Below are 72,089 nucleotides of genomic sequence, written 5' to 3'. Positions count from 1 at the left end.
TGAGGAGTACAGACTTAGGTTCAGGGGGGCTCACAAAACCCAGACCCAATCCTGGATAGATTTTGTAGACTACTCAGTAAAGACACTGGATGGTTGGTTAATTGGACACAATGTGCATGATTTTACAGGACTTTATAATTTTGTTTATGAAGGAACACATTTTGAGTAACTGCACAAATGAAAAGTTGCATCAGCATTTGGTAGACATAGGTCGAATTTCTCCCCAAGAATTGGGAAAGAAGGCAGACCATTGGGTCAAGACTAGAGTGACCAGGGCAGCCACTGGGGGTGACCAAAAGAAGGTGGTTACAAAACCTTCCATGGGGAAAGGTGGTGAGAATCCCCAAGATAAAAAGTCTGAGTCTTCCAAAGGGCCCAAAAAACCTGTACAGGTGGGTGGGTCGGTCCCAAACTACTCCCTATGTGCCTCAGCCATATAGGGGGAAGAACTTTGATCCTAACAAGGCCTATTGTAACAACTGTAAAACGTTGGGACATTTAACTGAGACAAAAACTGCCCCAACAATAAAGCCCCTAAGGCACCCAAAAAAGCTACTCCAGGGACAGTGAATCTACAGATGGGATCGGAGGAGTGCCCAGAGTAAATCTGGGAATACTCTCAAGCTGGTCTAGTCTCCTTGGGGGAAATGGAGCTTGCCGCTGTAGCTGGTTGGCCACCCAACTGTAAAAAGTATTTGCAATACCCCTCAATTAATAGAACTAGAGTAGAAGCACTGAGGGATACAGGTGCCGGTATCACTATGGTGAAGGAAATGCTGGTTTCCCCTGAGCAATACTTAATTGGGAAAACTTACCCAGTCAACAATGCTGACAGCATTACCACCCAACACCCTATGGCTATGGTTACATTAGGTTGGGGGGAGTTTACTGGCCCGAAACTGGCAGTGGTCTCTCCTCATTTGCCAGCAGACTGTCTGCTTGGAAATGACCTGGAAACCTCAGCCTGGGCTGAAGTTGAGCCAGTAACCCATGCAGCCATGCTGGGTATCCCTAGCCTGGAGTGTGTGCAAACCATAGCCCAGAGCAAAAAGAAGGGTGAACAAGTAGGTTTGGAGCCTGAAGGTATGGCCCAACCAACCAAGAGAAAAAGCAAGAAGACTAGGGAACCAGCTTCTACACAGCAAGCCTCTCATGACCCCTCTCCTCAGGGAGAGGACTTGGAAACCCTAGAGGGAACTGAGCCCATGGAGCTTGAGCCTTACCAGGTTGGACACCTGGGCCCAGGGGGACCCAGTAGGGAAGAGCTGTGCCAGGGTCAATGAGACTGCCACACTCTTGAAAAGCCTGAGGCAGCAAGCTGTTTCAGAAGCACAGGGAGATGTCAGTGGTACCCACAGAGCTTATTGGGAAGAGGGATTACTGTATGCTGAGGCAAAAAACCCCAATCCTGAAGCTACCAGGAGGGTGGTAGTGCCACAGAAGTACAGGGAGTTCCTCTTACCTTCAGCTCATGACATCCCCCTAGCTGGACAGCTGGGGCAGACCAAAACTTGGGAAAGGCTAGTTAGCCCTTTCTACTGGCCCCAGATGAACCAAAAGGTGAAGGAGTTTGTGAGCTCCTGTGTTACCTGTCAGGCCAGTGGCAAGACAGGTGGCAAACCAAAGGCCCCCCTGATACCACTGCCAGTGGTGGGGGTACCATTTGAAAGGGTAATTGTGGACTTTGTGGGTCCCTTGAGCCTCCCACAGCCTCAGTGCACAAATTCATTCCAGTAGTAGTGGATCATGCTACTAGGTACCCTGAACTAATTCCCCTTAGGGGTACTACAGCTTCTGCAGTAGCCAAGGCCCTCCTGGGTGTCTTCACCAGGGTAGGGTTTCCTAAGGAGGTGGTTTAAGATAGGGGTACCAACTTCATGTCTGCTTACCTGAAACACATGTGGAAGGAGTGTGGTGGGCAGTACAAGTTTACTATCCCATATCACCCACAAACCAATGGTCTTGTTGAAAGATTCAACAAGACATTGAAAGGTATGATCATGGGACTCCCTGAACAACTCGAAAGGAGATGGGGTGTCCTATTGCCATGCCTGCTTTTCGCTTATAGGGAAGTGCCTGAGAAAGGAGTGGGGATTTCACCCTTTGAGCTTCTGTTTGGTGTTCCTGTAAGGGGACTACTTTGTCTTGTGAAAGAATGTTGGGAGAGGCCTCTCCAAGAACCCAAACAAGACATTGTGAACCATGTATGTGCTTGGCCTAAGGTCCAGAATGGATGTGTATATGAACAAGGCATCCAAGAATCTTGAGGCCAGCCAGGAGCTGCAGAAGCACTGGTAACCAAAAAGCTGCCATGGTTGACTTTCAACCTGGACAACAGGTGTGGGTGTTGGAGCCAGTGGCACCAAGGGCTCTCCATGACAGATGGAGTGGCCCTTCCCCTATCATGGAGAAAAAGAGTGGTGTCACTTACTTAGTTGACCTGGGCACCAGTAGGACACCCAAAAGGGTTATCCATGTGAACCGCCTTAAACTCTATAATGACAGGGCTGGCCTCGCCATGCTGATGGTGACTGATGAGGAACAGGAAGCAGAGAGTGAACTTCTCCCTGATCTCCTCTCTTTCAGCCCAAAAGATGGGTCAGTGGATGGAGCGGTCTTTTCAAACACCTTCTCTCCCCAACAGCAGACTGACTGCAAGCAAGTCTTGCAACAGTTTGCTAGTCTCTTTTCCTTGACCCCTGGTCTGACCAATGGTGTACCCATGATGTGGACACTGGTGACAGTAACCCTGTCAAAAACAAAATCTTTCGTCAATCAGACCAAGTCAAGGAAAGCATCAAAGCTGAAGTCAACAAGATGCTGAAGCTAGGGGTGATTGAGCCCTCTGAGAAACCCTGGGCCAGCCCAGTGGTTCTGGTCCCCAAACCTCATCAACAGGGTGGAAAGAGAAAGATGAGGTTCTGTGTGGACTATATAGGACTCAACTGTGTCACCAAGACAGATGCTCACCCCATTCCAAGAGCAGATGAGTTGATAGACAAACTAGGGGCCGCCAAATTCCTCAGTACCTTTGACTTAACTGCAGGGTACTCGCAGATAGGCATGGCCCCAGGAGCCAAAGAGAAAACTGCATTTTCCACCCCTGATGGATTCACTGTGATGCCTTTTGGGTTAAAGAATGCCCCTGCCACCTTCCAGAGATTGGTGAACCAAGTCCTGTCTGGATTGGAGTCCTTTGGTGCAGCTTATCTTGATGATATTGCTGTCTATAGCTCCACCTGGCAGGATCACCTGATCCACCTTGGGAAGGTTCTACAAGCCCTGCAATCTGCAGGACTGACTATCAAGGCATCCAAATGCCAGATATGGCAGGGCACTGTGGTATACTTGGGCCACCTTGTTGGTGGAGGCCAGGTTCAACCCTTGCAGCCCAAGATCCAGAGTATCGTGGACTGGGCAGCTCCAACCACTCAGACCAAAGTCAGGGCATTCCTTGGCTTGACTGGATACTACAGGAGGTTTGTGAAGGGATATGGGTCAATTGTGACCCCCCTCACAGAACTCCCATCCAATAAAATGCCCAAGAAAGTAAACTGGACTGTTAGCTGCCTAAAGGCTTTTGACACCCTGAAAGAAGCAATGTGCTCAGCACCCATTCTAAAAGCACCAGACTACTCCAAGCAGTTCAAAGCGCAGACTGATGCCTCCGAGTTGAGGAAGGCCAAGACCAACTTGTTGCTTTTATAAGCAGGAGGCTACTCCCCAGAGAGCAGCGTTGGAGTGCCATTGAGAGGGAGGTCTTTGCTGTGGTTTGGTCCCTGAAGAAGCTGAGGCTCTACTTGTTTGGAACTCACTTCCTGGTTCAAACTTACCACAGACCTCTCAGATGGCTAATGCAGATGAAAGGGGAAAATCCAAAACTATTGAGATGGTCCATCTTCCTACAGGGTATGGACTTTGAAGTGGAACACCGACCAGGGACTGCCCATGCCAATGCAGATGGACTTTCCAGGTTCTTCCACTTAGACAATGAAGACTCCCTAGGGCAAGGTTAGTCTCATCACCTTTCGTTTGGGGGGTGTATTGTGTGAGAAAGTGCCATCTTTCTTGCATTGGTATGCCCCCACTTTTTTCTGAACTGCTGATATGCTTTGACTGAGTGTGCCCTGGGTTCCTGCCAACCAGGTACCCAGGACCTGTGTTCCTTCCCTAAAACTGTGTTCAAACTAAAACCCAATTGGCATCTCTGGCCACCTGTCAGCCCCTAGTAAATGGTACCCTAGGTAACCAGGGCATGGTGACCAGAGAAGACCCCTGAGGACTGCAGCACTTATTGTGCCACCCTCAGGGGCCCTGTACCCTGACACCCACACACTGCGTTTGCAGGCTGAGTGTCTAAGTACAGAACTAAACAAAGAGTTGACATGGCATACACCCCTGTGTGCCATGCCCACAGAAACCACTGGCCTTGCATACTTCAGTCACCCCTCTAGTTGGGTGCCCTATGCCAGAGGTGTGGGCACATGTGCATGAGGCCGTGCCCCTACAGTACCCAGTGCCATTCCTGGGCCCTGTTAGTGCAGTGATGCCATTGAGAGTAAATGGTGCTGGGAGATTGTCATTACGAACTCCACAGCACCATATTGGCTACACTGAAGACTGACAAGTTTGGTACCAAACTTCTCAGCACATTAAACCCGCACTGATGCCCGTGTGGGATATAATGTAAAATGCACCAGAGGGCATCTTAGAGATGCCCCCTGAAAACCTAACCTACAATCCACGTCTGGGCTGCTGAGTGGCTGCAGAGGCTGCCACACAGCAGACATGTTGCTGGACCCCTGGGTGGAGAGTCCCCCACTCTCCTGGGCCTGAAAAAATGCACATCCTGGGTGAGGTGCTAGGTCTCCTTCCCCAGGATGGGCAATGGGAAGCTTCAAAGGCATGCACCTCTGTGAGCTTCTCCAGACCATTAGCTGTACCCAGCAACTGGCCCCCACCAGTCCTGACCCCCCACGCTGGCGGGAAAAACTACGTCAGGAAGGGGGGGGGGGTGCCAGCCTGTGCCAACCCCACCCCTCAGGTGGGGGAGACGAGGTGAAGCACAACCCCGGGCTTCGGCCATCTTGAAGATGGGGAGCCCTGCCCAATCACAGCTAGGCTCCTGCCCCCTCCCACAGGAGAGGAGCAGGCTAGGGGGTGTACCCACCCCAGGACAGAGACCCATTGGTCCCTGCCCTTGCCCTACCTGTAGCGCCCCTAAATTCAGTACTTAGGGGCTCCCTGAACCTTAAAAAGAACTTGATCTGATTTATGGAGCAGATGCAAAATATGGAGGAAAATCCACCAGCTCTTATTGGAGTCCCCCAACAAATCAGATTATTTAATTTCAACTCTATTCTAAATCCGGACCTATCTTTTTTTATTTGTTTCCATTAGTTACTCACTGAAAATGCTTGTGCAATATACCTCTATGGTGAAATTACTCGGAAAAAAAGTTTTTATAGCTGCTACTTCCACTTTCTCTACGCCCTCCCTCAGTTTCATTCAACACTGAAATTGTTTTGTACCAGTTCTTGAGGTCAGTTGATTTTGAAGTATAATGACTATGAAAAGCATGAATTAAAAAGGTAACATGCGTCTGTAATGGTTGAGCTTGTTTGAGTGAAGTATTTCTGAGACTGACCACCAAAATCAGGTTTGGACAGAACGTTCAAACCAGCCCTGCACTGCAATGAGGCTTCAACTAGTATTGGCCCGACAGGGCAGGATTCGCTCATGTCAGCTAATCTCCTCTGAACGGAGTCCCCAAATCTACAGGGGGATGCCAAAGTTACAGAATAACCAGTCCAGCCCTCTTCCTTTCAGATGCCGAGCGCACCACTGTCTGATCCCCTGGGATCTTCCAGCAATTACCCATGAGCGAGAGGAAGGAGACTTTTTTTTTTAGGTCGAGCCTGGACAGCGCATGCGCTGCTGCGAGGCATGGGGTAGTAGGCTATGGACTTGAAGCTCCGCCCATCTTTCCAATTGGCTCCTGTTGCTGTCATTTCTAAATGGTTGCTTTTGATTTGTTAACAAGCTTGTTAGTCCCTCTTTACTAACGCCTTGTCTACATTTGTAACTCCCCATCAGGACTGGACATTTTACTGTGTCCTTCACTGATTAGCTTACATAACCCTTCTGAGAACTCTTTGCTCACTTTATCTAAAGAGCACTGATGGGACACCAGCTTTAGTAATGGCATCCACTTTTTTTGTGTATTTATTTGCAGCGCGCCAGCTCTTATATTTTTATTAGGAATGGCGGCCGCTTCATATTTTCAAAATTCGTGGCTCATCCAACTTGCAGCTTTTCATCGACAATATTTTTATTTTTTTGGCGGTGCGGTCCGCTTTTGCTACAGCAGTCAGTCTGTTCTTTCTTTTCTTTGCCAGCATGGCTTGACTAACTCAGTTCAGCATTCTGTAAGCCCCGCCCCACTCCAGCAATAGGCGTGGTTCGCCAAATATTTTATTTTTACTAAAAGCATAAAATATTAAAAAACTAGAGTTTGGCGAGGCACGCCTTTCTTCTCTTCGGCGCCGCTCCAAACTCTGTTCATTTGCCTTGCAACATCTAAATTATATCCAGAGCACAGTGCAGCCTTTGCTCCCACACCCCTCTCGTTGTTTATGTTGACTACCTCCCTCCTCCTCACCCTTTTCTGGGTCTGTGCTGTGTTTTTGTTGGTTTACTAAATGTTACTTTTTTGCAGTAAGGCATAATGCTAATCCGACGTCAATTTAGAAAGATCAGCTTGTTTTTCAATGCACCCATGCCGGCGTTCACTTTAATGTCAGACACGCCCCTTTCTTTTGACACGGCTTATCTAAAGAAATGGGCATGGCCTTCATGAATGTGAAAGCGCTGCATAGGTGCTAGTAATTTGCAATGCAATAGGTCTCATATTTGCAAGAGTTTAAGCTATTGCATTGCCAATAGCTCCGACTCTTATAAATGTGAGACCTATTGCATTGCAAATGCTTGTTTATTTTTTATAAAGGAGCAGGGATAGCTTTGGGCTTGAGAAAGATGACCCGGGAAGGGAGTGAGAGGTAGGGACTCATGCTTTTTTTAACAAAGAAGCAGAGACCGCTTCTGACCTCTGTGAGATAGCCCAGAAAGGTATCGGGGCTCTGTACCAAAATAGCAATGCCTTGGTTGGGAGTTTTCAGGTCATAGGTAGAGGATACAGACTATTTCACAGAGCCCAAACTATCATTAGTACAGCAGATGCAGTGGCGCCAGATCTCATGCTGCACCCTAATTATGGCTATTTTACTACCTAGAGGGAAATGGTGGCCCATTTTAATTGCTAGCATTGGGGCCCAAGGCAGCCCTGCTGCACCAAAGCTGAATCCGGCTTTGAAACAATGGCCCTGGGTAAAGGGAATGTGAAGTGTATGTGGAGATTATTATTATTTATTTTATGGAAGGGCAGAGAGAGACTTTTTTGGACCTCGAAACAATGGCCCAGTAAAATGGAAGTTAAAAAGGAGACCAGCTTGCCAGGGTCTTATGCATCATCAATGCAGCAGGTGTGGTGGCACTATGACCCTGTGACTAGGAGCCAATTATGGCCCTCAGTATTCAAAGGCTTGTTATGGGCCGCATTTTCCTTGCAAGCAATAGGGCCCAGGGCACTCTTGCTCTGGAGAAAGGGGCTTCGTTTGTTTCCCCAACTGACAGCAAAAAATGGCTTTTGACCTTGGAGCGATGACCTGCTTTCTGGGCCTGCAGGTCTGTTGCAATCAATCGTGCCAGATGGGTAGCTTCTCTCTGGCCCAGGAGTGTGAGACCCACTGCAATCCAATTATGAGAGGCTCTGTTTTTTTCTCTCTTGCTCTTTGTTTAATTCATTTGGACTCTTGAAGTTGAACATCTAGTGTGGGTTATGGGCTAAACAAAAGGTACCCATATAATGATTTCATAAGCCACATCCCCAAGGCGCACCAAAGACAAGCCCACCTGCGTCCTGACTGCGGCCAGCCATGCTGCAAGTTATACATCAGCCATTCCAATAAGGTACTCCTTCTCTTTTCTACATGCTTTGAATCACTCTACTTTAGTCCTCCACGGGCTATCCGTAGCAGAGCTTGAGGGCCCTATCTTCTTCTATAGGTGTAGAACAGATCTGAACATTGCATGGATCTCTGCAGCCTACAGTTCACCTCCTTCTGGACACCCATATGTATACCTCAGCTTACATAAGAAAGAGCAGTTCTGACTGGGAGGCCTACTAAATGCACGCTTTCTACCCAAACACTATAATGAGATTTATAATCTCATCAGAGACGGTAACTTTGAGTTCACGTTCCTCACCAAAACAGGGCTTAACGATCTCTCCAATACGGACATCGCCATGGCCATTCCTGAAGGGTAAGTTATCACCAGGTTAGATGGGGCAGGCGCAAGAGGAGGAGGCATTGCCTTGGTCCATCGTACTAAATTCCTACGCTCTTTGTTCACAGTGAATGAGCTAAAGGGGTCAGAATGCATAGGTGTTGGACCTGTCCGAATGCAGGTCCAGAATTTTGCGTCTCCCTTAAGAGGAGGACCGCATAGCCTTTAAGATTGTGCGAGACTCTATTTTCTGTTATCCAGCTGCCTATCAGAGAAACAGAAATACAAGAACATTTATTCATTTCTTCGGGTAATAAGTAGTGATTTCCAAGTTACATTATTCTACTAAAGACTGCATTAACTTTCTTTCATTTGTCATTTATATTAGTCTGCATCAAACTTAATGGTAATATGAGGCAAGAAGGAATGCTTAATTGTTTGCAGACTTTGAGAACATATGTACTGTACCTGCAAGTTCCAAAGAAAAGCATGTTTTGAAGATTTACAGACTGCAGGATAGTTGGGATGTTACGTAATAGAGGATTTTGATGGAGAGAGTATTCGTGAGTGCCTTGGGGCTGTTTTCGAATGGCTCCAACTGAACAGCCTCAAGTGCAACTCAGATAAATCTGAGGTACTCTTCTTCGGCTGTCAATCCGATCCAGACTGGCGGGTATGGTGGCCCGCTGATATGTCTCCTCCGGTGCGAAGAATTTGGGGATTAAAATTGACAACGGCCTGACTTTAAGATCTCAGATCCTTGCCCTCACTGGCACCTGCTTTGGTCTCAGGATGCTTCGGAAGTTTTTTCCTTTGCTATCTGAGGACCATAGGAGGACTACGGTACAGGCCTTAATTGGTTCTAGATTGGACTATTCCAACGTCCTATACTTTGGCCTGCCGGAGTATCGCCTGCAACGGATGCAGGTGGTCCAGAATGCGGCAGCGCGAGCCATTTTTGGCCTGCACAGGCGAGTTAGAGTCTCTGGCTTGTTGCAGTCTCTTCATTGGCTGCCTATCCGGAAGCGGATAGTTTTTAAAGCCCTGACTCTTGCACACAATGCTCTCTACGCCTCGGGGGCTAAATACCTTCAAAGGAGGCTCGCCTTCTACCGTCCGTCACGATCTCTGAGATCAGAGTCGCTGTTTCTTGCCGCTGTTCCTCGTGTGAAGAAGGCCCGCATTGGAGGTCGCTCCTTTAGGTCCCGGGCTCCACAGCTTTGAAACTCTCTGCCCTTGACACTGCACAGTACCTCGAATTTTCTGGCCTTCAGGAAGGGCCTGAAAACTTGGCTTTTTGCCTCTTAGACTCCCTTTTATTTTGCTGGTTCTGTTTTCTTAAATCTCTGTGTTGTGTATGTCTTTTTCAGGTTGTCAATAAAGCGCCGGGACACTCTTTTCGAGTAGCCGAGCGCTATAAAAGACACCATTAACATTAACATAGTATTTTATCTCTAGTTAGTGTAATTTGAGGAATTACATTGTTCTTTCCCTTTCAGCAACTAGACGGTCTAACCAGAAGGGCAACACTAAGAACATTTAGACGAAAGGGGAAACATCAGGTATTTCTCTTAAATGTGCCTATTGTCAGTCTAGTGTAGGAAAAAAGCGTAATATTCTTAATAACTCAAAAACAACTATTTTAATTCCAAGACAGAAAAAGAGCGAGGAAAAACAAGGAAACACCCAAAAAAAAGTTTACCTTTCCATCACCACTTCTGGGGTGGGCAGGGTTAGGCCTTGATATAGTGGGGACTTTTCTGCTTGCCTTGACCCGGAGGTTGGGAGAATTCTTCAGGTCACATGTTTTTAATTTTCTCAGCAGCTTGTTATGTGCTGATAAGAACCTTGAAAATATTTCTTGCTTTTTCACCTCTAATTGCTCACAAGACAGTGGTACATGCCCTGATCACTCCGCGACTGGATTACTGCAATTCCCTCTTCTTGGGTTTGCCAAAATACATTATCAAACCCCTCTAGATTACCCGAAACATAGCAGTATGGACAGTACTGAAGCTGGAGCTCGGGGTCGCAAACTCTTTGGAACTTGCATTGGCACCCTATCCATAAGAAGATCTGATTTAAGGCTTTGACAGTGACCCACCAAGCCTACAGAGGCACTGGGCAGCTCTACCTCAGAAAGAGGATTATTCCTCACGTACTTAAAAGACTTCTTTATTCCTCTAATGCCCGTTTACTGGTGGTCCCGAGTTATAAGCTGACCACCTGAGGTGCAGGTCATTTTCCATTCTAGCCCCATTGTAATTGAACCAGCTACCCTCTCCTTAAGGATGGAAGGGAACAAATACCGATTCTGCAAGCCACTCAAGACCTGGCTCTTCTCCCAGCAAGATTATTAGCCAGACCCACTTTGCACACACCTCACTCTGCCTATTAGAGGCATTCTATTTCCACAGAACAAGTGTGCACCTTAGGACAACAGAGCACTTTACAAACACCATAAATATCAAATATCCCCTCTGTAGTGTCTTGCAAGTTAGCTATGACGGATCCCTTTTGGTTCCTGATTGACTCTGAAGAGCTGTGATGTAAGTGTTAGAGTGGGATGCAATGAAGGCTGTTTAGAATGTTGAGTTCGCAGGTACACTACACACAGCAGAATAAAGGCAAGTTATACTAAGGTCTATGTGTGGCGTAGTCATTGATGAGTACCCAGGCTGGAGAAAACCCGAAACCCTCCTCCTGGCTGTTTCCCTCTAGACTGACCACATCCCAGTCTCTCTCTAACCATGCTTACTGTAAAGTTTTGGTAGGGGGGGTCTGACTTGTTTACTTTTTGCTCAAAGTGACTTAGAACAAAAAGGTTTGAATACCTCTGCTTTAAGGGATTTTTATCATGCAATTTGTATTGCCTTTCACAGTGCACACAGACCATCTCCATGTCATATAATTTCCAGCAAAAAGTATAAGAACTCTCCCCAACTTCCCTCAACTTCTCTCTTGGTACAGTAGCACATTATTCTTAATTTAGCACACCTATAGCATAAATGATTTAATACTATGCCCAGTTATAACCAGGCATTTTAGTCCTGTAAAGTTTCCTAGTTAAGATTTCCCTCCGAGGTTACTCACCAGGCGGGCCCACCAAGTTCCTGGGTCAGCCCTGTTACAACCACTTCACACATTGTCATTACCAACCGGTATCAGTGCATCCCCTCCCCTTCAAGGAGGCTGCGTGCGAGTGAGGAGGATCTTTCAGTGATTTCAACAGAGCTGTCAATGCCCTTAGGTAATCCTCCACCTTCTCGTCCTGCCTAGTTTGTTTCATATGTACCTCTTCAGCTACAGCCAATTCCGAAACATCTCTCATCCACTCCCTGACCTGGGGGGGGGGGGGGGCTCCTTGTCTAACCACATCATGGCTATATGCCTCTTTGCCAGCACTAGATCCAGGAGCAAAAATTTCCTGCTTAGTTTCCTACCTACTGAAGGTGGGATCAGGACCAGCAGCCGTTGTGAGTTCCACCGTGTGGCAACATTCAGTTTCCCCATGATATTCCTCCAATAGGGACCAAAGGAGCCACACGCCCAAGCAATACACAAAAAGTCTGCCCCTCCCAACCACAATGCGGGCATCTGTCTTTCCTCAAGGGATATATTACATATAGCGTTTTTGGGGGGTGAGATATACTTGATGAATATAATTGTACTGTATTAGCTTGAATCTTGCATTGGGAGACACAGTCTGCGCCCCCGCCCCATGTACTTTCCCCATTCCGCTGCTGTAAAAGGGACAGACAAAGCGGCATCCCATCTTGCTTGGACCTTCAGCAGGGTTGCAGGCCTGTCCGCCCGTAATTTTATTTATATATATATATATATATTTATATATATATGTATATGTATATATTTCACTGAAAAAACCATAGGTTTCAGGCCCTATATAATTAGGAATTCGCATTTAAAAAACCTTTAAAATTCACTCAAAAAACTATACGTTTTAGGGGTGTTCTAGTTAGCTGGACATTTCACTCATACAAAAACATTGAAATTGCTCCTATATAGTTAGTTGTACTAACTATATTTCGCGCACCCGCAATCCACTGCTGATGATGTCACATATTACATCATTCATGACATGGTCAGTGACATCACTGATGACATCTCAAATGACATCACTGATGACATCATCCAGTGAATATGGTTTGCTTCGTTATTTAAATATGCATTATATATATAGCAATTTGCGTTGAAGAATGAGTGGATATATAAAAATAAATATTTGGATGGGGGATTTAGTAGCAGTAATGTATGAAACAAGGACCCCCTAAGCAAAGAACTATCTGTACTCCTAGATCAGGGATAAATCATATATGCAAACAACAACCTAGGCAGACATAATGCTTGTCAAATAGATATAACATGGGCAAGGGACCATACTCAAAAGTGAGGTTAAAACAATATTTATTGGCAACACATCAAAAATTCATTAAATGGTTCAACATAGTTTCCATCAAATAGGAAGGTATTAAAAATAATTCAAAAGAACTAGAAGTAAATAAACAACATAACAGACAATCACTATATAAAAAAGACAATTAAAAAGTAAAAATACATAGGAAAAATACGTGGCACCAAAGTAAATAATCTCACCTCACTTTTGAGTATGGTCCCTTGCCCATGTTATATCTATTTGACAAGCATTATGTCTGCCTAGGTTGTTGTTTGCATATAGGATTTAGTAGCAGTGTAATTGACTGTTTACTTGACCAATTTATAGTGTCTCACTAAATATAGTGGATAGTGACTAAACTGTTTGAATATCTATATCACTTTGTCAGTTGTTGTGTAAACTGATTCTCCAGTTGGTTACTAGCTATGTGAAAGTCTTTATTAGTTAACTGAGTATTTGTATGGGAGAGTGAATGTGTGTGGGGTCGGTGGGGGGTGTGTGACTGCCCAAAGATGTGTGAATAGTTGTTTCACTAAATATATGAAGTTAAAACTACATGTTCTAACAGTTGTTTGGGTGAGTGAATATCTTTATGGGTGTGGTGATGAGCAAATATATTTCTCAATGGTACATGTCCAACAAACTAGAAAAATAAAAGGCAGTGTATTCGTCAGTTGTTGTATATAAATAAGTATACATAAGACTCAATGATTGTGTGAGTGACTGTATGGATACCTTTATACTTGTAATAATGATTTTATAATTCACTAAGTATGACTTACTATCTAAATGAATAGATGAAGTTGTGTTTTTATAAGTGTGTAGCTAAGTAAATATGTAAGTATGATCCATGGTTTGCATAAGTGAGTAGGATGACTTCATATGTGAATAGGATGTGTGCTGGTGTGTAATGTCGATTTAGGTGTATAAGTATTTTTGATAGTGTTCTATTGTTCATTGACAGCATGTATGAGTGAATCTACAGGTAAGTGATTAGATGTGTGTATACATCGATGAATCTCTGAGTGGGTTTTTAGATACTTGTATTGCTGTAACAATGGATTCAAATATGATACTCTGTATTTTACAAAGAGTGATGAAAGATTTTACTAGTGTATGAAAAGGTGTATGTGATTGTCACGTGGATGATGTCATCAGTGATGTCATTTGAGATGTCATCAGTGATGTCACTGACCATGTCATGAATGATGTAATATGTGACATCATCAGCAGTGGATTGCGGGTGCGCGAAATATAGTTAGTACAACTAACTATATAGGAGTAATTTCAATGGTTTTGTATGAGTGAAATGTCCAGCTAACTATAACACCCCTAAAACTTAGTTTTTTTGAGTGAATTTTAAAGGTTTTTTAAATGCTAATTCCTAACTATATAGGGCCTGAAACCTATGGTTTTTTCAGTGAATTTCAAAGGTTTTTTAAGTGCTAATTCCTAACTATAAAAGGCCTGAAACCTATGTTTTTTTCAGTGAATTTCAAAGGTTTTTTTAATGCTAATTCCTAACTATATAAGACCTGAAAGCCCAACAGGAATCTCCAGTATGCGCCAGGGGACTGCATTGCAGAGAGGTGTAATAAAGCCACGCCCCTTTTTACACCTCTCTGCAACGCAGCCCCCGTGCATGTTTGAAGAGGGGGAACTAATTCCCCTTGCATACTGGGGGCCTCTGGGGGCCAACTAGCCCACCTGGAACCTCAAGTATGCACCAGGGAGCTGCATTGCAGAGGTGTAATGAGGCTATGCCCCTTGTTACACCTCTCTGCAACGCAGCCCCCTGGCACGTTTGCAGAGGGGGAACTAATTCCCCTTGCATACTGGGGGTCCCTGGGGGCCAACTAGCCCACCAGGAGCCTCCAGTATGCGCCAGGGGGCTGCATTGCAGAGAGGTGTAATGAGGCCACACCCTTTTTTACACCTCTCTGCAACTCAGCCCCCGTGCATGTTTGAAGAGGGGGAACTAATTCCCCTTGCATACTGGGGGTCCCTGGGGGCCAACTAGCCCACCTGGAACCTCCAATATGCGCCAGGGGGCTGCATTGCACAGAGGTGTAATGAGGCTATGCCCCTTTTTACACCTCTCTGCAACGCAGGCCACTGGAGCGTTTGCAGATATTCCGAACGATTGAAAATGACTTTTCTTGAGAAACATTTGAATTATCATGTCCTATACTTTGGAATTTTTGAAAGACTGACTTTGAGGATGCTATAAATTACTCAAGTCTGCCCGAATTGTGTGGGTAAAATTGATACCTAGTCACTTTGAATAAGAATGTACTTACGTCTCGTCTAACATTTGAAATAAATATCTAGTTATATGACAACAGGATACCGACATAACTTGAAGGAAATAAGAACGCCCTGAAGAAGTTCTGTTGTACAGAACGAAACGCGTCGGCTGGCTGTGGTACATAAACTTAAGGAAAATAAAAGCATTTGAATATACACCAAGATTCGCTTCAATCAGACCCTCCAGTTTATCGCAATTTCGCGATTCACGAAAAAATCGCGAAATCAGCAGATTACCGCGATGGCCGCGATAATAACCATATTGGCCGCAATATTTACAAAAAAGTGTCTCTACCGGGAAACAGCAAAAAAACAATGCCTTTTATTGGCTGTGCGCCACCCCCCCCCCCCTCCCCCCCAATCCTCCCCCGTGTGTGTCAGCAGCTTCCCGGGACACACAAATGACAGTCAGTTTTCGAGCTGCCAGCCGCACCCGAGTACTTCACAGGTCATTAAAAGACCTTTCACTTGTTAATGAGGCTTTGTTTTTCAACCCTTCTTTGACCCCTCTGCCTAGGGCTGGAATAATTAGCCACCCCCCAATACTGGAAAGCACATGGCACACACACATTCTGTAGACGAGATCAGCTTTTATCTCGGGTTTGTTTTTTCTAGTGAATACTGAAATCTTAAACTGGACCCACGGACACCAGAAGCACGAGCAAGTGTTATGTTCTACCGCGCTAGCATCTAGCGCCATCTAGTGGGATGTGCTTCATTTGCAGCCTCAACATTTATAAATAGGCAGTCTTAATTGAAAATGTATAAATCAGTTTCGAAGGGCCTTTTCGAGTTTATGAGTTGCTCCTTTAGTTTCACATTGCCTTTGCTCCTTATCAGCCTGAAGTCGGGAGTGCTTACAAACCAGCAAAAGGCTTTTAAAAGGGAACATATGTATTGCATAGAAAAAATGCCACAGGTGAGATGCACACAAATATAATACACTCTGGAAATACTGCTATAAATCTATGTTCTACATCGCTTGTATGTTATCAAATATAAGTCTAGAAAGGGGGCTGGACAGGCAAATTGGCAGATTTTATGGTTTACACTAGGCATTCCAGGTGCACTGCTGGCATATTGTATCCATAAATGAGATGACAATATCACTGGATTAGGTTAGTCAGGATGGACAGAAACATTCGGTAAATTATAACAGCAAAATTTACAAAAAATTAGCGTAGGGGAGCGACGCAAGTCTTTTTGATTCGCTTCATTACGCCGCCAGCCCATGAAGACGTGTCAGGCCGGGCTGAGACACACGACGGGGGGGGCTTAAGCCCCGTGCGCCCAATGGGTGTTGCACGCCTGACCGTCCATCACGACGAGGCATAAGTAGGGCCGTGAGCCAAAGGGTGAACTCTGCATTTGACATCTCGCTCGGTCACGCCATCACCTACTTCAGGTCTTGTTCGACAACAGGCAGAGCACGCACTTCAAGAGACCAATGGTGCGGACTGTCCAATGGCGTCACGCCCCTGGAATACGTCACCACTTCATTTCCCCACGACCAGTACCAGGATTTGACACATGTTGAGAATTCCCAAACTATATCCAGAGATACACTCAAATATCTGTACATGCTTTTCGAGGGAAACAAAGTGTCTACATTGTAAATAAACCAAAAATATACATAGCTTCATGTTGTTAAATAACTAAAAAAACTAAGATATCTGTGTTTGTTGTAGGAAAAATGGCCAAATAAAATGCCGCAAAATTGCCGCTAAATTTCCATATTTGTGCCGCTAAATTTGCTAATTCATGCCGCTATATCCTGGGGGGTCAAGGACTCTAAGTGATGATTTGATTGGACTTATTGTGCAAGTGGTGCTGTGCCAAACTTTGGAATATTCTCCACTACTCTCTACTACGTACTCTCTACTACCTCACTACTACTCACTCCCTACTACCCACTCCCTACTACTCACTCCCTACTCACTCTCTACTACTCACTCTTTACTACTCTCTACTATTCTCTCTCTCTACTACTCACTCTCTACTACTCTCTACTAATCACTCTTTACTACTCTCTACTACTCACTCTCTACTGCTCTCTGCTACTCACTCTTCTACTTACTCTCTACTACTCACTCTCTACTACTCTCTCTACTACTCTCTACTACTCACTCTCTACTCTCTATTACTCACTCTCTACTCTCTACCTCTCTCTATTTCTCTCTACTAGTCTCTACCTCTCTACCTCTACACCTCTACCTCTCTCTACACGCACACATATATATATATATATATATATATATATATATATATATATGTATGTGTATATATATATACATACATATAGAATCTGCATATCTATATAAATACAAATATAAATGCATGCATACATATACATATATGCATACATATGCATGTTATTTACATGAAATGTTTAAAAACACTAATAAAAGCAAAGCTAAAAGCCACCTCATTACAAACAGAATGGCTTTAACTTAAACAAGGGCGAGATCTATTTCATTTCCAATGCTTGTTAACTTTGGTTCCATCAAGAAGGCATTCAGATGTGTCACACATTTGCCATAAATTCTGACTGTTAGCACTCTAGTTGCTCATTAGATCACTGTAGTAAAGCTACTGCTCACCAGGGAAGTCTGCTGCTGGTGTTCAAAGTGCATGTTTCAGTCTGCATGTCAGAATTTTTGTAATGAAATAGAAGAGGATTTGAGAAGTCACTCAAAATGTGCCCCAATTTTTCATTCTGCAGCACTAATCATACTTTCTATGGCAAAATGAGCCCCCTCATTTTGTTCCTTTTTAAATTAAATGTTTTCAGACTTACCACTTCATTCCAATCAAGATGGCTTCTGGTGTGCCATACTTTTGTCATAAGTAAGACTGTTAGCGCTCTAGTTTTTCTTTAGAACACTCTGGGACATTCTGTCATTGGGCTATACTTGGGCTACATCTGGGTGATATTTGGGCTACATTTGAGCTCTTTTGTCTCTGGTGGCCATCTTGGGAGACTGCATGTCAGAATTGTTTAATGAAATAGAAGAGGATTTGAGAAGTCACTCAAAATGTGCCCACATTTTTTTTTCTGCAGCACTAATCATACTATGGCAAAATATACCCCCTCATTTTCTTCCTTTTTAAATTAAATGTTTTAAGAGTTACCACTTTATTCCATTCAAGATGGCTTCAGGTGTGCCATACCTTTGTAATAAGTAGGACTGTTAGTGCTCTAGTTGTTCTTTAGAACACTCTAGGAGGCTGCAGTAGAACACAAAGGAATCAACCGACAGTCTCTGTCCTTGTATGTACATGTTTTACTGAGAATGTCAGACTTCATTCTCACATGACTGAGAAAGATAATGTGAATTTACAGAAAATATGCTTTCAGTTTAGCTTATAGATCCCCTTCCAAACCACTGTGGGAAAAGCATTAGATAATAGTTTTCTTTCAAACATGATTCATGATATCCCAGCAGAAGGCTTTTTCACATGGTAAAATCACCTTAGAACACACCACAATTCCTAAAATGAGTATGGTACCATCAACAAATGATTTATAATGTAACTATTAACTACAATGCTTTTTAATGAGGTGCTATCATGTATATTGGTCCCAAGATGGCTGCCAACACTTCTTGGATGAAGTGCTGACAGCCAATCAGATCTCACGATGAGATGTGTGGTTAGGCTCCGCCCAGATATATATGTGTTTTTGAAGTAAATTTTCATAAAAACCACTGGAGCAATTTCACCAAATATAGAAAAGGCACTTCTGCGTACCAGTCCCTACAATTTTGCAATGTTCGGTGTAATGCCATTCAGCGGTTCGGGCTGTAGCCTTGTCTATTCGTCCTATGGAAATTAACATGGGGAAAACACATTTTGGGACCCCCCTTTTTTCTCAGCCCCTGCATGACGAATCCCCCTGAAACTTCCAGGGAAGAAGCGGAGCGGAGCTGGCCTAAATTTGGAAAATTACACGCAAATTCCTCAACCGGCGCCAAACTTATTCCCAATAGAATGTTGCAGATTTCCTATGGTAGCTAGGTCCTAACTATATATACCTACTGGCTATCGCCAGTAGGTAATATATATATATTTATACTACTAGCCTACCCCCCCTGAGTTCAACAGCACCTCAACTCCACGCTTTAAAGGTATGTGTTTAGAACCTTACAAGTTTTTTTTTCCTCAATCTGTCCTTTGTTTTTGAAAGGCAGCCAATATGATTTTATATGGATAGTTCTAAATATGTATTACTGGGTGCTAACTAAATGGTTATTACCTTAATTACACAGACAGATCCACCTTACATTCTTACATGGAAAGCAAAGACCTACACTTCTTAACCCCTTGTGTGCTTATGACTGAACAGTTCCATCTTGTGCCACAGGACCGGTGTGCAGAGGACAGAACCATTCCGTCCTCTGCACACGACCACCAAATCCCTCTGCGGTAAGCAGCAGAGGGATTTCCCTTTATGTTGTTCAGCTTTTGGAGCTTGGGAAGAGCACTTGAGGCATTTTGTTTTCCAGTGTAATGATGATCGGCTCGCATGGTGTGCCGATGTCATTACACTGAAAGTTAAAGTGAAATGAGCTGATCGGCTCATTTAACTTTTGCAGCCTACGTGCTCATAGGGCTATCCCTGCTCCCCGAGCAGGTGTGGCTTGCATGAATGCCCAAACATTTTCTTACCCAGAATCCCCTGCAAATCTCAAATTTAGCTATTCGAAAAAATCAAATTTTTCTCACATTTCTGTGTGGGATCACTGCGCCAGCACAAATTTCCTCCATGCCACGTTCCCCTCGGTTTTCCAAATGAAATAATTCCTCCCTTGTATGGGTGGGCCAAGGGCCTGTGACTGGAAAGGGCCAAAGGCGTAGAGATTGAGGGGATAGCACAGCGAGCTCTAAGTGCTATATTTTTTATTATATACGTTTTTAGGCTGACTCTGCATTGGACACCCACACAAATGAGGAATCATTTTTATTGGAAGACCAAGGGGAATGCTGGGTGGGAGGAAGTTTGTGTCAGCGTAGTGATCCCAGACAGAAATGTAAGGGAAAAGTAATTTATTTATTTTTTGCTAAATTTGAGGTTTGCAAGGGATTCTGGGTAGGAAAACATTGGGGGATCCATGCAGGGCACACCTCTCTGGACTCCCCCAGTGTCTAGTTTTCAGAAATGTCTGGATTTGGTAGGGTTCCCTAGATGGACGCTGAGCCCGGGACCAAAAACAAAACCAGGTTGTTTTGTGATGGATAATTTGAAGTATCCACATACCATTTTTATCGGGACACTTGGGGAAATGCTGGGTGGGTGGAAGTTTGTGGCTCTCTGCAGATTCCAGAACTTTCCATCTCAGAAATGTGAGCAAAATGTGTGTTTTATTTTTTTTACAAATGTTTGAGGTTTGCAAGGGATTCCGGGTAACAGAACCTAGTGAGAGCCACACAAGTCACCCCATCCTGGGTTCCCCTGGGTGCCTAGCTATGAAAAATGTACAGGTTTGCTAGGATTTCCTAGGTGCCGGCTGAGCTAGGGTCCAAATTCCACAGCTAGACACATTGCGAAAAAAGGGCCTGTATTACTGGAATAATGTGTTGTATCCATATTGTGTTTACGGCTGGTTCCTGTTACGGGCACTAGGTCTACCCGCACAAGTGAGGTACCATTGTTATTGGGAGACTCAAGGAATGCTGGGTGGGTGGGAGTATGTGGCTCTCTGCAGATTCCAGAACTTTCCATCACAGAAATGTGAGGAAAATCTATTTTTTTTTCCTTCAAAGTTTGAGGTTTGCAACGGGTTTCGGGTAACAGAACTCAGTGAGAGCCACACGAGTCACCCCATTATGCAATCACCTGTGTGCCTAGATTTCAAAAATGTACAGATTCGCTAGGCTTCTCTAAGTGCTGGCTGAGCTAGGGTCCAAAATCCACAGCGAGGCACATCGCGAAAAAACAGTCAGTTTTTACTGAAATGTGATGTGTCCACATTGTGTGTTTCGGGGCCCTTTCCTGTCACGGGCACTAGGCCTACCTACACAAGTGAGGTATCATTTTATTGGGAGACTTAGGAAAACACAGAATAGTAGAGCATGTGTTATTACCAGTTGACTTTCTATGCATTTCTGCCTTCCAAATGTAAGAGAATGTGTAAAAAAGAAGAGATTTTGAAAAAGGTCCTCTAATTCACATGCTAATATGGACACCCACATATTTGGAGATGTGTAAATAACCATTGCTTCTAAACTCCATATTTTGTTCCCATTTCGTAAATATATAAGTTTCCTTGATACCTATTTTTCTTTTCACTCTTTATATTTTACCAAATTAATTCCTGTATATCCAGTACACAATGAAAAACCATTGCAAGATATAGCTCACTTATTGGATCAGGGTACCTCAGGCTCTGGGTGAACCTATAATGCCTATATATGCCCCCAACTAGAAAGGTCCAGTGGACAAACACTATGTTGCTTTTAAAAATCTGCCATACTTAGAAGTTGTTACTGGTGCAAAAATGGGCACAAATGGCTGTTATTTTTAACTCCATTTCAATATTTTTTTATTTCAACTGTTAGTTTTTATTGAACAACCTTGAAGGATCTACACAAATGACCCCTTGATGAATTCAGATTTGTTTACTTTTCAGAAATGTATAGGTTTCTGTGATCCATTATTGGTTTTACTCCCATTTCTACCACTAACTGGAAGGAGGTTGAAAGCAGAAAAAAATAGTAAAAATAGGCTATATCCCAGTAAAATGCCAAAACTGTGAAGAAAATGTTGGTATGGCAAAAGTCTGCCTGTTCCTGAAAGCTGGGAATATGGTGATTGTAGCACCGCAATCTCTTTGTTGATAACATTTGCAGGGGAAAAAACAGACGCTTTCTTCTGCCGCACTTTTTCCCCCTTTCCCTATTCCCCCCAAAAAATGTTGCTGTATTTTGGCTAATTTCTCAGTCCCTTAAGTCTGAGAAAAATTCCCTTTGGGATATTCTCTTGTCATACACTGTATCCAATCGGATGTATGACGTTACATCGCATACATTTACATCGCAAACCATTACAACGCAATTTTTACAACGCATGACTTTACATAGCAGATGCTATTACAACGCATGCCATTACAAGGTAAGTATATTATTTTATTTTTAAATGTAATTAATAAATATTTAATTTAATAAATAAAATTCTTTTTAAATTAATTTGTAAATATATATATATATTAAACTATTATTAATAAAGAATTATTACGTACAGCTACCTACAGCGTGGGGGCATTACCCTGTCCGGGGTCTTTCTAGCGCCAGTCACCGGCGAACTTGCTCCTGTCCTCATCCCTCCCGCCGCCGCAGCCCACAGCCATCAGCGGCCGCAGTGCGGAGGGGGAGGCATTGCAGACCACAACTCCCAGACGCCCTAGCGGCACCGGAAGCCGCAGCACGCCATTTCCGCGCCAGGAGGCGCACAAAACGGGTCTCAACCCCCGTGGAGTGGGGGACTTACCTACAGCGTGGGGGCATTACCCTGTCCGGGGTCTTTCTAGCGCCAGTCACCGGCGAACTTGCTCCTGTCCTCATCCCTCCCGCCGCCGCAGCCCACAGCCATCAGCGGCCGCAGTGCGGAGGGGGAGGCATTGCAGACCACAACTCCCTGACGCCCTAGCGGCACCGGAAGCCGCAGCACGCCATTTCCGCGCCAGGAGGCGCACAAAAAGGGTCTCAACCCCCGTGGAGTGGGGGACTTACCTACAGCGTGGGGGCATTACCCTGTCCGGGGTCTTTCTAGCGCCAGTCACCGGCGAACTTGCTCCTGTCCTCATCCCTCCCGCCGCCGCAGCCCACAGCCATCAGCGGCCGCAGTGCGGAGGGGGAGGCATTGCAGACCACAACTCCCAGACGCCCTAGCGGCACCGGAAGCCGCAGCACGCCATTTCCGCGCCAGGAGGCGCACAAAAAGGGTCTCAACACCCGCGTCGCGGGACCGCGCGCGGGCCAAGCCCGGGCAAAGGGCGGGCCCTCTGTGGCCCTCGGAGGCACAAGGAGGACGGGACGGGCCACCACTCTTGGCCCCATCATATGAGAAGGTACAGCCACTTATTCATCTTCTCAATCCCTACCGTTTTAACTATCTACATTGGTCCCCGGGATCCTGTCTTCCACCTACTATGTCCATCTGGGAAGAGCTGAACGCACTGTGCGGCACAAACTATATCCCGGATGCTACTACCCCCCCCATTGTGACCAGACTCACTGATCAAACAATTAGCACTCCCCAGGCTTCCCCTCTTATTACCCTCTCTCCATCCAATATCTGCAGCCCCTTTTTACCTGGCCCCAACCCAGCCTCATCAACGTTGGATAAAGCTGAGACCCGACCAAATGACTTTGTATCCCCCCTACAATTGACTTTTTTGGCCCAAATCGACCGCCTATTATACACTGCTCTATCTCCTCTGATAGCAAAAATCAATGATTTGGGGGACAGGCTGTCCAGGATCGAAAAATCTGTAACAAGGTCAAATCCAACTCCTGGAAATGCTGTTACTATCCCTGCTAACATCCAGGAAAGGTTTATCAACAATGCTCCTAGGATACCTCAAACCTGTGACCCCCCTGTTATACCATCCACTCTATCTGGTCGTAGTGATACTCTGAATCCTGAACATGCCCCACATAGAGTTCCTATTAACTCACTAGAAAGAGGGCATCGCATTGATCTACCCCCTGAAGCCGCCCCATATGTCACCGTTCTTTCTGGGGTCCCGGCACTCAGCCCAGGATCACGTGAATCACACCAGGACCTACTGAATAAAGCCATTTATTGGCTCAATAACAATAGACCATTGCCATCCGCGCTAGATGGTGGGATACTGAGTGTCAGAAGGGTGGGGTGGCTTGGTCATCTGCCCAAAAATGTTTCGGGGGACTTGATTTTAATCAAATTCAAACGTAGGAACATTACCCCCTTTTTGCGATCTACCCAGCCCAAACTCGGAGATGGTTCCATCTGTATTTGGGACCTGCATGACTTTTACCCTGGTTCCCGAGTACCAAATCACTATAACACTGGATGAAAAAGGGGGATTCTGTGTATCTGGGGTTACTGACTTGCTTTAAATCCTTGATTTGTTAAACTATTTTAGTTGGGTTAAATGTATTCCCTTTTAATTATGCAATGTTATGCTGAGTTATTATTATTATTATTATTATTATTATTTATTATTTATTATTATTATTTTTGTTATTTTTGTATTTATGTATTTGTTTTTGTTGCTTTTATGGTTTTACTCTCAAAAGCCGAATAAAGCTTATTTTGACAAATAATAAAATTATTAAAATAAATTTTTTTAATTTATTTAAATTTATTTTAAAACGGAACCCTAAAAAAACAAGCGTTGGAAATGCAATAGGTCTCGCATCATTAGAGTTAGTGCTTTTAGAATTGTTTATGGGGTTTTTTTGTAAATCTTTAGCATTTTTGTTTCCTGTAGCCAATGCTAAAGAATTACAAATAAAAAAAGCCATAAACATTTCTAAAAGCTCTAACTCAAATGCTGCGAGACCTATTGCACTGTCGGCTGGGGTTTTTTGATGGCGCTGTGCTGGGAGAGAGAGTGGGGAGGGGTTGGAGAAGGTAGGGGGCGAGACCTAAAAAGGCTTTTATAACCAGAAACGTGGATATAGCAGCATGCGTCCTCACCCAGAGTGGTTGGGAAGGGAACTGCGAGTCTTAGCTCCTGACATACCTTATATTGGAGTGCTGCACAGTTACCAAGAGGTGGCACTGTTTGCAGTGTTTGGGGGTGGAAGCTTTAAAAACTCCCCACCTGAAATGTGTAGTCATTCGAATTCATCAGAAGTTATAATCGTTACTGTTTAAAAAGCCTAATGCACGTCTGCCTTGCATGACTGTGACTACCTTCGCAAATAAGAGACCCCAAGAGATGCGTATGGTGCCAGACAAGAATCTCCTGCATTTAAAGTCAGAGAGTAAAGCGAAAGGCAGAACAGCTGCGAGGGGGTGGGGGTGGTGGAGGAGACTCGGGCAGCGACTGGGTTTTAGATAAACTCCCCAGTAGCTAGTGGTAAACTCTTTACGAGGCTTTTAGTTGCATCTAGGGGAGTCTTGGACTTACTGTCTTTTATATTTGTTACCATTTTTATTTGCTAGAATTCGAAACATCCTAATAGGGCTTAACCTAAGACCGGATGTTCCCTCACATGCATTAATTTAGGTTGCATTGAGCAGTGCGTGCACTTTGCTTGACCCATTGAAGTGCCTGGCTAAATGCTCACGGGAACTGTGTGCTGATGCACGCGATGAAAAACCAAAGCATGCACTTGCTTGATCCAAGACGCTGATGATGTCCCTGTGACAGTGCCACTTTGGCTGAATGCACACGTACTAAGAGTTTCTCCTTTACCTGATGGGTAGAGACTAGTTAGTAACGAGACGCACGGAAAACGCGGTGTTCAAGGTACAACATTCACTCATGATCTTCTCAGTCATAATAAACCAGTGACTGCGCGTAAACCGTGTCCTTGTAGTTGTGATCCAGAGTGGAGCTTTCACACGGAGTAGTTCGTTGTCGGTACAGAGATCACACTGTGTTTGTTGTCTTGCACCCCTGTCTGCCTGTTGTTGGTTGGTTTGGTTCTCATAAGGAAAAGCAAAAACCCGCAGATTGCTTACCGGCTGCTTAGTTTGTGGTTACTTTGTGTGTTCAGAGTCGCCTCGACAGATCTTTAAACAAATACCCGCTAATGAAAAGCAGAATCCACGCGCTGCAGCTCATGACAAGACCTCAAAATAAGCGCATTAATGCTGCTTTATTATTAGCCTTGTATAACACAATAGCCCGAGTCACGGCAAATATTGGCAGAGCAGTGCTTCAACCGCATAAATGTGCGAGGCGCTGTACAATGTAGAAGGCAGGGTAAATACATTAATTTCAGTTTGTAAACCCGTGTGGGTGTCTCGTAAGGAGCTCGTTTTTTTTCTGCTTTTGTAAACGCTCCTATGCGAGTAGGAGGAGGAGGGGGGAGGAGAGTAGGAGGAGGAGGGGGGAGGAGAGTAGGGGAGGCACGGCCTAGCGGCCGTGCAACCAAGAAGTGAGGGGGCTGAGCTGGGGGAGGCTGTGAGAGAAAGAGTGGGGAGGAGAGTAGGAGGAGGAGGGGGGAGGAGAGTAGGAGGAGGAGGGGGGCCAAAAGAGACAAGACGGAGGGAAGGCAGAGAAGGGGAGGGGGGAGGAGAAATGCGACACGGCGGTATTAGCCTTGTATAACACAATAGCCCGAGTCACGGCAAATATGGGGAGGAGAGTAGGAGGAGGAGGGGGGAGGAGAGTAGGAGGAGGTGGGGGGCCAAAAGAGACAAGACGGAGGGAAGGCAGAGAAGGGGAGGGGGGAGGAGAAATGCGACACGGCGGGCAGGGGAGGGGGCGGAGCGGGGGTGTGGGAGGAGTGCGCCTGAGGGAAAATATCGGCTGGGGGCATGTGCACGCGCTTTTAAGCTCAATGCGCATTGAGCTTGAATTTCACGGGCACTGCAAAGAATCGCCACGATTCCTTGCAAGTTGGTTAAAGACTGTTTAAGCCCCCATAGTCTCGCAAGCTCGATGCGCATGCGCATCGACAGGCGAGACCTAAAAACCAGTTCCCCAAACCCTAAAAATACTCCTGTACCCCAAAACTCAAACCCAGCCCTGAACCCTAAAAATACTCCTGTACCCCAAACCCAGGCCTGAACCCTAAAAATACCCCTGTTCCCCAAAACCCAAACCTAGCCCTGAACCCTAAAAATACCCCTGTACCCCAAAACCCAAACAGAGCCCTGAACCCTAAAAATACCCCTGTACCCCAAAACCCAAACCTAGCCCTGAACCCTAAAAATACCCCTGTACCCCAAAACCCAAACCCAGCCCTGAACCCTAAAAATACCCCTGCACACCCAAACCCAGCCCTGAACCCTAAAAATACCCCTGTACCCCAAAACCCAAACCTAGCCCTGAACCCTAAAAATACCCCTGTACCCCCAAACCCAGCCCTGAACCCTAAAAATACCCCTGTACCCCATAACCCAAAATCAGCCCTGAACCCTAAAAATACCCCTGTACCCTATAACCCAAACTCATCCCTGAACCCTAAAAATACCCCTGTACCCCAAAACCCAAACCCAGCCCTGAACCCTAAAAATACCCCTGTACCCTATAACCCAAACTCATCCCTGAACCCTAAAAATACCCCTGTACCCCATAACCCAAACTATATATATAAAATTACTTAAATAAATCTATTTAATTTATTTTTAATATTTTTTAAATTAATTTAAAAAAATTGTAATTAAAAAAATGTTACAATAAAATGATATACATACCTATACTTACGTTGTAAAGGCATTCGTTGTAAAGGATCCTGCGTTGTAATGGTGTGCATTGAAACAGTATGCGATGTAAAAGTTGCGTTGAAACGGTTGCATACCTATCCAATCATACCTCAATAATCAACAACACTCCAAAACATTCACTGGGTCAGTACCTTCAACACCAGAAAGTCAACATTTAGACAGGAATTATTTTCCGCGAGGAAAGTTTTATTTTTATTTTTAAGCTTATTCATATAAAATCATTAAAAATATCTTGCTACAAATAGCATAACAATATACACATTAAAAACATCTATAAAAACCAAGTCACAGAAATACAAAAAAATATAATAAAAATTAATGACAATTTTCACATTGGTATAACATTGATTACTTATGTCAAAAGATCATGTACAAATGCATTCAGTGGTTTGTGAGCAAAAAGACAGCGACGCGTTTCGGAGGATTATGTTGATCCACTTCTTTCTTCAGGCTTGCTACACACCTATTTCAACACTGCGTATCATATTCAGCACAGGTTGCCCAAAAATTGTCCTCAAGGGATATCGTCCTAATGTTCAAATATAGTGAACTTCTTAACTTCAAAGGATGTTTGGAAAGCCCTTCTTTAAATTCCCAGGGCCAATAAGCCTTAAGCATATAGGAAATAGGGGATTGTTCAGTTTGTTTCCGCCAATAGCAGGAGAACAGTCCTGTAAAAATAAGGTTACACGTCTTCTTTTAATTTTTTCTACTTATATCCAGCACACGTTTGACGATTAAATCGGGATTAAAAAATCTCCGTAGTCTTCAACCAAACGACGCATACGTCGTTTGGTGGAGGACTACGGAGATTTTGAAATCCCGATTGGATCGGTAAACGTGCACTGGATATAAATAGAATTTTTTTTTTTAAAGAATGAAAAATACATATGAGAAAAATTAAAAGAAATAAAGTTTTGAAAATATAAACAAAGCAAGTGTTATTGATATATCTTGAAGGACATAGAAAATAATATGAACCATGACACAACATACAAAGTATATGGGCCATGAGGGAATTTTTTCTTGTTGTGTCAACTGTTATCTACATAAAATTGGTCCAAGCTTTTTCAGACAAAGGGAGGGGCTAATTTGCCTTTAAGAGTGTCTAATCCCGCTGGAAAGGAAAGTTGAGGGAGTTTATCCTGAGACCTCGCTGGTTTTGCAGGATGCGTCCTAGTGTTTGCATAATACACGTTGTAAGCGCATAGTGCACCGGGACACATAAGATTCAGGACACAAAGTTTTGCTGATCTCAGAACCAGTCAGTGGCGTCACTAGGGGGGTGCGGGGGGTGCGGACCGCACCGGGTGACACCCTCACAGGGGGGTGACACCATCCATCCGGTTACGCTGTGTGTATGTAACACAGCTTAGTCACGCAGCAACGACGGTACGTACGCGCGCGTCCACGGCAGACGTGAGGGTTCATGGCAGTAATGTCTCGAGCCGAGGGAAGGTAGCGGGCGGCTCTGCTGACTGTTACAGACAGAAAAGGTAAACACATTTTAGGGCTTCTAGGGATGTAAAACTGAAAAGAATATCACCGGCATGGCACACATTTTCTATAGCCGTCACAAGCCTTGCTTTCTTTTCTGTGGCAACAGCATGCTTTAACTATAGAGGCTGTGTGCCTTTCATTTCCTCAGAACTTGCCCTGTGCACGCACCTTGGTATTTGTGGGTCACAAAATGGCATAGTAGGTTGAACACTTGCTGCTGAGATTTGTGTAATCTTTGAGTTTCAAAGTGTAACTTCCAAACTCCACAGGGCAGAGGGCACGGGACTGTTTCTGACTAACCCTCGATCCTTCCTTCCATTCCATGCCCCACACAGACTGCGCACCATTTATTTTTTTTAAAAAGCGCGAACTAAAACCCAAAAGTATCGGAGCGCTTTAAGCAGCGAAGCCAGGAAGGCGAGAGGGAGAGCTGCGCTTCAGCCTGCTTCCGAGCAGAGGGCCCTCTGTCTGTGGCTACTCCTCGCAGCTGCCCTGGTCGGAGTCTAGCTTTAAACTCTGCAGCGAACTGCAGGTATCAATGAGCTCTTTCTCGTCGCCCTGGTTTTGCTTTCAGTGTTCTGTTCCCCCCCACAAGCTCCTCCAGCACACCCTCTCTGCTCTTCCTCCCCCTTCCTTCCAGTCAGTCATGGGGCCCCAGCTTTCGCCTGCCTCAAAGCGGGAACCAGCTGGACGGAGATGGAGGGCTGTGGTGCAATCTAAGATCAGCGGCACCGGGAAATCTTCAAAAACAGAATAGGGTGGAGTGGTTTAGTTGTTGGAGTAATATTGCCTTATAGTGTGTTTTTTTAGTCGCACTTTGTCTTCACAGAGCAGGATTTGATTGAGTGTATGGGCATTGCTAGGGGGTTTGCACGCCTGTTTAAGCACCAATATTGGAAGGGTAATCTGTCCCGTCAACCCTCAATTATTGGTTTTATACTGTGTAAAAAGGACATTGCATGCTCTGGCGAACAGGTGGCATAAGTGGATCTAACCTACAAGGTCCGGGTGACAAGTGTGTGGTTATTTTGTGGGCAGAAGAGTTGTAGCTACTGCCATGTAATACGGCACATTTATTTTGTATTTTACAAAGTTTTATATAGCGCGAACTAGACCCGAATCATGTATCAGAGGGCTTTACATAGCACCAGTTGCATTACATTGATGCTACAGTAACGCCCCACTACAGATAATGGTGTCAAAGGAAAGCATGCATTAAGCACATGGCAATCACCCACTGCAGAGCAATCTAACCATTTCGTTTTTAATTTAGCTCATGCATCTAGTTTTATTTTCTTTCTTCTTGCATTGCAATACTCGCCGCCTGTAGTCTTGCTCTCTGGTCAGATTCAGATAGTCTAATCTTGGGGAGTTGTGGTTCTTTTGAATATATTTGGTAATTCCTGTAAACATCAGAGTGCACATCGGCCTCCCTACCACCACTGCAATCGTTTGAAATGAATAAATGAAGAAATCACTTCTCTGTTCTTAGCTGCACGGGTCTTCCACGCTTTGTAAGTGCTCCAAGTTCACACAGCTTTTTATTTTGTTGGCTTGGTTTCTAGCAAGAAGTGATCCTGTTTTGTTTATTCTGTGCAGACTCTTTCATCACGGCGCTCACGATAGTAGATCTAACCCCTACCGAACATTTTCTCAGCGTAAATTCTCCCCCTGCTTTAATGTGACTTATACAGAAAACGTATCTGCGTACCAATCAGCCAGGTTGTGGCTGTAGCCATTGTCTGGGCTTATTCACAAATCTGCACTGTACACAATAAGAAGCAATATAGTATTTTCAAAGATATTTTGTGACTCATCAGTCGCAATGCCGCTAATATCTCGAGTTGCTCAGTTGTATATGCATTATGTGATTTATTTTATGCATTGTTTCTGTAGATAAACCTTAACTGGTTTCCAATCTGCTCGGCTGCTGCTACCTCTTCCTCCCCTCTACTTGTCAGGCTTTTACTTCCCTGTTGCCAGCGCTGCACTGATGATCCCCGGCGACCATATATCACATGTGCATTACTATCACAAAACATGGCATTTGTAGCTTTCAGATCTAGCACACATTTTCAGATATGCTTTTTGGAAAGGGGTAAAATATTGTCATCCTTTATTTTCTCTGAAGAACAAACAATATGCTGCTTAGGATATATTAAAAACCCACCAGTGCTGCCTTTCTGGCACCCTTTGGAGGAGTATTGCAGAAAGTGCTTTTGGCTGAAGCGGCGACACAATCACTTGCAAGACGTGTTCTGTGTGAAACAACGTTATCTGCAGTGTAGCAGGTACATGGCACTGGTGCTTCTGGGTGCGAGGGGCCCACTGCACCCCAGCTTTAGCTTTTTTTGCAACCAAACCGCTGCACGAGGCCCATTTTCCTGGCTTGCATAATGCCAATCTCCCAGAAGCACATGTAATATAAGATCGTGCAATGTTTCTACGGGATGGAGTTGGCTATGGAGCTACCAAGGTCCAGAATGACTGGTCGGAGCTCTGCAGCCTCGCCTCTGCGTCTAACTATTTACACTTATGGTGCAGGCAGAGGGTGAGATGATGCAGGCAGAGGGGGAGGTGGTGCAGGCAGAGGGGGAGGTGGTGCAGGCAGAGGGGGAGGTGGTGCAGGCAGAGGGGGAGGTGGTGCAGGCAGAAGGGGAGATGGTGCAGGCAGAGGGGGGGCTGGTGCAGGCGGGGGGAAGATGGTGCAGGTGGAGGGGAGATGGTGCGGACACAGGGAGAGATGGTGCAGGCAGAGGGTGAGATGGTGCAGGCAGAGGGTGAGATGGTGCAGGCAGAGGGTGAGATGGTGCAGGCAGAGGGGGAGATTGTGCAGGCAGAGGGGGAGATGGTGCAGGCAGAGGGGGAGATGGTGCAGGCAGAGGGGGAGCTGGTGCAGGCGGAGGCAAGATGGTGCAGGCGGAGGGGAGATGGTGTGGACACAGGGAGAGATGGTGCAACCAGAGGGGAGATGGTGCAGGCAGAGGGGGAGATGGTGCAGGCAGAGGGGGAGATGGTGCAGGCAGAGGGTGAGATGGTGCAGGCAGAGGGTGAGATGGTGCAGGCAGAGGGGGAGATGGTGCAGGCAGAGGGTGAGATGATGCAGGCGTAGGGAGAGATGGTGCAGGCAGTAGGTGAAATGGTGCAGGCGCAGGGGAGATGGTGCAGACAGAGGGAGAGATGGTGCAGGCAGAGGGGACATGGTGCAGGCAGAGGGTGAGTTGGTCCGTCCGGTAAGTTATGAGGGGGTGACACCATGAGTTACCGCACCGGGTGACACCAACCCTAGTGACGCCACTGGAACCAGTTCAATAATCAGTCACATTAACACCTTGGCTGCTAGGTGTTTTCCCCTCCTGCGCTGACTTTTTTGATTATTATCGTTTTATGACGAGCTCAGCTCGTCATGAGCACAGCTCAACCGTGCCTCATGACGAGCTGAGCTCGTCATGAGCATCGAAAGGGTTAAAGATTTGGCTGGATCCATTTTTATTTATCATAAGGGTTGCCACCTTTCCGAAAGAGTAATACTGGTCATTTGTTCAAGTTTTAGGATTCTGGAAAGGCCTGGACATGATAATTAAATAGGGCTTTATACGAGCTTGTCCATATTTATTTTTATGGTCTTTTCTGTCTTTGTTTACTTTATGGGTTAGATAGCATTATTACAGCTGGAAGGTCAAAATTACTATCCCAACTCCAGAACTAGAATATTTGGCTTAAGAGCAACATTCCTCCAAATATTCCAGGAGGCTAATATGTTATTACAACTCCAGTCCTGGAATATTTTTGGGAAAAGTTATAAATTCACGAAGAATTCTTAGAAAGGGTTGAAAAATAATAATTTGGCATGGCACAAAGTATTGCCCTGTAGGTTCTGTTCAGGGCAAAACAATAGAAACACCCTAACACCCAGATATGCCTTATGTCATTCTACAGAGCCAGTTACTCTTTTTGATCCTAATGTACATGCAAAAGGCGACCGAATAAATAGTCTCAGCATTTTGATTTTCTAAGACATTGTCTGTATACCATAGAAGCACGTTTTCATTTGCAATAAATATTTCGATTGATTAGATTTGGAAGTTCTTCTGGCAACAGCAACAGGTGACAAAATTTGATAAAACCCTATTCGAAGATGGCCGCCGAACACACCTTTTGCTTGCGGTGAAAGTGCAAACCGGTCAAGGAGGTATTTTGGTACTTCTGCTTTTCACTTCAGGCAGCATCCTTTCCATTGTGGCTATCTGTTGCTATCCCACGTCAGGGCCGGTTCTAGGCATGTGCAAGCTGTGCACCTGCACAGGGCCACCAAACCCCAGGGGCCACCACACCAATATATATCCTTAATATATTAATCCTCTGAGGATGGATACATATTTGCGTGGTGGCCCCTGGCAGAGATTTGGCGGCCTCCGGCTCTGTTCCACTTTTAAACTCCCTGACCCCCTCCCCTCTTTACTGGCCTGCGCGCTCCGCCCCGCCCAGACCCCCTCTTCCGGGCCCCCTCCCTACGCTCCCTGCCCAGGGCCACCATGAGCCTAGAGCCGGCCCTGCCCACGTTGAACAATAAATCCTAAAGGAAAAAATGATGCGAATGCAATTAAAATACAACCATGATAAACTACAAGTCCCGACAGGCGGCATTCCGCGACGGCGATTCGAGCAAGCGTAGGGGCGTACCAGTCATCTCATACCAAGGCGAATTCCCGCCCCCTTTTCTTTGGGTTTGCTCACCGACGCCGTTCTCTTTCTTAAGCAAGATGGCGCCGCCCAGGAAACTCCACCGTGCGAGTGCAGAGAAAGTGGATACCGCTGCCGTGCAATTACCTGCTCCAGCTGGCTACACAGGTAACACAGTTGGTCGGAGATAAGTGAGAGGGTTGGTGGGGATCTCTAGAAGGGGCGGGTAGGTGGGTCCGAGAGTGAATTCCAACCATGTCTGCGTTCCAAAATATACAAATGAGTCACAAAACGTTCTTCCCATTTTCTTGTGTGATTAGCAAAAAAAAACAACAACTAATCGAATACTTGCTGTTTGGTCACTGGGTAACTTACTGCTGCTGATTCATGATATTCTAGTCCTAGGTCAAAAATTGCTGTCATATGGTCTATGTACATAGTCGCTTCTAAATTACAGTCCTGCAAAGAGCTTCTTTGGGTTAATATCTGGCCCAGTTTTTTGTTTTGATGTACCCTGCTGAGTGTGACCATCCATTCCACGCCTCACACATCTGTCAGACGGGTCAATAGAAGAAAAGAGTGATTCTCGCCAGAGGCGGGTTGGTTGACATGCCTTATGATGTCATGTTTCTGTTTCATGTAATGTTTCCTTGTGCCCTGCAATGCTACACATTCGTATGCCAAAAGATTATCAGTGCATGACGCTTGTATTGATAACACGTTTCCCCATCATATGATGACATTTATGTGTTCTATTGAAACACAAGTTCCATGTGCTATATGATGCTATGAGCATACATTTTTAAGATGCTGTGACAGTCTCTGTGAGTCACTTAAGTGTCACTCGAAGTGTCACATGTGGCTATGGAATGTCACTTATAGGCACATTGAAACTTTGGAAATGCCACACATGTAATTTGAAAACTTGGTAGCTGTGCCAATTAGAGGTATGAACACTGTGGCCCTCGGGTAGGGGAAAGTGGTATTGGGAGCTGCGGTGCTTCCTCCTGGTGGATTGAGGAGGTGCGCAGATTTGTTCTGGATTTATTGAGCCGACCTGGATTAGAGGGGGAGCACTAGACTGGTGGTGGGCCACATTTGAACTGGCACCGTATCCTGCAGAGAGGTCAAGGAATACACCAGGAGGTTGTGAACATAAGACAGCAAGTGGGGTAATCTGGAACATCGGTTTTCCTTTCCACCGCCAATCATGGTCGGAGGCCCGATCCTCATTGTGAAGCCATTTGAGACCAATGTCTGTGTATGTGCTATTTTAGGGCACATTCAGGGAGCCAGGTTGCTCCATAGGGGATTATGAGATGCAGGATTGACAACCCATGGAACACCAGTATTGGCTCACAAGAGGAGGAAGAAGAAATATTTTTTTTGCTTAAAATGCTACAGAAAAGGCTACAGTAGCAAAGGTGAAAACGAAATACCACTAGAAGATCCTGGCCAACTGAGAAAACACTTCACGGAGATTGATTACTGCATTTCATCAAATCTTGAGCAGACTTCCAGTCAAATAGAAGCTGCTTATTAAGTGGAAGGGGGGAAAGTTGAGGGCCTAACTAGTCTAGGGGTTTAAGTTGAGACCGTGTCATCAGCTGTATTCAGAATCTGGAGGGGAGCAATGGAGCTTGTCTTAGTGGAAATGGCAGTGGTTAGGCTGTGTGCTATTGCAGGACTAGTGCACCTGGAACAAAGCTACAAAATTGAGGACACTATTTATTTATTTATTTATTTATCTATACTACTATTATTAAGAGAGAACTGTGTCCTTTGAGCCAGGTAAACCCGAAAAGTACACCACCAATCCAAACACCCAAGACATCTTTGAAAACCTCAGGGCAAGCAGAAGGACATAGGCTATATAAAAATAAAAAATATACGTTCTTTAAAAAATGTAGGAATAAAAAAAAAAGTGGTCCCTTGCAAGTAGCGCCGGCCGCGACGTCCGTGATGACATCGGGAGCGCGGGGAGGAGCGGCGTTCAGTAGCAAGAGGAAGAGCGGCGGACATGAGCGCGGGGAGGAGCTGCGGACAGGCGGGGAGGAGCGGCGAGCGGCGGACAAGCCGTGAGGAGCGTCGAGAAGCAGAGGAGCAGTGGAGCGGTAAACTCAGCAGCGCGTGGAGGAGCGGCGGCTAAGGTAAGTGAAGCAGCCGCGGGTGCGCACCGAGGGACGGGCGGAGGGACGGGCGGGGGCCGTAAGTGCTCGGAAGCCTTTTCCGGGACGTCGGGGGAAACAGTGGACATGAGCATGGGCAGAAGCGGCCAGAGCAACAAAACCAGAGCAAGGAAACACTGTAAGTACGCTCTGCTGCTCCCAGCCGCTCTGCTGCGCCTCTCCTGCTGCGATGATGCCCCCAGCCCCCTTCTGCCCCGGGCAACACCGGGGCGGGCTGCTAGTTTATTCATATACAGCTTGTAAAGCGCATGGTTACACTGACTAGTGTGTCCCCGCGCTGATCATTCCTGAAATGGCTCTTATTTCGGTACTGGTGGAGTACGTGGTTACTTGTGTACAGGCTTAGTCTTTGGGACAAGAACTGAGACTAAATTGGTTAGGTATGACTCCCAGGTTTGTGATTTCAAATAAAAATGTTAAAACCAAAGTGAAGGGATCCGTTTGGTAACCTCTTTGAGGTGGGATCACTTTTTGGGGTCCTTACATCTCACAGGAGTTTGTATATACACAGCAAACCTCTGAATAGAGCTGTGCTTAGAGCTCAGTTTTATTTCTTCCCTCCAGGTGTGATATTTGGCCTGTGTAGTGATGTGCTGGTACTTTGTCCTTTATGTTTAAGGAATGGGGATGATATAGTGTCATGGCATTACTGTTGTTCTGTGTGTAAGGAGTGGGAATAATTAGGGATGTATTTGTGATGCATTGGCCGATTGAGCATGCTGTAGTAAAATGTTCATTGTGCAGCAGTGATCATGTGATAATAAATTGAATATTGGTGTGCTGGGTGAAATATGGTAGTTAAGTAGATCTGGAAAAAATAAGTGCGCTCCACAGGAGCCAAAAGGCCACTGCTGTAATCTAAGGGCCTAACTTGAAATAAAGAGCATACCTCCTACCTGAGTGGCTCCAGACTCGCGTGTGAACCCCCTGTCCACTAACTACAACATTGTGGCAATTAGTTATTAAAAAAATTTGTGCGGAGGTGGACTTTGGGAGAAATGAGGAGCTGGTCCTTTCTTACAGAGATGATGGCCTGCATGGGGTGTCAGCATGCACTCCTGGGCAGATTGAGCCCAGTGTGGAGCATGGGCTTATGATATTTCATTTGTATTGCGACATGTGGTGCTGAGAAGCTTGTATTAATTCACACTAACAGTAACAAGCATTCCCCAGTTGTATTCCTCCAACCCGCCTTCCAACATTCCACTACCATCTCACAGCTCGCAACTCGTTTAGGGCAGACATGTAAAAATAAAAAGAATCTAGAAAAAACAAATCAGGAAAGTGTTGTAATAGGATGTTAGTATCTTCAAACAGGAGTCTCGAGCCTTTCAGGTAGGAGTTAAGTTGTCCATTTCATGTTGGGTGCTTAGGTTACAACCATTGCCTGATATCTCATGTCATGACTCCATTCTCCCTCCATTTTATAATCAGCAAACAGACACTTGCATTCCATGCATTCTCACATCATCCATACAGAACAGTCTTTAGCATGGGTACTCACATACATTTTCCCATGGGCCAAAAGTATGGTGTTTGGTGTGACCTAGGGCCACATTTAATGCCAGCAGGGTGGGCGAGGGTTTGCAAGGTGGGACGTAGAGGAAGTAAAGCATGTACATGGTCTGGACAGTGAGTCATTTTGTAGGTTTCATTCCGGAGTGCCCTCTAATTACACCCCCAGCCTCCAGAAGATTCATAGTTCTGACAGTTCTATGTTACGCTAGATCTGAGTTGCTAATCCTGTACGGCACCCTGTTTGCTATTACTACCTTTGGTAAGTCAGGTATACCAAGAAAGAAACTTGATTATTGAATCAAAATAGAATCTTAACCTTCACAATCTCTTTATGCCTTTACTCTCTTTTCTACAAACATTAGTAGTGCTTAGAGGCAGGCTGTGTTAAACGAGTGCTATAAAAGAAATCCTTGATAAAGACTACAAAATGGTGTGATGTTCACTAAGGTGGGGCAGTAACAAACTACCTACCTCCACCACCATACCTGGGACAATGAAAACTTTTTAGCCATGGCACTAGCAGACTTCATGCTGGTTTTACCACTTTGCCAAAATATACTGGCTGTGAACTCAATATTTTAGATATGGGCAGATTCCATAGCACAGTTGTCTATCTTTGGTGACTGTTGTCCCTCAGACTTAGTACCAGAACTACTGACACCCCAAAGGTTGTGGAAAGAGCTAAATGAAAACTATGGAACCAGAAAGCATGTTTTTTAAATCTCTGCCTTCCCTTGTGACATATTGCGCGCTCCTGGGTAATCACTTTCTGGGCATCATGTACTGCTCCTTTTTAGGGCTCGGGCCTCCCCTACACGTAGTGTAGGAGGAGCTTGCGAGCTCTTTAGTATTTAGAAAAAAAAAAGTTTCAGAAAGGACTCCGGCTGGGACATTCCTTAGATTTTCATGGCATCTGCCTAGTGATTCGTCTTCGCTGTGCTGTGTATTCAGTAGCCTTGACGTGATAGGCTGTATGCAATGTACGCGTGCCCGAGTTGGCATTTTCTGTCCGCGAACGAGCACAGGAGAGTTATTCATCTTAATTAGGAGCTGTCAGAGTGCCCGTGTAATGCAATCCAGATGATGCGCGTTCAATGTAAAACGACGAGAGGCAGCAGGCGAGGCTCACAGAAGATGACTCATACATGCTCGTCCAAACTGTAGTTCTTTTTTTTTTTTCGTCTCTGAGCGTGGAATGCGGCCGGATTCAAATTACAAACCGAGCATTTTTTTTTTATGATGTGCGTTCACAGGCAGCTTCGGGGAGGTGCGATTGAAGTGCTATCCAGAGGCATATTGCTGTGTTTACAGGGCCAGCCTGGTTAACTGATGGATCCTATTCCAACAAGAAAAATAAATAAAAGATTTACAGAAACAGAACCCTTCAGGGAGAGCAGTGCAACAGCGGTTTCTGCTTAAAACACCTTGCAAAACGGAGGATTCAGAGAAGACATTTGCAAGCCTCGAAAATAATTAACCTGCGTTCCTCTACTGTTCTATATAGCTTAAAGTTACATAAGCATTGGAGTTAGGCACACACACTGCAGGCACTTACTTCTTTACAGCGCTGCGGGAACACGCCTTCTGGTAGCCAGTGCCCACAACTCGGACTCTCCAGGGTGGCCCCGCCCACGGCAACACCAGCGCTGCCATGCAGGATTTAAACTACGGGCTGCTGGTGTACTCTGGACGGGCTGCGGAACCACTGCAGCTGAGGAACAACTCCAGCGCTCGGGCCAGGTTAACTCAACTGCCGGTGTGGGTTCGTCTTTGACTCCTTTCATTATTACAGCTGATGGCTGGCTCAGGCCACGAGCGAGCTACCCCAGCGGCAATCCACCTTTGTCGGCCCTGCTGCCCGCTGCATCGTGCCGCAGCCTGCATTCCAGGCAGGCTCGGAAATTAATTAATAAAATTCACCTTCGGGCAACGGCTGTTATTATAAGCAAATACTGCCCTGAAGCTGTCCAGGACAGTATTTCATAGTGCATAAACGAGCTGTAATGTCTTCTTATAATTATTGCACATAAATAAACTAAGTATCAGAATCACCTATGCGCAGGTATACTACCCCCAATTTCTTAATGAACTACTCTAACTAGCATTGCAGCATATGAAAACAGTTTTTAGAGTTTGACAGATGTGAAACATTAACCAAAAATGTTACCGTTGTCATGTGTATACCCATGCATAATGGAGCAGGCCACATTTTTTTGCCCAATGTCCCACACCAACCACACTCTAAATAACCAGAGTGTTTTTACTTGGCTTTGTTTATGGATGAGGTGACGCTTAGGGCAGTGGAATGTATTTATTCACCAATGTTTTCTCTACAATTTCTTTGCATGACCATCTCATAATTTCGGCTACTTCCAGGTTGCCTTTTTAAAGCAGCTGTAACTTTCTTGTGCCCAAGTGTGATGCCTCAGCAATAAAGAAGTTATTTTGGTTTGCATGACATCAAGAAAACAAAGATGTCTTCTGCTTGTGACACAATGTAGTTTGGTACTTTTATCTCCATATTCCTCCAAATACAATCCTTTGGGTCTGGGGTTTCTAAGCGCAGTGTTTAACAAGACCTTCATCATGTCTTTCCTCAGGCCAGTGGAGTATACACCTCTGGACTAGTGCAATAAGCTGTCCGGGTGTATCCTTCCGCCTCCACTCGTGAGATTCCATAGGAATGGTGGGGGGAGGGGGGTTCTTTTACAGTTACAGCCCCCTCTAGCCGCTTCCGCTGGCAGTCCCGCTCTAAAATGCTAACGCTCCGTGCTTTAGCACATTAGCCCATACATATTGGCATAGCCAATGCATTTTATTTAAAAGCAAGCACCACAGAAGTGGTTCCTCAGCCACCCTGGAGCACGTAAGTTGTGAAGGCGAGGCGCAGGGCTCGTGGCTTACTGCCTGCTGCTGCGTGCACAAGCCTGGGCGTAACATGGCACCGACACAGCATCAGAAAAACTCGAATATCAATAAACGATTATCTCTAGCGGGAAGGACTGCTGGGCGAGAGAAAGCCCGCGATTAAGCTACGATTAGCACTGCCTGCAGCTGGAGAAGAGGGGGCACTAGAAAAGAATGTGGATACATGTGGGCTAGGAAGGATATTTGCGTTGTCTTTGATGTGACAGCTTCGCTTTCATACTGTATCGAAAAGAAGCGCGGAAGCAGTTCAGATTACACGTTGACTGTGTAGCGTCGCACACAATCACGGAATGTTCAAGGCCCTTTGGGCTCTGGAATGAAGATATGCTTCTTTGGATTTGATTAGTCATAAAGTTCACGAAGTTGAGCAGCTTATTTTTCGTGCTACTTACCAACAAGCCATCCTTTCCTATGGTGCCCCAGCAGTGTGTGGAAGGTTTGCCTCGTAGCTCACATATCCAATTTTTTTTCTGTTTGTATCTTTTCTGCAACGCACGTAATCCTGAGACCTTATGTATCGCAACTAGTTCTTATGTAAAGCGCTCTGACACCTTCGGGTAATGTTTGCGCTATATAAAATCGCATAAATAAAATAAATACATAATAAATAAAACTGGCCCACACAGGAGGAATTTCGAAAGCCGTCAAAATCATGACGTGCTCCGCTGCTCGCTCCGTTCCTGCACTCTCCCTCGGCCAGGTAGGCTCGTCATGATTTGCGGCCAGACAGAGCTACACTCAAACTGCCTCTCTCATATTCCCAGCTGTAATGCAACACGACGTAACGTTCCACGGCGCAAAGTCCACAAATTGTGTCACACAATCTGACTTGGGCACAGCTCTCGCGGTAGTAGCTATTGAGCACTACTCTGCAATGGCGCAACGCAGACTGACACTGTCTGACTCAAAGCTGCGCAGCGCCGCAGGAGCAATCACAAGAAGATACATTGTAGCACTGCCCTCCAGGCCTTCCCTAACTCAGCTGGGAGCGCCCCAGGACTGCGGCAGCGCTCACAGGCAGCGCACTGTACTGACAGCTGACACACACAGATTCTAGGTAGCACTAACAGGCAACTCAAACACTATGCATTATGCGTGACAATGCATTTCAGTGCGGTGATGCGGAGTACCGCACTGAAATGCGTCAGTGTCACGCAGTGAGTGCAGAGTGACAGCAGAGTGACAGCGAGTGCAGAGTGACAGCGAGTGCAGAGTGACAGCGAGTGCAGAGTGACAGCGAGTGCAGAGTGACAGCGAGTGCAGAGTGACAGCGAGTGCAGAGTGACAGCGAGTGCAGAGTGACAGCGAGCGCAGAGTGACAGCGAGCGCAGAGTGACAGCGAGCGCAGAGTGACAGCGAGCGCAGAGTGACAGCGAGCGCAGAGTGACAGCGAGTGTAGAGTGACTGCAGAGACAGTGTGTAAGGGTGCAGGGTGCACATTGTGTGAGTGTGCAGAATGAGTGTGCAGGATAAACAGTGTGCGACTATGCAGGGTGACATTGGGAGTGTGCGGGTGAGCAGTGTGTGAATGTGTAGGGGTAGTGTGTGTGTGCAGAAAACACCACACACACATACACCACACACACATACCACAAACACACACCATACACACATACACCACACACACACACAAACCACACACCTCACTCTCTCAACACCACACACTCGTCACAACTCAACACCACACACTCACCACCACACTCACTCCCCAGGCTCACCCCCACAGACTCACCACCACACACTCACCAGTACACAGAAAACAACACACCCCCAGCCGTCAATGAATGCTTTCACCATGCACAAACACCAACAACCATCAATGTACGCTTTCACCAAAAACAAACACGACCATGCATCAGTGCCGCTAAACACCCACGCACACAATAAACAATGTCAGTGCAACTTTCACTAAACACACACACACACCAACAGCTGACAGTATACCAGCCACTCTTTCAATTGGCACAATCATCAGCAGCTGTCAGTGCACATTACCATTTACAATGCCATTATCTCAAACTCAAACAAACCCGAGCCCTAATGCATTCCTAATGCTTGTTTGTTTTTATTATGTTTTTTTTATCAGGAATTAGAAAAAATGACATCAAACTGAGCAGTAGTAGCAAGTATGTGATAAGAAAAAAGGACTGTAACCCAACAATCACTTCATAGGGAAGGAGCATACCTAGTCACATAGTCCAGTCAGTCCACTCATTATTTCTTTGCTTGTTTTTCTGTATTTCAGTTAACCTCTTGGGTGCTATGTACATATTGGAGACGTCTTCGGCACCAGTGCTCAGGTGCTGAGGACCGCTACAGCACGTCCTGGCACTAGAGGCAGGAAATCCATCTGGTGCGAGCCCCAGAGGATTTTCTTTTAATTGAGCCTCCGAGCTGGGGAAGAGATTTCCCACCAACCAAGGCTTTTTTGTTTTTGCTTTGAAATAATGATTGGTGGTCATTTCACAGAAAATGAACTGTTAGGCTTATTTCACTTTCACTGCATCACCACTTTTACTGCGTTGCGGTTCAGGGCATATCTCTGCCCGAGCACTGATACATATGGGAGAGGTATTGTTGGAAAGTGGATAATCCCTCTTTCCCTAGTGGATCCCTGCTTTAGGGATCACCGAAGGAGGGTGGTTCCCAAGAGGGATCCACCATGGAACCATTTTTTTTTTTGAGTGAGCTGTTCCCTCATAGTGGGCTTGTCCTCCCCCTCCCTCCAAACTCTTCCCCCAACAGGGTAGATTGGAGGTTGTTAGATGAAAAAGGCCCCTAGACGCCAGTGATTTGTTTCCTTTCGCTTTTTTGTGCAAAATGATTGTGGGCAGCACTCCCAGGCATTGGACCTATCCCCTACCCCTCCCCAAATAACCCCAGCAGTCTTTCTGCACCCCTTCGGTGGCAAATGGGTATTTTCTTCCAAGCCCAGTGGACCACCAGGTAATGTATAAAGAGGTGGGCATGACCTCTCTGGCAAAGGGCTAGTTCTCCCCCTGCCCTAGCCCAAAAGCTTTTCTGCCCCAGAGAGAGGCAGAAGCCCATTAAACACCTTCAATTGTACTTTGTGTAAAATGGGTGGGGACGGCCCTCTCGGACATCGGGCCTAACCCCCCCCAATTCCCCCATACCCCCCCCCCCTTCGTCCTGTTCGGGGATCTTTTCCTTCCCGGCGGACGGCAGAAAGCCCACTAGACCACCAGGCAGTGTCTCCCTTCAGAACGGTGATTCACTGGACACCACTGACGGATGCCTGAAAGCCACTTTAAACCAGACTAGAAAATCTTGTGAACTTTTCATTGGCACCCTGAACAATGAAATTTGTGTCAGACCCACTTTCTCTTTTATAAGGAAGGAAGAAGATGAATTTTGTGCTGGGACCGTCTCCAATCCATTAAGTTCCCAGCCTGTATGTTATATGGATATATTGTATGCCCATGGGAATCTCTGCACTTTCATCAACTAGGAGTAAATGAACAGCGTTAAGACTCCACTTACACACAATTAACCCCCACACACACACACAAACACATTTGAGGATGTGTAAAGCGCCTAAATAGGATTACATTGACCATTGGTCTAAATGTTAAAAAATCCCACAATTAATGCATAAACACCTTAATATGTGTTGCTGGGATGAGACATCAGGGCCAAGGGCAGTATCTTCTTTGGTTACTTTCCATGAACTGCTGAGTGCTCCCAGGACACCAAGACAAGGCCACAGAGTAACTGAAGGCCTCAGAGGGTGGTGTTGGGGGCAGGATATGACCCAGCCTTGTGGTTTCTTTGCTTCTCTTTCCCCTCAGTATTGCCACTTCTGTTATTTTTTCCAGCTCTCCCTGTGAAATTTTCAGAAACCTCCTACTCGCATCACTACTTGTATATCAAGGAGCACAAAGTACGTCAGGACCTAGACCCTACACGTCCGCAGGACCGGACCCTTTTCATCACCAACGTTCCTCCGTACTGCACACAGGTGAGAGAGTGACCACACATCAAATGGGCATATAATGTACATTATTTTCTCATAAAAATAAATAGCTGCTGTTGCTGAATGACAAATTCAAGACATCGGATTTGTGCCCAAAATGCAGATCCTGCTGACAAATAGCTTGTGATCTTTCCATGCGTCACAATCGATATGCTGCCTATTTGGGAAAGTATTGCACCTGAGGCTGATCAATGGTTGCTCCTTATGCTGACTCTTAGTATCAAAACCAGTAGAAAGACCCTATTCGACCATTCGCTGATGCTGCTGGCACAAACCAGACATGGTTCCATTGTGGCATTGGCACTATCTCTCTGAGGCCTTGTGAAATCATTGTCTGTCTTCTTACTTTTCCTAGTACCACATATCCAGGTGCTCGCGGTTGTTAATAAATATTTGCTTCTGATACTCCTGATTTCCCCAGCACCTCCAGGTTCATAGTGGCCTCTGTTTACTGACCTCTCCCCACCCCAGTCTTTTTTTCTGAGCTTTTAATACTGTGCTCCTCTCCATTGTCCTGTTATAAGTTGTTACTGGTGATGTCCTGCCTGTTGCTCCTAAATCTGTACACCCCTCCACCCAACCCAAATGTAATTACTAGGGGTCGCTTAAGCTAAAAATGTACTGTTTATTTTCTTTATGAACAAGAATATATCCCTCGTATCTCCGCTACTGCTATCCCCTTAGCCCACAAAGAAGCACACTTTGAATTTTAAGGCTATACTGAAAGAGCTGGTTGTTTAACTGCATGCGCGCTAGCGGGTTTTCCCGCTGCACGCTGAAATTTCAAGATCGCGGCTTTCGTGACAAAGCTAGCTCGTCATGCGCGCAGCGCAGGTAACGCCCATGACGAGCTGGCTTTGTCATCCGCATCGAAGGGGTTAAACCAGCCTTCATTTTTAGGTCAAAGCCTACCAGACAGCACAGCTGTCTGGTTTGTTAATGACTTCTTGGGGACATTCTGAAAGCTTCCCTGGGAATGCATTCTGCCTATTTCTTACCATGGGCTTTGTTGTAACTCACTTTTGCTTGCTTTCTATTTGCTGGCTTTATTTGTTTCAGGCTGTCCTGAATGAGTTCGTCCCTCCTGTAGAGCATATACTATTTACTGTATTCTTCCTCGAATGCTTGCTTTTTTTAAAATAGCCATTTAAATCTTACTCTTATCATGTCACATGTGCTGTGCGTTCAAAGACCAAGGTCAAATGTCAGGCTCTGTCTTCCGATGGAGCTTTGTGTTTACTTTTCTTTCTCTGACTTCAAAGTGAGAGGATTTATGTGACAATCTTGCTATGAATGAGAAGAATTTTTTCTAGCACACAACACAATTTAAATGTCTGCAAATGAACTGTGCGGATATTTCAGAATATTCAAATTATGTTAGCACAAATGAAGCAAATTTTTTCTAATTATGAAGCGTGGTGGAAACAAACATTTTTAAACAAATCAATACACTAGGTAATGACATTTCTCTACATTATCGGTTGTACACTGAATACTTTTATCAGTAAAGCTGTCTGTGCAAATGTAATGGTCATTTCCTTGAAAATGTGTTGTTTGTAATGGCAGTGCACTACCACCACATGCATACTCCACATTACACCACTCTACTCTACTCTACAATACTCTACTCGACTCTATTCGACACCACTCTATTCTACGATGCACCACTCTACGACTTGCCGCGGAATTCTCCGACGTGCCGCGGAATTCTCCGACGTGCCGCGGAATTCTCCGACGTGCCGCGGAATTCTCCGACGTGCCGCGGAATTCTCCGACGTGCCGCGGAATTCACTGACGTGCCGCGGAATTCACTGACGTGCCGCGGAATTCTCCGACGTGCCGCGGAATTCTCCGACGTGCCGCGGAATTCTCCGACGTGCCGCGGAATTCTCCGACGTGCCGCGGAATTCACTGACGTGCCGCGGAATTCTCCGGCGTGCCGCTCCACTCCCCTCTCTGCCGTGCCGCTCCACTCTCTGCCGTGCCGCTCCACTCCACTCTCTGCCGTGCCGCTCCACTCCACTCTCTGCCGTGCCGCTCCACTCCACTCTCTGCCGTGCCGCGCCGCTCCACTCCACTCTCTGCCGTGCCGCGCCGCTCCACTCCACTCTCTGCCGTGCCGCGCCGCTCCACTCCACTCTCTGCCGTGCCGTTCCGCTCCACTCCACTCTCTGCCGTGCCGTTCCGCTCCACTCCACTCTCTGCCGTGCCGTTCCGCTCCACTCCACTCTCTGCCGTGCCGCTCCGCTCCGCTCTCTGCCGCGCCGCTCCACTCCACTCTCTGCCGTGCCGCGCCGCTCCACTCCACTCTCTGCCGCGCCGCTCCACTCCACTCTCTGCCGTGCCGTTCCGCTCCACTCTCTGCCGTGCCGTTCCGCTCCACTCCACTCTCTGCCGTGCCGTTCCGCTCCACTCCACTCTCTGCCGTGCCGTGCCGCTCCACTCCACTCTCTGCCGTGCCGCTCCACTCCACTCTCTGCCGTGCCGCTCCACTCCACTCTCTGCCATGCCGTTCCGCTCCACTCCACTCTCTGCCGTGCCGCTCCACTCCACTCCACTCTCTGCCGTGCCGCTCCACTCCACTCTCTGCCGTGCCGCTCCACTCCACTCCACTCCACTGTGCCGTGCCGCTCCACTCCACCCTCCGCCGCACCACTTCATTCTGCCCCGCTGCGCCACTCCATCATGCATTTACGGATTAACAGGCTGACAAAAGAAATGTTGCAAAATGAAACAGACTCGCTGAGAAACCAAGAGTGTCTCAGCCAGAAGGTCTGCTTCTGACCGCTCTGGAAACTTTTAAGGCAGCTCTAATCACTGAGCCTCCGGAGAGCCCGGAACTTGCACAGTAATTAACTGTGGAGTGCTGGAAGCATGAGTCATCCACCGAGCAATGCAAGGAAGCTGTAAACCGCAGCTAACAAAAAGAAACATTCGTAGTTCAGTGCCAGGACAAATAGTAACAATACATTTCACCTAATTTGCAGGTTTTAATCAAATGTTAGAAATTCATTCCTTTCCGCATTGACCGGTTAACCTCCTTTTTCTCTACCAATTCTATCCTAATTCCTTCATGCAGTGGTAAATGTGAAGTCTTCTAACTGCAATTTTATTTTTTACTTATAAGGTCCCAAAGGTGAGACCAACTGGCTATGCCAATGCTTGTTTTCTAAGGCTTTAATTCCCCGTAAAACAAACCAAAAATGCATGTTCTTAACCTTCTGATGAATGCAGCCTGTGAAGGGATGTGTTCATCAAAGGAGAGAATTGGTTTAGTGAAGCCACCGTCATCTACTCTTAACAGAGTACGTCCTTATCTTTTTTTGCAGAAATGTCTTTCTCGTCTGTGCTCTCAGTTTGGCCCTGTTCAGTCTGTCGAACTTCAGGAAAAACCAGGTCCTCCTGAGACTCAGTCTGCCCCAGAGTCCAAGTTTTTCATGCAGGAGCGGGTTCCGGTGAGTGATATACAAAAGATTTCTAGAATTTGTTGTTCTCTAAGATGTTCTTTAACAACTGACTTTTCATCTAATCCCAGGGCTTTAGGTTTGCATATGTAGTCTTCAGAAATCGTGCTGGTGTGCATGCCTTCAGGACTTCAGTTCAGCAGGAGCCTCTTGTGATGTCAAAGAGGGAACCGCTGCTTACAGGTGTTCAAAGTGAGTAGACCAAACCCCCAGAGAGTGGTGCGACCTCTACGTACTGTTAACACAAATATAAGTGAGAGACGCCTCTGTGCACATGAAAATCGACTTTACACTTATATCAGTACTATCCTCTGTGCTCTTGTACACGCATACCAGAGACCCCTTTCGATCGCCTCTAGCTGCCTGACCAACTTTCTTCTTAGCTGACCCTCCTCAATCTGTCGACCCAGGTCAATCGAATCCAGCTGCCTGACCAACGTTCTTCTTAGGCGACCCTCCCCAATCTCTCTCATCACTACCTCAGCCCCTTTTTTACCTGTATCCTTGCATTTAGTGTGTGGCCATGGCAATAGACCCCACCATGGAATTTTACGCACTGTGCTGTCACTCACTTGACACTTAATGTAGCTGTACAATGCAGGGCACTCAATAGATCTCCCGAGCAGGGTCTGCACTATATAAATGCTTGCAGTTAATGTAGGAGAGTAGGGTCTGCTATCCTATGGTCACCCCACTTTTTGCTTTTTGCTTTACTGGTTTTCGACTTAATGTGGCTGTGGGCCTGCTAATCAGACCCACAGCCCAGCCGTGCGCTCTAAATTCATACCATGTACTTTAGGTACATTACCAATTGTACATTGGGTCACCTTATGAGCCACTGTACAGTGTACTATAGGTACCCAGGGCATAGGTGCATCCAAGGCTTACCAGGGGCTGTAGCATGTATTATGCCACCCCTGGCTGGCCACTCACATTGAAACAACTGGCTGATCACTCAGCTGGGGCAAGGTCGTGTAACCACCCCTTGCTTAGATGTAGTATCCCTATACCTACCTTTACATATAGACACATATATACCTATAAGTCACTCCTATGGCAGACCTTAACAATCCTGGAGGCAGAGTGCTTGGTTTTATATGAGATGAGGCTCTAGCATGAGCTGAGCCTGTCTGCAGCTTTCAGAACCATGTCCTTATAGCTATTCTATGATATAGCCGTACCATATGCTCTTAGGTGCATTATCATCCTCACGGTTGAATGCTAACTCTGGTTTGGCTTTATCAAACATGTCGTGTAAGGTGTTGTACTCTTTGGAATACTACCCCCTCGCCACCTCTGGCGACAGGGGTAGCATTCCACCCTTTTAGAGGGAGAAGACATGTTGTTCCTATTAAACCTGGTTAAAGTTAACCAGAGCCTCAGCATCACAAAAAGGATGCTGCTGCCACAGACACAAGTCCGCCCTCCTGCTGCTGGGAGTCCTTCCAGCGATGGAGGCTTGGACAATAGGTTTGCTGTCTTGGGAGGTGCTAGCACCACCCCAGACAGGCCATAGTGTATTGGGGCAGGGAGGGCTGAATGAAATGAGACACTGCCCGGGGCACACAAGGTGTCCCATGCATAGTCCGGTTGAAACCAGTTGCTGGGGCACTCCAGCCCCAGCGCGAAACTGGACAAAGGGAAAGGGGTGTAACCACCCCCTTCCCTGGTCCCACCCATAGGAGGGACCTAGCCGGTAATCCAGCCCCTCAGATTAGTATATAGGTAGGAGCCTGAGTTAAGAGACTGTAGATTTATCCTGAACTGAAACTTGAAACGAAACTCTGGACCTTCGACGTTCTACTTGAAGATAGAAGACTGAAGAATCTCCCTTGTGGTCCAGGAGTGACCACCTTGTGTAAGCAGGCACCATCAAGCGATCAACGGTTTGCTTTATTGACGCTCCCGCCGGAGCCCGAGCACAGAGCCGGACAAGACCCGGACTTCCAGCCTTCCTTCGGACACGCGTTTGTCCGGTCACTTGCCCGTTGGCTAGTGGCCTCTGTGGCGACAAACGTTTGAATCTACACCTCTGGCCTGGTTGCTCCAGGCTGGCCCCTGCGTCCCTGAAAAGGAGAAGCCCATCAGACCATGCTGGTCTGATAAAGAAGCCATCTTCGATTCCTGCGTGTGTTGCCTTTGCCAAGGCTTGTTGACTCCAGACCGGAAGCCGACACCGCCGACAGCGAGATCCTTCGTGGGACAGTCCGTGCCCAGCTCCTGGTCGTCGTAGACACCTCCTGGTCCACGTGGCTGCAGAGACCAGCTTCACGACATCACCTGGTTCCTTCCTGGTCACTGGCTAGTGACCCAGACTCTGTCCCCTCTGCTTTCAGGTACTCTTCATCCTCGGTCCGCCCTTGGATCCACCCGGACACTTCTCTCCTGGTCGCCTGCAGCATCTTTCTTCAAGGCTCCATAGGATTCAGAGACGAAACCCGACACACTTTGACACCTATGCACCCGCTTCCTGTGGGTGAGGTAACGTGAGTACTCCGGTGCTCCTGTGGGTATTGACTATCCTAGCGTCCTAGTTTTCAGTAGCTTTCTCCTAGTCCATCCGTAAGTGACCTAAAAGAACTAGTTTCCATTTCTTTTGTTCCCATTCTAACTCGATGGTAACTCGCATGTGTGTAAAGACACTGCACACGCCTCCCGTGGGCCTCCTGCTTCCTATTCTTTGGTAGTACAGCGTAGCCCCAGCGATGCCCCAGGCCTATCCATTGTTCGTGACTTGTTCTTATACCACTATTTTAGTATATGGTTTGATGTGCCCCTAGGGCACTACTTTATTTTGTGCAACTTAATGTATGATAATTAAGTATCTTGTTATGTGCTTGTGCCTCTGACCTCATAAAGAGTTCAGAGGGGTTGTGTTAGTAATAAATACATATATATTTTATATATAACCTGTGTGGTGTCCTTTCATTTGGTATTAAAGGGGTTACATATGGTAAAACAGCTGGCTTCACATGCCCTCTTGAGTTTAGCCTAAGACTGCTTTGTCCATGCTACCACTAGGATAGCTGGTCTATAAGGTTGACTTTACAACCATCACCATAAGGGTTGTTTGGACTGATACAGGGTGCCCACTAGAATAGTGGACATCCCATATCAGGCCAACTTCTCACAGTTAATAAAAGCACTTGATGTCCTTATATATGCACCCGGCCATGCAATTTCGTTGGTGCGCACATTAAGCCTGTTTAGTGCTCTTCGACACACAGCAAAGTTTTACTTTTTTGAGTCTGCCTCATCTAGCCCCTCACTGCTTTACGCGTGTACTATCTACTGAAGCCATCTTGTCTCTTTCCCTCCGTCCAGAGTGGATTACTGCCTACACCCAGTCCCTGACCGACCCCGCAGAGCTGCAGGCTGAGGTGGATTCCTTCATGCAAGAGTACGACCGCAAAATCTCTGAGGTACGTGTATCTCCGTTAAATGGTGTTTGGAGATTTCCGTGCTTGAGGTGAAATAGTATTGTATTGAGACTGAACCGCCATCTTTGTGAATTAGGCGCAAGGTGGTGATGTGAGCTTCTTTGTGGTAGGCTTTCTTTACATGGCACATATTTGTATTCATTTTGTTTCTACTGTGGAGTTGCATGAATTGGAACAGTTCTCGTGTTCAAGACCTGTTACCCAGCCTTCAGAATTATTTGTAGGGCTCCCGGTTGTCTGTTTTTACAGATAAATACAGACCGAAAACTATTTATTTTCCTGTCTGTATTTATTTTTTAATACAAAAAATACAGACCATAGGCCTTCTTTGAATTATTTGTTTCTATTGTCAATCATAAGTGCCAGGTCAATAGGTGTACAGATTGAGCAGTAGGGGAGATGAAAAAAGACAATAGATTCCCTAATTAAGCTTAATCGAGTGCAGATCTATAATTATTTGTGCTATTATACAATGCTTGTGTTTTACGATAACACTATTGCACTGTAAACTGCTGAAACCTTTTGGACATTAAATTGCGAGTATATTATAAAAAAAAAAAATGAGTATACATTTATCAGTTAAATAAATGTGGGAAAATACCCATTGCAGCTTCAATTATACAGAAAACAAACTAAAAATGGATAAATACAGAAAAAATTAACAAAAAAGAAATATGGATAAATTCAAACGTAAATGTAGAGAAAATAAATACCATAAAACCGGGAGCCCAAATTATTTTTAATCCAAGTAAATCAGTTTCACTGCGGGAATAGCTGTCCTTCCCTCAGTCTCCGTTTCAAAGTTTGGCAAGTAGAGTGCATTTTTATTTAATCGAAAATTATTTTCATTATGATTTAGGGACTCTTATTTCATTCTGGTACTGACGAAAAAGAATCTTCAGTAGATGCTGTCACTTTATTTCCTAAGTACCTTGCAGTAGAGATTAGAGCCATTTAAAAGACTTAAAAAACATACTCTGTGACTACCATTGTGAATTACCTTGTACAAAATAAGCACCTCAGTAAGCGGAAGACTGTCTTACAGACTATATGTGAAGTTGGGTGGATTTGTAGGTGAAATCAAACGCACTCCAGTTTACACAACGAATTGTGATTTAGATGACATTTCTTATTTGAAATCACATAGAAGCCGGTTTGGGAGACAATCCTGTATTGTTTTCAGTCACGTGGAAAGTGTACATCAGCGATTTCGGCTTTCTGTTCTGATTTCGAGGTGGCATTAGTCATGGAACAAAACTCACTTCCTCCGCCAAACAGTAAAGAAAGCAGTGTGCATTATGAACTTATTCACAGCCTAGCAGCACACAATGGCGCGTAGTCTCAGAATGGGGCGAAGTCTCTGAATGGTGCATAGTCTCAGAGGTCTACAGCATAGCAGTTGGCCTGTGACCTGCCATTCACTTGTATTTCCCAAAAAGTTAGCAACAAAACCCCATGCTTGAATGGTAGTGACTTGACGACTTTCAGTGTAAAATGGAAGTGGACCAAGGGAAAAGGTAACCGAATGTACAAGACAAAGGCAAACTGTCTTGCTTTAATACATGAACACCAGTAACGACAGGCATTCACAAATGCTGTTTGCATTAGTTGCAAATATAAAAGCTGTTTATCACAATGCGCTCACTGTGTTTGCCAATACAAGGGAAAAAAGTAGTAACATTGATTGCTTTCTGAATAGAATTCGCGTAGATGATAATGAATTAAAGGTGACGAGCAGTGTGATTGATTTACGGTTCCAATGTAAAAGGACCCTCTTGTAATCCAATAGAGGCCCTTTCTCGATACGGAATGATGCACCAAGTAGCCGATAGCATGAAGTGAGAGGATTGGTAACACAGCTTGCAGACAGTTGCGCTGTCAAGGCACACCTGCGAATGACGGTGGGCTGATTAAATATCTGTCGTAAAATATTGCTGCCATTTACAAAGTAAGAAAAATTTAATTGAACAAATATTTACCTTTTTTTGAGACCCCTAATACAGACTATCGAGGGTGTGAAACTTTCTAAAATCTATACTTATCCAAGAGATGGGATGCTTCAGAAATCTACCTGTCCTGTATAACATTTACTTGTCTCTTTTGGCGCAATGCAGTGAGGTGGCAAATTATTGAGGCATTTTCATATCGGAGCTCTGATAACAGCCTTTCTGATGGTGCCAGGGCAAATATCATAGCAGGGTTTGGATTCTAGCAAGTCTCTGATTTTGCCACCTCTCTGAAAATGTACCTAGAATGGCTACAGTTGGGCAGAAGGTTTTAGTTCCAGGTTTGGAATGCCATGCGAATCTGCACACACCCACACACTTAAATGTTTAGGGTATTCACCAACCCCTCTGAAATCAATTCCTGCACGGGGAAAGGTTTGGAATTTACTCTTGATAAAAGGAGTAAAACGGTTTCGGGGGTTTAAAAAGAGTGACATGAAATTTAATTTGCAATCGTCTGCAGATTTTCAGATGAGCATATATACGAGCAAACGTGTTTGAGTATGCAGAATGGAATTCACAAACGTTTGCTAGGTGCACCGGTTCCAAGCCTACATCTGAAACCCATTGTTTTCATGTTACCACAATGGTTTTACACATATTCACCATTTCTTTAAAATATTATCATGCACCAAACATGTTTTACTAAATGATACCTCCGAGAACTAAAAATTAAAGTGGCACAATAGTTTAACAAACTTTGTTTTCAAGTCGCAAATGTTTTCTTGTGCACTTTATTTTGAAAGCAAGCAGTCAATCTTGCGTTTCAGGCTCTGGATCTATTTCATATGATAAGGGAGCATTCTAAATGCCGTCAACTTGTTAAATTGTGCAAACGTGTGCGTGTCTTTATACTAGAACTACTGCCTCATGCAAACTGAGCACGCTGCATTTCCTTACATTAATGAATTATATATACAACTCATACATATGAAGGTAAATCGTGCCTTAGTGGCTGACGATCCTCTTTCACAGAACCATGCTGTGGTACAGTATACTGGCAGCCAAAGGAGTTGTGCTATATGGCCTTGAGCCTACTTGTTCAGTGGACAAAATAAACATGGAAACCTGTTATCCTAGACACCAAACAATATGTCCTGGACGTTCTGCGATTGTAATTCCATTCTGCTAACTATTAAGGGGAGCCGTTGTAATATAGAAAATATAGTGAACATGTGTTGGCTTAGGACTACATTAGTGGCATTGCATGAAAAATAGAATACAGTGAAAGTTAAAAGAAAGGAAAAAAAGAGAAATTAATTAAATATATTGTTTATTAACATTCTTTATTAAGTGACATCCAAAGATTTAACTGGCTTTATAAAATGGGGGATGCCTTCCAAATTATTGCGTGACAGAATATCTTTGAAAACTGTGCAATCCTTAGTGAAGGAGAGACCCTCCTTTGACAGTTAATGAACTGAGATTCATGGATATGAAGGAGGTGCTTTTCCTTTGAACTAATTGCCTCTGTGGGCGTGAGTGAATTTATTATGTTGTTTATTTGGGGTTGGTGAGAGCTCTAGAATTGATTTGAAGGCGAGTCAGAAGCCCCCAATAGCAGTGTACATTTCTCACAATTCCTACCAACGGACTTTAAACCAGCTGAAGATGAAATGCTCAAGAAAAGTTGTCCTCACCACTAGTGCGATGCACATTTTTTAAGATCTCAAACAGTAGTTTTGAGCGAAGGGGGTGATGGTGATGTAAATCCTTAAATTAGGAAATTGGGGCTGAAGGTAAAGAGAATGTCCTGGCTACAGGACATGGGTAGATCATTCGTAAATGCGAGCTGGAGAGGGTGAGACAGGCTTGGTTCTCCCTTCATTTGAGTTGCTGTCTTCCAACAGGTTCTGCTACAAGTGCAAATTAGCAACTTCTGTCCCTTTTCATAATCCGTTCAAGGCAATGTCTTTTTCGCGCAATGTCAGTAGTGTCAATAGAAGCGTTTTTTTTTTTTTGCTGTAGAGTACCAAAAATGACAGAAGACACAAGACTGAGCTCGTTTTTGTGGTTAACAATATTATGCAGTGCTGGGGGCGTGGGTTGTGAGGAGAATGTGGTGGAGGTGTGGATTGGAGGGGGCAGCAAGTCCTGGGCTGGCGTGCAGGATGACGGGTATGTGGAAGTATCTGGGGAGTCGTCTCTGGATCATGAGCTTAGCTTTCCCATTCGAAGGGTATAAAGAGTTTACTGTGGGCAGTGTGTAAGCTCCGTAGTTTACAGTACAGATGTTGTCCAGGGACCTTGGCAAGCAGTTAATTGACTAATTGACACACCTGGTGGTTTTTGAGATAATTTCAAATATGTAATACTTATTTGGGTTTTGTTTACCCCAGTGAATTAAGAACAAAACAAGTAAGTACACGAGACGTTTATTTTTCACAGCTGTAATGGTCTGTTTGGTTGTGTTTTTAATTTTCCACGTTTTTGTCATTACAAAATATATATAAGGGGTTTTACTATTACCTAGTATAGAGGCACCAAATAATCCCTAAAAAAATAATAATTTAGCGTAACTGTGTATGTATTAACAGTACAATTACCATTAGATTAATCGAAAAACACTTTTTTGAAAATTAATTCTGCAGCAGCTTTAGGGAAAATGTCATTACTCAATATCTCTGATCACACTTAAAATATTATTGTCCAATATTTCCAATTAAACTCGTACATATAGTCTTTCTATTTTTCAGGCCGCCCTTTTTCCAGTGCTGCAAAAAATGGTTAATTATTTGCGAAACAAACATTCCATTTGTTATTTAAGTACGCGAAAAATATATTTGTTAAACAATTGCCTGGCATTGTCGGCATAGTGGGTTAATGTATATGCTGCTGAAATCTTTGTGAGCTGTAGGTCACACAGTGGCAGAAGCCTATTGTGATTACTTGTTTGGGTGGGTTCAGAAATCGTGAGTGCTGGGTGAGCAGTATGTGAGTGTTCGGTGTATACCAAAATATGGGTGTGTGTGGAAGATGTGTGAGCACAGGGTGAGAGGTATGTGAGCAGTGTGAGTGCAAACGGAGATATATGTGGGTACATGGTGAGCAGTGTGCAGATGGGTGCTATTTATGTGAGTTGTGCATGAGTGGAAGGTGAGCGATGTTGGGGCAGCGTGAGTGGTGTGTGAGTTGGAGAATGAGAAGGATTAGGGAGAGTGCAGTGTGAGCGGTTCGTGAATGCTGGGTGAGGAATGTAAGAATAGTGTGCGTGTGTCCAGGGTGAAGGATACCCATGTGCAGGGAGATAAGTGTGTGACTGTACACGGTGAGCAGTGTGTATGTGAATGGGAAGATGCATGTGAGTGCAGTTGGAGCAGTCGGTGTTAGTGGTGTGTGAGGTGATAGGGATATGTGAGGAGTTAGGTGCAGAGTGATAGGTGTGTGTGCTGGATAACCAGTGTGTTAGTGCTGTGTGAACGGTGTCTGAGAATAGGGTAAGTGGTGTCCATGCAGGGTGCATGTGCTGAGTGAGCAGTGCATGAGTTGTATGGTGAGAACATGGTGACGGGTTTTTGAATGTGTAAAGTGAGTGCTGGATAAGCAGTAAGTAGTAGTGGTGTGAGTGCAAGCTGAGAAGTATGCGAGCAGCGTGACTGCAAGGTAAATGGTGTGCGAGCACAGGGTTAGTGGTGTGCGATTGGAAGGTGCGAGGTTTGTGGGTGCAGTGTGTAAGTAGGTGAGCAGTGTCAGTAGCGTGAACAGGTCTGTGTGAGTGTAGAATGAGATGTAGGAGTGTGCAGGGTGAGTGAAGGATCAACAGTTAGGATAAGGTTTGTGTTAGTGGTATGTGACCGCATAGAGAGCGGTGTTTGAGTGCGGGTGGGTGCTTGATGTGTGACTACAGGGTAAGTGCAGCTTCTGTGTTTGTTGAGAGGCGTATGAGTGCAGGCTGCACAGTCTGAGAGTGCAGGGTGAGAGGTGTGCCCATGTGGATCCAGAGTGAGCAGCATGCTTTAGAGAGTTCTGAGTGTAGCACATTGAAGCCAGACCTATTGGCATTTCCATTGCTTGTTATGTATGGCTATTCCTTATGTGATCAACAGAAAAATAGCTTTTTGAAGTACTACTGAGAGTGGGAATTAAACTCCGCCCACATGTTGGTTCGCTACAGTACAGAATTTGATTTGGCCGAAGTTGTGTGCTTCCACTGAAAGAGTGCTGGTGTTGCACTTTTTACTTGTGGGAAGGTTTATACTGTCAGGAAGTCTCTGACAATTTGAGGAACACGCAACTTGCTTGAAAAACTGGTTAATGGACGCGTGAATTAGGTCTGCTCAGTCATCTACACCATTTAGTGACTTCGGAATACCTTTTAGTATCAAACGGAATCAAGACTTTGATGATTTCATGAATGCATCTAGTTTCTAAAGAACGACTGAGTAGAAGGCACAAAGAGGACCTTTGGATTTGTACCAGGAATATGGTGTGTTCCATAATGAACATCTCTTATTAGACACTATTTAGAGTGCCCTGAAGATGCCCTTGTTATTTGGCGAAACACGTAGGCTGCGCCGGTATGTCTAACAAAGAAGAATACGAATAAAGAATGTTCCTGCTTACACCAGAAGCTGTGGAATTGAAATTTTAGAAATTCGAATTTCTTAATTTTTGTGACTCTATTGCTCCCATTGTGTACATTTGTAATGTTATGACTGTATTCCTCATGACTGCCCTATGGAAAAGTTTACCCCGAGTACAGTAGCTCTAAGTTGATTATGGTGAGAAGCCAGTGATAAAGTTAAAAGCTTGACTGGTTCACTGGAAAGGTTATGTCCGAAGATGTGAGTTTATTATGGAGATATGACAAAGGCAGTAGGCTTGGCTTGTTTATTGTGAAGAGCATTTGTTAAAGCCAGTAGGCCTTTAACAGTGGATTGTTGTCACACTAGTTGCTGGCTGTAGACTGGCATTTGTACATGTAATCTCACAGTAGGTAAGGTCTTTGATGGTCACCCAGTCTGACAAACCCCGAGGGTAGAAGTTGTTTACTGTGATGATTCTTGTTGGACCCCTTTGAAAGTGTTTTGACAACTGCAATGTTGTATATGTTTGTAATTGTATAATGTTAAGCATGATGGTTGCTAGTTTATGCACACTTCAGTAGTCCTGCGTTGGTTGTGCTATCAAACCAATTGTAAAGGCTGTAGGCTTTATTGATTCATTTGGAAAAGTTATGTTCATTTCCAGAGGTTTGATCTATTTATTATGAAAAATTAATGTGAAGCCAGTAGGTCTGGCTTACTTATTGTGAAAAGCATGTGTTAATAGCAAAAGGTCTATTGTTATTACACTGTGCTAAAGCCTGTCAGTGGGTAATCTGTCGCGTGGAATCTCACAGCTGTTGGCAGCCCACTCTGACAAACCGCAAGGATAGATTTGCACTACGATAATCCTTACTACTTATGTTAGCAGGGATAATAAATTACTTCGTACATATTTTTTTATTTTATTGGTGTATCCCTGGTTGCCTTGTAGGAAAATGTATGCTCAGTACAGCAAGTCTGAGTTGCTGATGGTGTCAAGCCATAATAAAGGCTATGGACCTGATTGGTTCATTGGCATAGTTATTTCAGATGCCATGGGTCGAATCTGTTAATTATGAAAAATCACAGTAAAGGCAGCTGGCTCAATGTATTTATTATGAAACGCATATGTTTAAGCTAGTTGGCCTTTAAGAGCGAATTGATTTTATGGTGTGTTAAAGCCTGATGACTTGTAAGTTACATGAATCCCCACGATTCCATTTGAAGGCAAGGGTTTTTGTGTGGATTACTCCCTTCAAAATATTCTACAAATCCATGGGATAGATTTGCACTGTAATCATTCTTGTTAGAATCTATTAGGAAGGCCAGACAGGCATAGTTGTCTGCCAGGATCCTAAGATAAAAAATATTGAATATATATCTGTGTTGTATATGTGTGGGGATTGATATAGATATATAGCTATAGATCTAAATATAGTGCAGGACACCCTTTCCTGCAATTGGTCTGTATGAGCTGAAGACCTGGCTGTTCGAGCAGTAGCGGCCCCCCCCCCCCCCCCCGCCCCAGTGCCTTGAGACCCTACGGGTATGTAGCGCACTTTATAAGTGTCACTGATTGATTGATTGTCATTTACACTCTGCTTTGATTTGTGATACTGTAAAACATAAGGGTAATATGGGTTTGCCTACTTCAGCCATTCGCTCTCTTACCCTGCGAGTGACATTTGTCTGATTACGTGCACATCCAGCTGAAAATGAATGTGCTTCAGTGCCCGGGCTGGTGTTTCCTTACGTAGGTCCCATTTAACGTCTTTCCTTCTGTTTTTATTTAATTTTATAGCGCTTACTACATCTCACTAGACCGTGCTAATGGGGCACTTGCTTGATGCTCATTTCAGCTGCAGTGCATCTCATCTCGCGCTGCCACTGCTTCTAAACCAGGTGACCATAATGGAATGGAACGTCCATAGTGAATCATTGTTTTACTATTCCAAGATGGACAACACATTGGTCCTAAATGTCATAGCCATGCTTGACCTTTAAAACAACAATACACTACGTACAATACCATTGCACAATTGCCATTCACTGCAATCTTTAATTTTCTTTTTTATTGTGCCTGCAGTGTTAGGGTGGCTGCACACTTTCTGCTCTGAGAGATGTGCAGAAGCTGACAACTCTAGTGAGTGCCCTGAAAACAGTCCCTAAACTTGTGCCTTTCTCGTTTTTCATGCCCACAGGAGGAGGCTAAAGCTGAGGAGGAGGAAGGTGTACCAGACGAGGATGGCTGGGTTAAGGTGACACGGAAAGGGCGAAGGCCAGGCATCCCACGCACGGAGGCAGCCAACTTAAAAGTGCTGGAGCGTGAGAAACGGCGCAGAGCGCAGAAGGAACTGCTTAATTTCTATGCGTGGCAACACCGTGAGAACAAACGAGAACGTGAGTTGCACAGTACTTCTCTTTTCTATTACACGGTGTTTAGAAACTCCCCATCCAGCTAATGATACCTCCAGATACTTTGCTTCCCTTACTTGATGCTCCCGCTCCTCCTCCAGATGCTTTCTCCTTTTTTTCAGATGATCATCTGCCTCCTACATGCTTACCTTCCTTTGCCATCTCCTCACCACATCTCACACCTGCTGCTGTTCTAATTATATGCACCCACTCCCTTTGTCGGAATTTCTCCTTCAACCTATCTTTTTTTCCAAATCCACTTCCTTTTATAGTGCCTCCCCCTCCTTTTTAATCTTTTTACACTCCTCCTAGTACAATGTACACCTACAGCCTGTATAAAATTAAACAATTACCTTGTAATAAATTTACTACCTGAATCGTATGTTTGTTTCTTGCAGCAGAATCCATAATAACGTGCTCCTTTTCCAAAGGTGTATCCTCAGAAGGCCTTTGTTCTTCAGAAAAAGCGCACTAGGCGTTTGCAACCAGATAGGGTCCAATTTATGCCACTTTCGCGCCTATTTTGTAGTGGTAGGACTTCATGTGAATTAGTGTGCAAGAAACCATGTTGGTAGAAGTGAAACCCTATGGTTTCCCCTATGCTCGACCCTAGATCAATTCTTTCTTGCTGCTGGACTGATGTCTAATTTCTCATAGGAAGATCACTTGTGACCAGACATCAAGTTATTTGTATCCATACAGTCAGATTTATTGACTGGGGAGTATTGGGGTAGAGGGTTGGCGGAGGTACGCAAGTCTAGACCGCCTTGGGAGCTTGGAGTGAGAGGTTCACCGACTGTCCCACCACTCGAGGTTTTCCAGCATGTTCTTACACTAGTGGTTCTGCCTTTTTATGATGATGAGCAGCAGATAAGGTTTAATATGCATGTGTGTTAGCTGCATGAACTTCCCTGTATTTTCAACCAGAAATGTCACCTAGGAAGTCATCGACGATCCAGGCTGCGAAACGAAGGCATTTTGGTTTGTTCATGTGACAAACAAAAGAACACAAGCAACATTCATCACAGAAAAGACAGCAAGAGTATTTTGTTATTGTGGTAAATGCAAAAGACATGGCATTGGTTGTTCAGGCAGAATTCTTTGCTCAAGAGTGACAGAGGCACAGCTATTTGAGGTGATATTTCAAATGTTTTAGATGTCGAAAGAGCAGGGAAAGGTGACAACTGGAAGCAAAGGGGATTTTCTGATTTTTTTCATGAGCATAATGCAACTAGAAGAATACTTTTTTCCCATTGTTCCTAAAACGAGTCTCTAAACCGTTCCCAATAGATGATGTTGAAGACATCTTTTCCATAAGGTTGTTATCTATACAAATTACCTCTGTAGGAGTAGTTGGGCCTTCCCTTTCACTGCATATCCAGCATGGAGCGGTGGTTTAACGGTACAAATTATTTAGCCTTCATAAACTTTTGTTGGAAGGCACCCTGCTAGTAGTCTCTTCCTTGTTAGGTGGTTGCAAAACCCAAAGTGTGATTTGGGCGAATTGGAGCCTGTCCTGGTCTGTGACTTTAAAACTTTCATGGAATGCAAAAGCTATATCTGATAGAGACATCAAGCTGCAGATTCCTTAACAATATCCTCCAGATACCAGCCTTGATCCGGAGATTTTTCAGCAGTACCTCTGGCGCCAGGGGACGGCGTTGTATGGCTCCGCTCTGACGTCGTCCATGGATATGACGTCAGTGGAGCCATGTAAGTGCCTCTCGGCGCGGATTCAGAAGAAGCGGTTCCTCTAGCCTGTTTTTTGTTTTTGGCCTCACTGGGTCATTTTCGCATCTGGCAACAGTGTGTCAATGCCTTTGGGCTTTAAATCGCGTGGTTCCTGTATACGGCAGATGTCTGCTACGGATCCGCATGCGATTTGTATGTGGTGCTTTGGCGAGCACCATGACTGCAGGAACGTAACATGAAATTGTTGTCTGCCCGGATGTCCGTTACAGAGTCCAGGTGCCGTGGGTCTCTCTCTCCAGCTGGGGCTCCGGTTTGGGACAGGTCGCGGAGGACGTTGCTCGCCTTCCTCTGGTAAGCAGAAGAGGAGGTCACGGAGACCGTCTGCCTCACGTAGTCGTGACGTCGTGCCAGTCGTTTCCGGTCTTTATCGGACACGGTCCCTCAGCAGCCGACACCCACCTACCCACCATTTCCTGGTGTTGGGGTGACTAGGACCCAGATGGATGCCTATTACCGGGCTTTGCGGGCCATATTTTGTCCGAACCTGCTCTCTGGCGCGCCTTTAGGTCCCACAGAGGTGGTAGGGGCTCAGATTAGACGTTCGCTGGCGGGTTCGCCCTCTGCGCCAATCGTGTGCCCTGACTCGGGCTCAGGAGTCACGGTGACGTCTGGAGTCGGCCCGTGGGGCTTCCGATTCAAACGTCAGGCCACAGTCCACCTCCAGTGTCGACTGACAGTCCAGTGGGGCTCCCTGGAATGACGCCTGCTGCAGTTGCAGCAGGGGACTTGTCTCAGAGTCGACGCCGTCCCACACCGCAGTCTCCCATCACGGTAGATGCCGAGTCGTCACCGCCCCCATGCCGATCGATGGAGCCTCCTCTGACGCTTGTCGATATAGTGCCGTCTCGATGTCATTCGATGCCAGAGATTTCCTTTACTACTCTTTTTCAAATGGATGATGAGGCCCCTGCAGGTTCACCCCAACCCTGCATTGCATAAGCGTTGTTCGGAACATGTTGATGAGGAGCAATTGCAGGTCCTTGGACATCCTCAGACTGAAGGGCCTTTGATTTTTGGGGGACGTGTTAGCCTGCAACCGTTCCCGAACTATGATTTGCTGTTGCCTCCTAGAATGGCGGCGAAGGCTGGTGCTGCGTTTGCAACAGTTTGCACAGCTGCTAACATTTTACAGTTACAGCCTCCTAGCACTCTGCCCTTCGATCCCGTGTTGGATTGGCACCACCAGGGCAACGCGTATGTCGAGCCCTTCCTACCTTTTGGTGAGTCGTTTTATGACATCCTTCTAGGGACCTGGGCGAGGCCCTACCTGGGGGACCCGGTGGAACGTGCTATTGCACATAGTCACCGCCTCGCTCCAGATGATCCAGTATGTTTGTCCTTACACCCTAGGGCTCAAGGGCTAGTTGTCCTTACAGCCTCAGCTTTGAGGCCCTTGTCCTCTCTGATGCATCCACCCACTAGGAAATCTTGTTGGTTGGAGACATGTGGTCGGCAAATGTTAGTGTCCACGAGCTCAGCCCTCCGGTCCTTGAACACATCCTGCATGTTTGCACAGGCTACTTTCACCCTCTGGGACTTTCGGAAGGCCCTCGGGCTGACCTGACTCGGATAATTCAGGATGGTTGTGAGCTGGCAAAATTTTCAATTAGATCAGCCATGGACACCACTGATTCTGTGGGTCGGGCGATGGCCAGGTCAGTTGCTCTGCATCTCCATGCTTGGTTGCGTGATTTCAGTTTTCCTGAAAATGTTCAGTACCGTCTGCTGGGCTTGCCCTGTGATGGGACGCATCTTTTTGACAGTCATGCAGACTCATCGGTTCAACGTCTCATGTTTGGTTTTTAGTGAGTGGCATTCTTTCTAGTCCCTTGTTGCGGACTTCTTGTTTCATTTTGCATTGGTTGCATAATGCCACTACTTTTCTCTGGTGTCAGTCTCTGGGTTCAATCTTTTATTTCCCAGACGGACTGTACAGCTACGCAGCTGTTTCTGTCATTTACAAGTCCTTTTTTATAAGAGCTTGTCTCGAGGCGTTTCCTTGCATTTTAGAGGGATGCAACATACCCTAGGTGGGGTATTCGTTGGTTATTGTATAGTCATTCTAACTTGCCACACGAGATGTCTTCCTGAGTGGTGAGTACAAGGCTCCAGGAAATGTTCTGCCTGGGTGGTTCAGGTCCATACTGAGGATCCAGCGAGGTCCTCTTAGGATTGTTATCTATCTCCTATCTGGGGAGTTTTTCTCTAGTTCATACTGTAGACTTATAGCAATATGTTTTTTGCATCTTCATACTCCACCTGCTGTTGTAGGTTTTCTCCTCTGGACAAGTCCACAAGAGTAGCATAGCTCTCTTCGGGGGCTTACATGTTCGTACTTTACGATTGGTTTTTAGTTTCCTCCTGCCTCTGAGTATGCAGACCTCTCCAGAATATTGTTGGGTTTGTGTCACGCTTGGCTCATCCCAGCGTGTTCTTGTATGCCACTTTTCTTGCCTTGGCTGTCTTTTCAAGTGTTTTGCTGTGTTTCTGACATTTTGCCTATGTTAGGCGTCTTTGTCGTCAGCTCTTGTCTGTCTCTTGTGAACGTGTAGTTTTGTTCCACTTCAGAGGCAGTTTCTTTTCCGTATCCAGTTCTGGCATGGTATGTTACCTGACACTGGGCACGTTCACTGGTACTGGGTACCTGCTGGTCCAACTTGCGCCACAGCGTTGGTTGTGTTGGATTCTGGTGGTATTGTCGACTCTTTACCCTTTGGTGCTAGGAAGTGCTTCTGTCCTGGGTCTTCCCTCTGGTTTCCTCCTTGTCTGCAGTGGGCTCTGCGCCAGACGTGTTGTTTGTGCACATTGTCTTGGGCCTCGCTCTTCATATGCACTTCCCAAGCAGGGGCTCAGGTCGCTCTGCTCTTTGCTTCTTCGCTGCTTTTTGTCCTTCATACATCTGTATACAGTTATATGTAGGTGTGTATGTATGTGTATGTGTATGTATGTATGTATATATATATATATATATATATATATATATATATATATATATATATATATATATAATATGCTTATATATACATGTGTATCAGATTTACTGTGTTTTGACATATGTTATGTCCTATTATGGTTCACTTTGGTACCTATTGTGAGGGCTACTGTACTCGTCTGGGGCATGCTCTTCGAGTATCAATTGCCTTTAACTTTTTCAACAAAAAAAAGGAAGGGGTAATAATATATGGATATATAAATATAATGGTGTATATACATTCTATGTTTTTTCCTCGTTGCAGTATCTTGTGTATCACTCTCTCTTCTGTGTATGGTTGGTCAGTATGACTACCTGATGATACCTTCTGTGTTTTTTTTTGCCGACTTTAGTCGGAGTATCTACCAGAAAAAGCTTTACCAAAAGTAAATAACTTGTTCTTCATGGTCCTTTTCAGTTAGAATAAATGCTACTTCCAGGTCATTCTTGCAAAAAACATGGCTTCCCCTGCTGTGCGGTTTTGTGTATTCCCAAAATGTGAGTAGAGGGTAGTATATTTCCTACTAAATTGATCTGCACTCAGTAAGTGAGTTCCTGGAGGAAAGTAATATCCCGATCTTGCTGTCGAAGAGAACTCCAGACTCAGATTTGTTTATTGGGAAACTTTATGTCCCTTACATTTAAAGAGCTATTGCTGCCCTTTAATAAGTACCTCTCTTGCTTCTCTGTAATGATGGCTCTCTTGCAGCCCTCTAATTAACGCTGCTCAACACCCTTCTCTTGCTGCCTATCAGTGCCTTTCATATTCTGATGAGGACCTCTTGTGCTCTTGTGCCTCCCGAGGTGCTCCTCTTGTGCTGCTCCCCAACATGCACACCATGTGCTGTTCTCTGCCAACAGCATAGTCTCTGGCTTGTCTGGTGCCAATTAAGTAATCCTTTAATTTTTGTAAAAAGGTTTATGAAAGCAACTGATGCTCGGGCTTCAATTTCTTGTGTAGCCTGCGCTTTCCGAACATGAACTAATATTCTCTTCTTCTCCGTCTCTAGATCTGGCTCAGCTGCGAAGGAAGTTTGAGGAAGACAAGGAGAAGATCGCCATAATGCGGGCTCAGAGGAAGTTCCGGCCTTTCTGAGCTGCTGTGCAGCCATGAACAATGGGTTGAAGGGGCTTTGGGACTTTACATGGGCGAGAAGTAGTAAACTGCCAATAAATACTTTTCCAACAAAACAAAAAAAAAATAATTTTAAAAAAGTTAACTTTTCTCAGATCTCTTGGATGGATTGTTACCACGACTGCACTTCACACACAGCCCCTTTAAGTTCACCCTCCTGGTACCGTTGCCCACTTATCTACACCAGGTGGCTTTCTGTTCTCTTTCTTGTTTTTGCTGCTAGGGAGGCTGTACCATATAGTCGCTGATCACACTTAGATTTCTGTAACACTGACCAGGCACTGCCAGAAGAAGTGCACATTGTGTGGGCTGTACCAGGCACTGCTGAAGAAATATGGCATAAGACGTGGTAGCACCAACCTGGTAGCACGGCAGCACTAACTGGATACTGCTCAAGGAACCACACTCTGTTGAGGTCCTCGAGCACATATGAGCAAACTGATCGAGGAAGCTTGTGCTGTAGTCTATGGTTACAGCTGAGTGAGCCTACTCCACTCTTGCTAGGAATGTTCCATTGGGCTTCAGTAGTGCTTGAAAAGTGTGCTAGGATCCAGTCATGCAGATTCCATCCCCTCTGCCCCAAGGCTCAAGAGCAAACTCCTTTCTGAATTTGGGATTGGAGGCAGCACCTGTCATTTTAGCCACAAATTTTGCTGTTCATTGTTTTTAGGTTTGGCCTGACATCACAGCTGTCAGTCACCTTTTTTGTTTTTAAATCTACTTTTATTGCCGGGTACAAGGCATAGTGCAATGCAACAATTACATGCCGGAGTAGAAGTACAGTTTGCTTTTAAAACGGTCACAAAGCCAGAGTACTGGCACCCATACGTTGTAGTGTCATTTATTTAATGGGGAGATGAAGATAAGTCCAGGCAACCTATCAACCACAGAAGGACTAGACCCCAGCCTCTGCCCCCCGGAAACGCACCGATACGTTTTCAAACATGGCAATCTAGGACATTGGTATCTTAAGTTCAGGTCCATGATGTTTGGACTTCGATAGCCATGTATTTTGCTGTTCCTTGTGTTTAGGTTTGGCTTAACAGCACAGTTGTCGCAAACCTTTTTTTTAAATTATTAAAAAAATAAAAAAACAATGTTTGTTGCCGGGTACAAAGCATAGCGCAGTGAAACAATTTACAAGCCGAGTATATAAGTTCATTTGGCATTTTAAACAGGCACAAAAACTGAAATCTGGTTTAGGGATGTATTCTAGATCGCAGAGGGCCTGGGTCATAAGCCAGAATATTGGTGCACATACGTTGTATTGTCATTAATTGGGGAGACCAAAATGAGTCCGGACAATCAACCAGAGAAGGACTAGACCTCACCCACCAATACAGCATTTTCAAACTTAGCATCTAAGTTCAGGTCCATGTTGTTGGAGGGGGTCTTTTGTTCTCGTATTTTCGCTAACACTCCGAACTCCTTGGTGAAAAACTTCCCTGTTAGCACTGTTACCCATCTATAATTTTGTGTGTTAGTCAATATGAATTTAAGGGTGGACTGGTATTACTGGATATTAAAGCCTGCAGACAAGTATTTTGTTACATAAAAAGCCACGTATTACTGTAGTAGGTAAGGGTTTTGGTGTTGGTTACCCCCTTTAACAACTGGCGATAAAAGACTGGCACTGTGATAATTATTTTTAGGTTCTGTTGAGAGAGATTATTTTGCTTTGCCAACTGGGTTTTGGATGTATTTGTAATTTTATGTCTCAATGCCTAATGGTTGCAGTTGTGGGAAAGCTTACACTTCATACAGTAGGCATGAGTTGGTAATGGGCACAATCCACAGATTGTCTATCAGGCTATAGGCGTGATTTGTTTACTGGGAAAAGTTATGTCCAATGTTGTAGGTTTGATTTGTTTAGTAAGAAAAGTTATGACCAAGGTAGTAGGCCAACCTTATTTATTGTGAAAATTGTTTGTTGAAGCCAACATGCATCCAATTGAGGATTGTTATCTCTGTTACAAGTCGTAGGCAAGTATTTTATTGGGGGGAGGGGATGAAGGGTGCGGGTGAAGGTTGTCAGCTTAAGCACACTTCAGTATGCCTGTGTTGTTATGGTATCAAGCTAACGGTAAAGTCTTGTAGGGCTTATTGGTTCATTTAGAGAGTTTCTGTCCGATTCCATAGGTTTTAGTGGTTTATTATGAAAAGGTGTGAAAAAAGCCAGTATGCCTGACCTTAATGTGAAAATCGTGTGCTACAGGCAAAAGGAATTTAAGGTAGATTACTACACTGCAAAAGCCTGTAAGCAGGTATTTTGTTACATTAAATTTTGTAGATTACCATTGTACGCCAGGGTTTTGGTGTTGATGACTCACTTAGACTGGGGCGATAGAATATTTGCACTGTATTAGTTTATATTTTTTTGCCCACTGTCTTATTGTACATATTAGTATTTTTAGGTTTCGCCTATTATTATTCGCTTGCGAATGTAATAGGCGAAAATTCAAGGGCTCGATCCACTCGTCAAACCACTGCGGTTTCTTCACAGTGCATGTGAGTCACGTGACCACAAAAGCGGGTCACGTGACCACACAAGCACGTGCATCTGCCACACTTCTCCTCTCCTCCCCTCGCATTCCCGCGCCCCCCCCACCAGGCTCTCCCGCCCCCATCCGGCTTCCATCCATGCATCTGCCTGCCACACTTCTCCCCTCGCTCGCATTCCCGCCCCCCCACCAGGCTCTCCCGCCCCCATCCGGCTTCCCTTGTTTACAGATACTACACATCGGCAACAGCCCGCGATTTGCTCACTGTACATAATTTGTTATTAGACATCTTCCGGAGACGCTTGTTCGTATCGCCACGCAAGTACATTCATCTTGGGTTTTACTGGCACTCACCTTGTTACTGTATTTTCCTAGTTGTGATAAATGAAAGGCACGCACGCTCACCAAGTACGTAAATTTAGCCCATGTTTTCGCAGCCCTGACAGGTTTGCTCTTTCACAGTTTAGGAATGTGGCAGTCGAGCTCCAAGCAAAACTCTTGAGGCCAGCCGATGATTTTCAATTAAATAAACTTATAACATTACCTTACGGGCGTGATGACTGAACGCATATTTAGGATGCGGCGCTCGTTGTCTCAAAGTCAATCTTCGCAGTTATGTTTTAATTATTGTGACTAACTCTTCCAATTCATGCTTCAGTCACTTTTTGTGATCCTGGGCAGATAACTCATTGTGCCAATAGTGGCTGCAGAAAGGTCGAGCTGGGGGACCTTTAAATTGGTTAATACATTAACACCAGTTATTTACAGCGCTTGGTAATGGCAGATCAGTGCTATAACGCGCAGTTTAAAACCAGACCGCAAACTTTATTAAAACGTATATAAAGTACATCCATAATCGTTCTCTTTGCCACAAAACATGCCGACGCTGATTGCCCTATATTATCTTATCAGTTACTACCTGCCTTTGATCCCTTCAGAAACCGCACATCCAGGCTAGACATGCGGTTTCCGAAGGGATCGAACGCGGTTAGTAACTGCAGGGGTTGCGGTCTCAATCGGAACAGGATACCCACGTGTAGTAGATCACGTGTTCCATATTATATATCATCTAATCTACATGCTGGCGGATCTCAGTGGTGTGCAGAAGATCACACAAGTGGCTCCAGACCCCTGCTTTCCATTGCTGCTGTTTCACTGCACGCGCACCAGTCCGAGGGGACTCTGCTCTCAAAGAAGAATATTGTCAAAAAGTGCCAAATTGTTTGTTTTCACGCGGCCACTGTTGAACTCAAAGGTTTTATAGAGACAGTGAGATTGGACGGCGCTTCCAGATAGTTCCATCGACTGTTTAAGTGCCCGGCATTTTGCATCGTACTGCAGTTTCGATCGTCTAAGTAAAACGTCAAAAAACACTGATATGATTTATAAAATTGGAGGCAATGGAATTGATGACCTCTCAGATTTGGGGATGTCATAATATGCATTTTAGCCCTCTGTTTTTTCGATGCCTTCTTTTACGGTCAAAAACAGGTTTTCTTTTTGCGTTTTAGAGACAAAAAACCCCCACAATCGAGAGATTTCAACCTCCTGCAGGGGTGCGTTCATGGGTATCTATCTAGAAGGGCAAAGCAGAGAACTTTATATTCTGTTTTTGAAAGAAGCCCCCCCCCCTCCAAATTGAGTCTTCTAATCCATGCTCCCTCTACCTGTCCTGGTCTCACCGTGTGATCTTGGCAAACTGCTTTTTTCACGGCATCGGCTCCCCTTCCTGACAAAAATAGAAGCGGTTAGAAGGCTTGAGGGCTTAACCTTATTTGTAACATATTTGATAATACCGAAGAGGTGGATGATCTAAGTGTTTGTTTCTGACACCTGCCGGCCAAGAGTTCCAATAAGGGCCACCTCAGCCTTTCATCTTTCCAAGTCGTCACACTGGAGCACCATTACCTACGTGTCAACCAGACGCTTGCAAATTACAGCGCTTAGAATTGGTATAGCTCCTTCTTTAAAATATTTATTGGCAACAAAAATCGAGCTATTCATGACCATCGAGGTTTGGGAAATCAAATCGAGTATTTTTGAAAATAAAAAATAGAAAAATCACTTATCCAGCCGATGCCCTAATTTGGCGTTACACGAGGGAAGATGGCCACTTGAGCTCAAATGTTGGCGGCAGACAGCTCACAGAAAAGTGCTGACAGTCAATGAGTTTTTTGGTATGTGCTTCCGCCGGTCTCTTTCCCCCCCCCCCCCCCCCCCCCTCCTTTAAATAACGCGACGTGTTTTATACACACTTTACACGCTTCTACAATTTTGGGTGAATCTGAATTGAAGACTGCAAGTTGTAAAGTAGGCCCACATACTTGTACATAATGCACACAGGCACTGTAGTAGGAGGGTGCAGGCGCACGTGCGCTCGGCCCCTTTTATTAGCAGGGTCACAGTTACAGCACAAGGCTGAACACTAGTACGTGTCCCACGTAGAGTCACAGCCCTGCGCCCTGAGTGTTGGCCTGGTGCTCATCGACTGGGCCTGGTACTTTCCGGTACTGAGCACCTGCACTTCTTTCATCTGAAGGGGCGAGTACCTGCACTTGTTAGTGCTGCTGCAATACATTACAATAGATGAGCACCGGCGCAAACAGACACTCTAATGTTTCAATTTAAAGCACTACCAGTTACGGGTGGTTTTTAGGTTTCGCCTATTATCATTCGCTTGCGAATGTAATAGGCGAGAATTCAAGTGCTCCATCGACTCGTCAAACCACTGCGGTTTTTTCACAGTGCATGTGAGTCACGTGACCACACAAGCACGCACATCTCCCTAATCCGCCTGCCACACTTCTCCTCCCCTCGCTCGCATTCCCGCCCCCCCACCAGGCTCTCCCGCCCCCATCCGGCTTCCCTCCCTGTATCTCCCTAATCCGCCTGCCACACTTCTCCTCCCCTCGCTCGCATTCCTGCCCCCCCACCAGGCTCTCCCGCCCCCATCCAGCTTCCCTCCGGCCATTTGCCACCATTGCCGACAAATGAGACAGAATGGAGAAATACAGGGAGAGGCTCCTAAAGTTTTCACATAATTACTTCATTCCTCTGAAGCACATACCAAGTTTTAATGATAATGGAACTCTGGAATTCCTAAAGGGACAGACCCCAGACAAAATTCCCTACGTGTTGGCTGGCACTGGAATATTCTTCACAACAAGGATCCCCACACCTTGAATACAGGCAGTATGAAAACGCTGATGAAACGCAACTTCTAAATCAGTAAGAAGCTTGCAAGCCGATGTCAATGACGCAAACAGAAAAATAAGGCTGACCTACTAAAACCGGAGTACAAAAGCATTTATTTATGTATGCATTTTTATATAGCGCGAACTTTATATTGCATCACGCCTTATGGAACATTGATACCTATGCAGCCTATCTTTCATGCTTATAGGCGCTACAGATGTCGACATGTAAGGAATTTAAATAATTCATGCATAAAAACAGGCAGGGCAACCTCCCAGACACGAGTATTTAGTAACAACAAAACAACACACTGAGGGAGGCAAACATACGATAGGATACGAGAAGACGATGTCAAATTATGTAGGTCAGAAAGGGAGCGTTAACAAGCACGAAGACCCGCTTCCTTCCACGCAAAAA

At 45.3% G+C, this 72,089-nt stretch overlaps 1 protein-coding gene across 1 annotated transcript; it reads left to right on the top strand.

Moving 5' to 3' along the window:
• Positions 1-33,653: 33,653 nt before the first annotated feature.
• Positions 33,654-66,046, top strand: RRP7A (ribosomal RNA processing 7 homolog A). Its single transcript, XM_086958791.1, has 7 exons — positions 33,654-33,806; positions 44,110-44,252; positions 47,597-47,722; positions 47,803-47,923; positions 51,056-51,153; positions 59,905-60,103; positions 65,852-66,046. Exons 1-7 carry the CDS (start codon positions 33,719-33,721, stop codon positions 65,935-65,937), a joined length of 861 nt encoding a protein of 286 aa, XP_086814917.1. The 5' UTR covers positions 33,654-33,718; the 3' UTR covers positions 65,938-66,046.
• The last annotated feature ends 6,043 nt before the right edge of the window (positions 66,047-72,089 follow it).

The sequence above is a fragment of the Lissotriton vulgaris genome, chromosome 1_1 (genome assembly GCF_964263255.1).
Source record: "Lissotriton vulgaris chromosome 1_1, aLisVul1.2, whole genome shotgun sequence".
Lineage (NCBI taxonomy): Eukaryota > Metazoa > Chordata > Amphibia > Caudata > Salamandridae > Lissotriton > Lissotriton vulgaris.
This window is presented reverse-complemented; position numbering and strand designations above follow the sequence as displayed.

Excerpts from the sequence above, each read along its gene's own strand:
- RRP7A (XM_086958791.1), top strand. The coding sequence starts at position 33,719 with ATGGCGCCGCCCAGGAAACTCCACCGTGCGAGTGCAGAGAAAGTGGAT. Across the intron at positions 44,253-47,596 it reads TTCCTCCGTACTGCACACAG|AAATGTCTTTCTCGTCTGTG; the intron begins GTGAGAGAGTGA and ends CTTTTTTTGCAG. Across the intron at positions 47,924-51,055 it reads GCTGCTTACAGGTGTTCAAA|AGTGGATTACTGCCTACACC; the intron begins GTGAGTAGACCA and ends CCCTCCGTCCAG.